The sequence below is a fragment of the Telopea speciosissima genome, chromosome 4 (genome assembly GCF_018873765.1).
Source record: "Telopea speciosissima isolate NSW1024214 ecotype Mountain lineage chromosome 4, Tspe_v1, whole genome shotgun sequence".
Lineage (NCBI taxonomy): Eukaryota > Viridiplantae > Streptophyta > Magnoliopsida > Proteales > Proteaceae > Telopea > Telopea speciosissima.
In genome coordinates, this window is record NC_057919.1 from 50509133 (window position 1) to 50581221 (window position 72089).

A 72089-nucleotide genomic window follows, 5' to 3' on the forward strand; every position below is an offset into this window, starting at 1 on the left:
TAATGTTTTTATTGATTTAGAATCAGATTTTTATGATAACATAGAAACCCAGGAAATTCGATATCCCCCTCTCTCTTTGGAAAACTTAGATAATTGTCATTTTGAGGATTCCATTATCTCACATGTTCATTTGTCCAAACCTCCTAGGTTTGATGATTTTATTGAGGAGGACAATGTTAGTCATAATGCCTTTCAAGCATATTTCCATGATCCTTATTTGGCAAACCAAGTTATGCAAAGAGCGGATAGTTATTTTGGTAGGATTGATTTGAGTAAACCTCCAATTTTTGATGATTATTTAGATGAGGCTATTCATAATCCTTTTTATGCTTATTGTGATCCATTTTTGGTTGGTTTTTCAAAGAATGATAGGTGTTTTACATTGCAAATGGGAGAGAAGGGAAGGATTTATGGCCTGAGTTTTATTGCCTTCATTTTTCACTGCCCCATGAGGACAGATTTTTCTATTGGATATTTCTCAGTTGTGCTTAACTTCCGTATTATTTCTCGCTTTACTAAAATTCATGGTTGAGTGTTTTCTGGTTCTGAAGCTATTTCTCCATTTACTGGCCATGGATTGAGATTTCTATTGTTGCTCCTAGCACTTTTTGTAGAGCTCATGACTCTTCATGATCCTCTTTGTTGATTATATCTGGTAAGTCCCTTCATCTCCTCCTTTGTCCTTATTTTTTTTCTTTTATGCATGCATTGAGGACACTGCATGAATTAAGTGTGGGGGGGATGTTGGGCTTAATTGATGAATTTTGATTGTGACAATAGTTTGGTTTTGTGCATATGTCTCTTTGATTGCAAAACGAGAGAGAGAGGGAATTAGGTGTCCTAGCATGTGAAATAATAAAAAATCCCTTTTCAAGGACGGTAGTTGGTTTGTATCCGGTGATGGGGATTGAGTTTGAAAATATGAGCGTTATTTCATTTGATGGCTAGATTCCTCTACATGTTTTATGGACTCTTTGATCTTTTGGCTAGTAGTTGAGACCAATTTGTTTGTGGCAAGGCAAGGCATGAAAGTGGAAGTGAATGAAAAAAAAAAAGGGAACAGAAAAGAAAGTGGAATTCCTTGGGATTAGACAGGGCACTGTGCCTCATGAAGCAGGGTGACTTGATCGAAATTCCTTGGAAGGAAACTCAAAAAAAAAAAACTCTTGCATCAATGTCTCAATGTCTTATGGATATATGCAAAAAGTGAAGCTACCAAGTATTTGGATGTCTGGTGTATGCTCCACCATGTCATTCAGAGAACAGTAGTGGAGTAGAAATAGAGTTTGTGGTTGAGAAAAAAAAAAAACTTTTGCCTTAATGCCTAAAAAAAAAAAAAAGGAAGTATGGTCAACAATACTCAATGCCTAAGTCTTTGGTTCCATCGATGCTATGGGGGGGTTTACTTGAAGGTGGGTAGTATTCAGAAAATATGAGGAGATCCCTTGAACTTGATGCATGCTTGTTACTTGAATTGATGTAGGGTGATAAAATTCAAGTGTGGGGGAACCTTTGGCTCCTTGATCTTTAGTTGAACACTTTTTGGGATTATGTGCACTGTCCTACTTATGCCATGATTAAAATTTACAGCATTCATTTATAATTGAATTTTGGGAGTATATTCACTGCAAACACCCACGAGACACAACTCGTCCACTAGGGGTAACCTAGGGGTTCAAAGGCTTGTTGCACATGCTAAGTGCAACCGTGATTCCTACGAAAGTGAGTTAGGATTTTCTGCATTCTAGGTTAGTTTTTCTTTTGCTTTACTTGAGGACAAGTAACGTTCAAGTGTGGGGGAATCTGATGAGCACATTTATGTGTGAAATCTTAGGGCATAAAGCATACATTTTACCACATTGGACAGAGTTACTCGGTGCTTTCTTGTGCTTTTTAGGTTTTAGGTGAATTCTTATGAAAATAGAGGAGATGATGCTAAGAAAATGTTTTTAAGCTATTTAGAGGTGTTAATGGTATGGATGCGTAGCCCATTGAGTCAGCTTCTTAACGGTTCAAACGGCACTTGATTCCGAGTTGAAACGAAGAAGTTACGGCCGTTTCCGTAACGAAGCGCAAAAATGGTCTATAGGGGTTTATTTGTAATTATTGACAGTCGGCCAGGGACAAAGTAAAGCAAAAGTTCAGATTCCAGGGACCTTAATGAAATAACCAGAAGTTATATTTTCTGTACCCTAAAGATTCCATTTGGAGGGCTCTGGACAGTCCAACTTCAACTTGAGATATCTTGGGCTCCCCAACTCCAAATTGGACGAAATTTGGGTCTATTTTGGGTGATTTTTCGCAAGAAACACAATGGTAAGGCCTATATAAGCACCCCATGCTCCACGTTTTCTGAAGGATAGAATGGGTATTTTATTTATTCTTGAAGGAATCCTAGTCATCACCCTTACTCTCTCTCTCCACCAACTTCTCAATGGCACTTCTAAAATTCTACTTGGGATAGATTTATTTTGAAAGATATTCTCTCACCTATGGAAAGTTGAAAAGTCAAAGATGCTTTGATTTTATTGCTTGGAGAAGATATCTACAAAGAAAAGGAAGCACTTGTTAGAATTGAAAGTTTACTTTTCTAGAAATAGAAGGCCTATGTAAACAATCTTCTCTTCTTCTTCTTTCTATTTTTTTTCTTTTTTCTTAGGATTCAAAGCATTGTAAAAGAGGAAGGAGAAGAGAATATTCTCTTTTCTTAGGGAATATTTCTCCTACACTTCCCTCTTCTCTCTTCTCCTCTCTTCCCCCTATAAATACCCCTTGCCCTTTGGGTTGTAACAAGTTAGTTTTTTAGTTCAGTTTTTAGTTAGTTTCTAGTTCAATTTTAATTCAGTTTTTTAGTGTAATTTTTATTTCATTCACTTAGTGAAATTTTCTCTTCTTTTCCTATTTTTGGCTTAAGTTCTTAGTTTTGATTTCAAGTTCTTAGTTTTGATTTCATAAGTCTAGTTTATTGGTTGTAATAGTTTTAGTTTAAAGCTTCCTAGTCTAAGTTCCTATGTTGATGACAAGACATGGAGATTTAGAAGAGGAAGCCATGGTGAGTTTATTCAAGTATTCAAGCACATCAAGGTATCTCATTCTCTAAACCCTTAATCTCATTCTCCCTTTCCTCTATCTCTCTCTATCTTCTTCTTCTTCTCCCTCTATTTCTTTTATTTTTTTTATATGGTTGTGGTATGTGGATGCACTTTTATTCCCTTATTTCTTTTTATGTGATTATGAAGTGTGGCTGTGTTTTTGTTATTCCTTTCAGTTCGCTTTAGTTTGATAGGTTAGATGCTCATGTGTTAGGACGCCAATTTAATCCCTTAATTTTGTTAGATGCTTATGAGTTAGGATGCATTAATTTTCATTAATTTAATTAGTTTAATTTAACACTTTAATTTGGTTCACTTTGCATTACTTTTAAGTTAGTTAAATAGAGTGGCATATATCTCCTCGTGTTCGACCCGTAGCTACGATTGACCCGTACGCTTGCGATATAAATTTAACTCAAACACCCATCGTTACAATTTCAAAAATTTGATCATGATGTCATCTCATCGTTACACTTACAAAAATTCAGTCGTGATGTCGTCTCATCATTACAATTTCAAAATTTTTGGTTGCGATGTCGTCTCGTTGTTATAATTTCAAAATTCGGTCTCAATGCCATCTCATCATTACAATTTTAAAAATTCGATCGCGATTCCGTCTCATCGTACTCTATCATCACTCGATCACGATGCTGTCTCATCGTTGCAATATTACTACATCACCAGAAGTACGGGTAAGCAATGTTCGAACGCGAGGAGGAAATTTGACCGAGTAATGCCCAAAGATCAGGTTCCCGCCAAGTAATGTTAGAACGCCAGGAGGGAATCCGACTGAGCAATGCCCAAAGATCAGGTTCCCGCCAAGCAATGTTCAAACGCCAGGAGGAAATCCGGTCGAGCAATGCCCAAAGATTAGGTTCCTGCCAAGTAATGTTCGAACACTAGGAGGAAATCCGGTCGAGCAATGTTCAAAGATTGGAATCCCTACAGGCAAATGTTCGAATGCCAGGGAGAAACCCAGTCGAGCAATCTTGCCCATGATCAGGTAACACCGTTTGAAATCTCAAAAAGGATTTACCAAATGGTATGCCAAAGTGTAGTTTAAAAATCCGTCGCCCATGAGCAGAGTAACGATAGTTTTCGCTCATCGAATGGGTTTGCCGAAATGAGGTTTTATCATTCAACTCTGTCACCTATGAGCAAAGTGGCGGTGATGCATGCTCCTGATGACAGAATTAGGCGATCTTTTGTCTTCACCCTTAGACTGATGGCATAGGCCTCGGCCAAAGAGGGGCAAACTATAGATGTTGAATTTTGTCACTTCCAGCGATGACAACGATCGGACGTAGATGACTGGCAATGTCCCCAAAACCAATATTGTATCAAAAAACATCTCCTCCCATCCCGTAAAGCATACATCGTGCGCCCCCCAGACAGTCCCAGATAGTCCATGCATCCCCACGAGGCAGCATCATAGTCGCAGCCCCGCAAGGCAGTGCCCTGCACTGTGTGGCCTCGCCATGCAGCCCTACCGTGCAGCCCTGCAAGCACCCAAAATCTAATTTTTCTCCATTTTTGCTCTGCCACGGTCCTGCCATGCTGGCCCACACATTTTCTGCGGCACCGCCGAACCCAAAATTTACCTATAAAAAGGGGGTCACCCCCCTCATTTGAAAGAGCGAAGTTTATGGGAGAGGGGGCACCCCCAGAGCTCCAATTTTCTAGTTTTTCCTTATTTTCCTTGTTTTGGGGTTCTTCCCCAATCCAATTTCGAGCCTTCGAGCCTCATCCCTCTGTCCGAAGTTTGGCTTCCATGACCCTTTCTTGCCCAAATCTGGGAAACCCCCTGTGGTTTAGCCACTTTGTCCGGCCTTTGAGCCCCTAGTTTCCAAAGCCTAGGAACACCATTATTTTGTCTGAGCCCGTAAGATTTGACACTCGCAAGCTGTTACTCTGTCCGACAAAGGGACAAAGTCGGTCTTTTGCCTCCACCTGAGCTGGGGGACGACGTCCATTTTGCTTAATTGCATTTATTGAAAGCATAACAGGTATACATTTCTTCCGTTAACTTTTTAATTTCAGTACAATGCAGTCCTTTCAAATATTCTCGTGTAGTGTAAAGTAGTTAGTGTAACATAGTTTAATTTAAATAAATAGTTTATGCATCATTATTTAGCCATACATGCAAGAATAGGACATTCATAAAGGGAGAATATTCGAAAACAAGCATCTAGTGGAAAGGCCGGTCTATCTGGGTGAGGTGGGTGCCTAACACCTTCCCACTCTCGTAACCTAACCACTTACCCTGAATCTCTGACCAGACCAATCGAAGTCTCGTAGCCCTTCTAGGGCTATACCAATGGGTCCTAGGCCCTAGCCCTAGGTGGCGACTCCATTTCATTTTATTGTATGACGCTCATCCCCTGATAAATTGAACCATACTTCTGAGAAGACTCATTCCTTCTCCCTACAATCGAGGAGCACAACCCCAAACCCCCAGCTCCGTACACCCCTCGAGTGCCCAAAAAAAAAAAAAGGGAACGGATCCTCACACAACCTTACCGTCTATCCCACTTTGACATTCAGTTAATGGCATTCTACACCCAAACACCAACCTTCAATGTCGAGCCCTGTTCATCGACAGCCACTCAATGTCGATTCCAACCCATGTCGATGTCGACTTGGGCAGTTTCAATATCAAATCTCTGTGAGTCCGAGAAGCCCAAACTTGCCATATTTTGCTCTGATTGCAATTCCCTTTGCATCTTAACCTATTTTTGACACCTTGGATCTCAATCTTGGCTCCCTTAGGCCCCAAGAAATGTTCCCTAAGGCAACTAAACACTTGCCATCTACCCATTAGTCCTTACCTTGACTTTATACCCACCGTCAATGCAAAGACTGCCCTCTTGGATGATCCGGATGAATCCACCAGCTACACCGACACAAATTTGGGAGTGCACACACCCCTCTACATATATAAATACACTCCCTCTCATGTGGAGGAGGGTTACACAATCTTTAGACAATCCTTACATGCACTTTTATGAGTGCACACACCCCTCTACAAATTTGGGAGTGCACACCCCCCTCTACATATATAAATACATCCCCTCTCACGTGGAGGGTTACACACTCTTTAGATAGTCCTTACATGCACTTTTATGAGCTTTGCTTAAGCATCACTCCCTTAGTCAAGAGCTTTGAGTATAGCCTTTGGCCCCTTACTTGGTCTTAGCCTACCACTCCCTTCACCTCTTGAGCACTACAACCCCACTTGAGACTTCAAGATCAAGGCTTGGAGACACCAATCCAGTAATTTTGGCATGACAACGAAGTATTCGATTACAAGAGATAAGAGAAGCCTTTCAAGCGGCGATACTTGCTCAACGTATAAAACTCCTTAGTTACAAAAGAGAAACCTCCACACTTTTGTTTTGGGCTCCTTCTAACAGGTAGGCCTTCCTTATTTCCCGTTTATACGATTCACGTGGATTTCGCTCCATTTCATTTTGCATCTCCAGAAGGCATCTCCAGAAGGGCGTGATCCCATCTCTCTAGATGGTGATCACGTATATTCTCTGACTTCCTTATCATCTCATATAATTCCTCTCTTTTTTAATCTTTGCCTATGCATATTTGTATGAATGCCATATCCCTAGCCTAAAATTCTCATGCTTGCATTCATATCATAAACATCTTGCATTTTCACATGTCATGCATACGTCTCTCACACTCCTTTGATTTCTGTCGCATATTCACTCCCACCCATCTCACATCCCCTATGCCATGCATTTAGACTAGCATATTTTTTTAATCTCATGTATCCATAGCTCTGTCATGTTAAACTAATGTCATTCATGCTTAGGTTCCATAGTGTTGAGTCCTCTACCTTACATTCCTGTATACTAACCTTTGTTTTGTAGCCGAACCTCCGGGTATGTACCTCTTTACTCCTCCTTGAATTTTATACCTCATTACATTTTCGTACTGTGCATTATCATTGAAAGCATGTTATCCGTTCCATTATGCCTAGCAATAGAAAGACCAGCAAGTTCGGGCTGACTGGGGTGCCTAATACCTTCCTCGGACCGTAACTTGACCCGTACCCAGACCAACGGACCATTCGTCCCCAAAAGGGCATTGCATGGAAGTCATTACATTACAATTTTTAGGTCCTAGACCCTCCTCTGGGTGGCAACTTCACGACATGCACCACATCACATGCATTCTTTTCATCCCTCACTCTTCGAAGCCCCCAAAGGGAGGGTGATGAGGTGGAGGACGCGTGGCGATCCCCCGCCATGTCATTGTCCTCACAGTGGTGACTTTACTGGGGATCTCTTTTACTTGTGTAAAATAGGTCAGACTTTTGATGTGCTTGGCATATATGTTGTACTGGTTTAATATGCCTTTTCATTTATTGTATGCTTTTGGATGCTAACTTCTTTGTGCTAACCTTGCATCATATTTGCATATATAATCACACACCATTGATCATCCAACAACACATGGTTTAACCCCATTATTTATACCTCGTAGCGTAACCCTGGGCCCGGTGTGCAGGCACGTGGCTTACCCTTAGTGAAGACATGCACTGGGTGTGCCGCAAGGCTAAGGAATCCAACATCCTCATCATGTGAGCATAGCCCGCTCCAGCCCAGTTGAAGGTCTGCACCTTCGACAGATCTCTGAGATACCACACTATGGAGATGTGAATCCTCATACCACTGCTGCTAAATAAGGTATTCCCCAGGAGATAGAGGATGAAACACCTCGCTTGCTGATCCAGCTTGTCGCGGCTGGAGGAGTCAGTCACCTTCTTCCCCTCACACTTGTGATGGAACCACTACACCTCCACGTTCGAATCTGGCGGAAGGGACCCAAGTTGCCTCTTCAACTCCTCCTCATTATACATCTAGCCGCCAGGGCGCCCTGTCACCGCCTCACCACCAAATGAGAGGCCTATATATAAGAAGTAGCAAAGCGGCGTGATCTCCATCTCACCGGCAGGCAAATGGAACATGTGTGTGTGGGTAGTAGGCCACCACCTCTCTGCCAAGGCCTGAGCCAGAGACATATCGAAGGACCTAGTCTGAAGGAGAGCTCGATCCTCGATGCCGACCATTACAATCCGCTGCTGGACAGCACCACAAAGCTGGCTATACCAGCTCAAGACAGTCGTACGTGACCCATACTTGTGGTAGGTCACGGGTTCCTGCACATCAAAACAAGACAAAATTCAAAAGTCAGTTATAAAATCCTCAGTGAGTTGGGAAGAAATTACAAGCAAAGGTTCTAAGATGGATTCATCCCACACAGCGAAAATCCATAGAATAACCAAAAAATCAGAGTAGCTCAAATAGATCCTGGCTATCAATGAAAATTTTGATGAAACCAAGTACAGTTACAACAAGCAATAGGAGTTCAAAATCAAGTTCTACAAACCCTAATCCAATGGACATGAACAAGTCAATCAATAGAGTTCAAAAATTTGAAAGGCCTGGCAAGCAAGCCAAGTGACATCCAGGCCAAAACCAACATAGGCCAGGAACTATGTTAACACTGGTTCCAAAATGGGTCACCCCGTACATGAACCTAACTTAGGGGCAAACAAATCCCCAAGAGTCAACCAAGAGTGCTACTAATCCGAATAAGGCAAAACACATCGACATAGGCTTGGCAAACAGAATCAACAGAAGCCAAAGATCATATGAGCATAGGTTTCAAATTGGATAAACCCATGGATCAACCTAAGCTAAGGTCACCTTTCCCTAGTGGATCCTAAAGGCCCAAAACAAGGATCGACATGAAATTGGCATAATGGATTAAATATAGTCCTGGCATCAGAACAATCCAACAGAGGTTTCACATGCTAGACAAAGCAATCAAACAGGTCTAAGGACATCAAGCAACACAAAGCAACATGGCATTCCAAAATTACAAATATACAAATGAAGCATAAAGCATGATACAAGCAAGTACCAAAATCCACTCATGAAGGGTTCGAATGCTTACTCTAGGTGGCTTCCATGCTTTGTTGCATATATGCATGGGAATGTCACGGAGGAGGTGGCCCTCATACCATGGAGCCCTCGACGTCTCCCCACAATTGCTCAAAACATCCTCATCTGGATCGATCTCCGGGCGACGAGCGGGATCATCCCCTTCCCGTATTACAATGCTTGAGCTCCTTTGCCTCTTGGGAGGAGGAGTATCATTGGGCAACATGGGCCTTTTGCTCCAATCTCTGTCGGACATGGTGAAGAAGAACAAAGAAGATGCGAGAAAGAACAAAGAAATCCAAGAAAACCTTGGCTTCTCTCACAAATCCACTTGGATAGGAATGAAGAGGAGAACAACACGATCAATTTAAGTCTAAGATTGCACGATTTGGCACGTGAGTAAGTGATCATGAAGGATTGTGTGATCGTGAAAGGTGGGGCCTACCACATCTTTAGATAGAGGGGATGTTGTAAACCATGCAGGGACATGTGGCACAAGTAGCTAGTTGGTGCTTAAGAAGGGACATGACCCTGATCAAAGCAGAGATTTGAGTTATTGGTAGTTACGGAAGTTGCTAAGTGAAAGTCTTCTATATAAGCCAAAGACCAAGGCTAGAGGGATAACAAAAAATCACCAGACAAAACTCTGCAACTTTACTTTTATTCTTTTTGTCATCTCTTCCTTTTTAGCATGTACGGTTGTATCATCCATTTGGGGGGGGGCATAGAGCTACGCCTGGGGTCCACGCCCATATTTGGTATGATCTAATGTAGCTTATTCTTTTATCATTTTTTTTTTTTGCTTTATTCCTTAAATTCCCTGTTCTTCCAGTGTCCTTGTTGACCTACGCTTTTGATTTAACCCAAAAGTCCTTAGAGCTACTCATGCAAGAGGGAGACCGATCTCCTGATTGGAAGTTAGAACATGCCGTTTTCAGCCTCGTTTGAGTCTGCGCAAAGGCTTTGGCACACCCGCACTATCTTCACTACGCACGTGTGTCACTGTGTGTAAGTGTTGGGTTTTTTTTCCACCAACAAGTACAAGAAGAGATCTTCCACTGTTGGATGTGACATTTGCAAGGGAGAGCGCCATAACAGGAGGACTTGTCAAAGGAATCAAGTTAATGCACTAATAGGATTATCATCAAGGGCACAGTCTGGCAAGAAGGTATTATATCCTAATCTTTCTATAATGAGTTCTATTATTTAGGATGTTGATATTTCTTTCATTGTTTGTGTAGAGGAAGAAGAGTGTACGAGACATTCAAGCTAATATCAACTTTTCTCAGAGGAGATCATCTTCAACCAGTGTGAAGGTATTGTATTCTAAACTTTCTATAATGAGTTTTAACCAACTTGGAATGTTAGTGATAGTTCTTTATTGTTTGTGTAGAGGAAGTAGAGTGTACGAGGCAGCCAAGCTAATATTAACCCTTCTCAAATGATTACCTGATCACAAATTGCTTCCACAACCCAAGTTGGTGATGTTGAATGCGTGCAATCAAAACAACTAGCAAGAAAGGCTGTAAGGACAGTAAAGATGTAGGCAAGGAGAAATGCTCAGAAGACATGATGTTACCTTTGTTTGGATGTAATAGTATAGGTTTGGGTTGGATGTAATAACTAAAGTTTGTTTTCTGGTTTGTCTAATAATGAACATTTTTCTATCTCATTGTCTAGAGCAAGGCATGCCAACCTCGTGAGATGGGGTATGGTTGGCAGAAACATCATAGGTTTATGCCCCAAATTTTCACACATGGTTTTCTATTATGCCCTAAGTTCACAATTTTATAACTCCAGCTACTTAATGGTTGAGAGAATGAGCTGATGGAGTACCAAATTGGGGCCAAAATTAGAAATGGTGTTGGGGATATGAATCGGAGTGAGTGACAGAGGTTGCATGTGTAGCCGGAGGTTGCAGGTAACGCCGGAGGTTGCAGGTGTAGTCGTCTTGCACAATGCAGATGCTTGCCCAACGGATATATTACACGAACAAAGAGATGTGAAGTTCTTTTATTTTGTTTTGAAAGGGTAAAAAAGTAATTTCAGGATGACTTTAAAACCCACATCATCACTTAACGTGCTATGACTATGAACTGGTAATTTTGTATAATTTGAAAAATTCAGGGGGTGTACAAATTCAATTTTTGAAACTTCGGATCGAGTAATACTTTAGGTAAAGTACAGGTGTATGCATAATTTTTCCCTTTTAATTTCTATGTCAATGTGACATCAATGGTTATTATAGTTTCCGAAGAAAGATTCTGAAGGAGTGGTAAATGACTGGCCAAGCCGGCCAATGGCCCTTGGGTGTTAAAAAAATAAGGAGAAAGAACATTAACCGATGCTGTGTGTGAGCGTGTACCTGCACCTGACCCAGACACATCCCGGTGCAAAAAGGCCGCCACATCCCCAGGAAAGGTGAAAAGGTCCAGGGGTGGAATGGTCTTTTCAAGCTGAACTGTGTTTCGTAGCAGGTACGTGTCCACACACAGCACCACCGGTTACCGTTCCTTTTCCCAAAGTCATTTAATTCACAACACAAACCTTTGTTTTTTTTTACCTGATACGTAATTACAAAACAACCCTACTTTGCTCCTTCTACCCCCTTCCCTTCTGCGTCTTTCCTCTGCATTCCGGAATTTGACCCCCGCCAGGTAATCTCGCTCTCTCTCTCGCAGATACGGAAAAACATTCGATGCTTTGGTTTCTATGAACATAATGTAATCTGGAAATCTAGGGAAGTAGGTTCTTAAGAAGTGGCAGATATGGGGTCTTACCGAAAGAGTTATCTGGGTATTTTATCTATCTGACAGAAAGTACCAAGAACCACTGGTATCTTGTTATCGTAGTCTGGTGAGTTTGTTTCTTTTTGCAATTGACCAATTTAAGATATAAATTGCTGTTCTCTTGCTATGCTAATTGGTTTTGAAATTCAACTCTGACAAACATTGTAGCCGAATTGAGGTTGATGGTAAAGATGACGATTAGGTTAATTTCAATTTTTTCAAGACCTGAAGATAAGGGATAAGAAAAAAAAGAAAAACCAATTGACACCAATTGTAAAAGGAAGTTTCGATTAAAAGGTTTTGATTCATCAGTCATTGCATTATTACCATAGACTTGGGAGCTTCTGTCTATTTATGTGCATCTGCAAACAGACAAGAGCGACGGCTGGTTTCCGTAGTTTTCTGTTGTCTAGGAAGTTAATTCCAGATTGCTTTTCAATGTGCCTGTCTGGCTTATGTTTAGTGGGGATTGTGTTAAGCATTAGATGGGATATAACCCCTCTCTCGTGCTTTAGTGCCATACAGGTAATTTGTCATTTTGTTTTCATGGTTATAGCTTGAAAGTAGTGGAAAAGGTTTTCATGGTTATGGCATGAAAGTAGTGGAAAAGGACACAATGTATAATGGGCTGATTTAAATTGAATATAAGGTTTCAATGTCTCTTTGGAAAAGGGAATATGAAAAAGGGTGATAAATGGATGATTATCTTAGGGAACCAAGCAAAGAGCCAATTGTGCTAATTTATAATTTCCCAAAGGATCTCAGAGTCTACATTATTTTTATGACCTGCCATTGGTCTGTAAGTGAAAGAATGCATGTATCAAATAGAATTATTTGACAAAATATGACACTCATTTTAAAGTGTACATGTACAAAATAATCTTCATTTGCCATTTGGTAGAAAACCTAGGATTGAAAATTTTCATTAGTTTGGATAAAGCAATTTATAGTTCTTTATTTTTCCTTTCCATTTTAACAAAAATCGGTTATATAGGTAATGAAAAGTAAATAATTTATTGATATATATGCTGTATATGGCACCTTGGAAGACTATATAACCTATGGTTATGGAATAAAAATATATCCATCGCTATTTATGTGATTTTATAGGATACAATGAAATTTTAGAATGATCACAAAGGAGTGGAATGAACCGTCCAAGTTGACTTCTTATGTGCCATTTAGAGGAAGATTCACCCCTATTGAACCTTGAACCTAACAAGAACTTCTCTTTATTTTTCATGTGGATAATATTGGTGTATTCCTATCCCCTTGGAAATGGACCTTGTAGCTATAATTTGATGTTTAAATGATTCTTTAGTTCTGAATCTGTTTTCATGATACAACAGATGGAACTGGTAAAACCTAATCAAATTCTGTTTATGGTGATCTTAGCTAGAGTCTGGTTGCTCGTGCGAACTTTACTTGTGGGAATGCTTTGCTTTTAAGTGCTACATAGTTTTACTAGTAAGACAAACGCACATTTTGTTTGCATCACGAAAAAAAGAGGGAAACATAAAAAGGAAAAAGAAGGAAGAAAAGGAATTATTTTCTCAGGAATATTTTACGTTTGTTTGCTCACTGTCTTGTGCTTCCTTTTAGAAGTTTGGTCACGACCAAATTCATGTTGTAATAACCCAAACCATCAGGGTTGGTTGCACAATTCCTCTCGTGTTCATAACTACGGGTCCTAATTTTTTTTTATTTCTTACACATAATCATCATAATTAAATATATCCCAAAGAGTCCAACCGTTTAAGTCATGTGATAGTCTACTGTCTATCAGTTTAAGGATGTGACATCCCCCCTTAGGGACAAACCATGTAATGATGTGACGTCCCCTCTCAGGGACAATCCATAAAATGGGCCCCACCTAGGAATTCCCCGTGTACAGTTATGTCCCAATCATAGTTATTAAGGTGGCAAGGCCACTGTAGAAACCGCTTCCTCTAAAAGGCCGACCTTATAGGAAAGGGAGGAAACAATATGTATGTCATACAGGAGCTCTAACATGGCGGACTATCCAAGGGGGACACGGGTGGATAAATAATTTTTTAACACCTGCCCGCTCCCACGGGGACTCGATACCGTGACCCCTGCCTGCTCTGATACCATGTAGAAACCGCTTCCTCTAAAAGGCCGACCTTATAGGAAAGGGAGGAAATAATATGTATATTATACAGGAGCTCTAACACGGCAGACTATCCAAAGGGGGACACGGGTGGATAAATAATTTTTTAACAGCCACCAAGCGTTGAAGAGGGTCCAAAATCAAGGCAACGTCAACAAGGTGGACCAAGTTGCCCGCCTAGGCGCCCAAGGCGACCAAGGAGCTTGGACGGGCGACGCCTTGATAACTATGGTCCCAATACCATGCTCAATATACAAAACTCAGTTTCCCAACAATATCAACCGTGTAATGCATACAAGTCCATAAATCAAAATCAAGCATCCATGGGTTAATATTGCCCACCATACCATCTTCAACATTTCTCATACCAGCGTTCTACATCCATACTAATAATCATGTACAATCATGAATGTAGTTGGTGTAGGACAAAATATGAAGAAAAAGAGGCCAAAACATTGTCAACGGTACTGTTCACATGAACAGTGTCACGGCTCATATTGCTTTGGTGTGAATGCTACTATAAGATCCTATGGGGCCCTAGACCAAATCGTGTGAATACTTTTTTAGAAGGGTCAATTTTGTCTATGCGTGGGGATTTAGTAGTTAGTTTTGTTTCTATTTTAATAGTTATTTGTTTCTATTTTCTGTTTTAGTAACTTAGTCAAGTAGATTTTCTATTTCAATTAGTTTCTAATTCAGTTTAATAGTAAAGCAAGTCTCAGCCATATAGGAGACCGCTATTGTATTTCCTTCTATTTTTTACTCATCCCCTTGAGTCTATTTATATGTAACACCCCATAGAGGCTCCCCACGATTTTGTGAATGATTGAGTATTGCTTTGAGCAAGTTTCTTATGCCATTGTGAGGATGAAGGGCAGAGGGCCTGGTTGGTGAGAGCCGAAACCCATGAAGGGCTGAGAGAGCCTGGCTAGTGAGAGCCAAATCTCCTTATCCCTTACCTTCTATTTTCCTTTCCCTTTCTTCTTCTATCTTCTCCTCCTACCCTACTCGGTCTCCTTTGCTGTTGCTGCTGCTGAGACACTCCAACCTGCTACTGTGCTACACTCTTTAATGTAGTCCTAGATTGGTAGGAGACCAACTAGGAGCCAGTAAACCAGGATTTGATATGAACTGATAGTCCAAATAGGGCAAAATATGATTTTTGGTCAAAATTAGGGTTAGGGTTTGGTTAGGGTTAGGGTTTGAGGTGTTGGTTATGCTAGGCAGGTGTAGGGGAGTCTATCAGTGACGGTCTTCAGATGTTTTAATGGAGGGAAGTATGCTGATTTGAATTAACAACAATATAGGGTTACGGTTTTGGGTTTTTGAAAAGATTAAAAAGGGCAAATCTAGGGTTTAGAGCGGGAGGATGGGGCTAGGGTTTGGATCGAGTGCTATAGGGGCAGGGGTGGAGAGTTTGATCTAAAATGGTGAGATTTTGCTGGCTGGTTTGGTCTGGGCAGAATTTAGGTTATGGGAATGTTGTCTAGTGATGGAGGGGATGTTAGGGTTTGGTGGTTTAGAGGATTAGAAGAAGAATTGGGGGATGGGGAATGTTCTAAACTTACTGGAATTGCAGAAGTATCCTGGCAGCAACTTGTTTGAAGGAGAAACTTGAATAAAAAGTTGAATATTTGAACTTGAACTTGAATAAAAATCAAATTTTGAACTTGAACTTGGAAGTTGAAGGAGAGCTTCAAAAGAACCACCCGGGCTTCACACCACAAGGTGTTGATTGGATCAAACACCAATCCCACCAACGAACCACCCGGGCTTCCCACCGTAAGGTGTCGATTGGAACAAACACCAATCCCACCAGCCTTGATCAAACACAAGACAATCTCCAAGGGAGAAGAAGAGCTGTAAAAAGCTTTTCATTAATAAAAAATCGTGTTCAATACTTGCCTCCCTTACAACCATATATAAAAGACTCAAAAATAGACTCCTACAATAAAAAGGAAAGGCCTAACCCAATCCTTAACCTATTAGGTAACTTAAACTGACTAGGAAAGTGAAATAACAAAGGAAATAGATTCAAAACATGGCTAGACTTATAGAGTCCTAATCCAGCCCAACTTAAATAACAATTAAATAATCACATGACCACTTAACCAAGTCACATGATCACTTAAGTGATCACATGACCACTAACCAAATAAAAAGAAATCTACTAACTAATCCCGTATGTAACTTTATTACCTGTATTTTAGGCCCATAAAAATGGCCTATTACATAGAAACCCATGGGATCAAAGGCCCAACATGTATATAATCCAACCCTAGACTTATTCCTAGGGAAAGAAGCCCGGTTTGGTGATAAACCTGCATCACTCTTGAAGTCCTAATCAGCCACTAATCATCTCTGTGAATTGCTGCTACTGCCTCCCATCAACAGAGGGTTGCAGTCCTCCTGCGACTCCAGTTTCTGCCCAGATTTTCCAGCAAACTTCAAGTGTTAATATCTCTACAACCAAGGCTCATACTCAGCAGAGGTTTGGAGAGCAGAATCACACAATCAAGGGCTACAGTCGATCCCAAGTTTGGTGTTCTAAATTCCACTGGTTTGGGAGATCTGTCCTAACCTTCTATTTTGGATTCCCTTCATATCTTCCTTGTTAGCCATCAGAACTGGCTGAGATTTGGAACAAAAGACTTATCCAGCCCCTGCTCCATTCGACACCAAACTGCTGGCTGGATCGCCTAGTATTTGTTACCTTCTATTTTGGTGTTTACCTTCTAATTCTGATTTGCTTCTGTTATTGATGATCAGCTGCAACTATTATCGATCCTACTGTAGAGTGGTTCTTAGCTGAACCCCTTCCACATTAGTAGTAATATTCACATTTCCCAAAAAGATACATACCATTAACATAGAAATAATTGCAGCATTATACAAGTTAGAAAGACAGTAAATTGTCCAGATGTGAGTGTATTTGAAAGTCTACCCACGTACATGAGCGTGTCCAATATTTCACTTACCTCGAAAGCAGCTAAACAGACACTCCCGTTGTCAAATGATTACACATCCTACATGTTTTATACATACACTACTCCTTAGTAAATCATTAATATAAGACACAAAAAATTTATTTTCCTCCCCTAAGTTTACAATCAATACCGTTTATCTTGCCCTCCCGTTAAGGGTTTACAATATAGTCCAAGGCATAGTTAAAAAATGCGTTTCGTTTTGTTTCGACCAGGTCGAAAAAACCGAAATCTCGAGATTTCGGCAAAATCTTGGTGAGAATGCTTTTTTTTGGGTTTCGGTTTGATGTTTTGGGGGGCAAATGGCCATAGTTGGGTCCGAAACTTTAGCGGAAGCTTGTTTTAGGCTTAATAAACATATTTAAATCTTCAAACTGTAAAAAAAAAAAAAAACACCCAATTTGGTGTTTTGGATTTGCACCCTTGGGTTGGCAGTAAATGTCGAACTCTTATGTAATATTGCCTATTCTACACATTGTTTGAGTGTTATGAGACATAATTGGCAAGTAAAACAAGTAAATTATGCAATAATGGATGAAGACACATAATATTGAATAAGTATTTAAAAAATAGTTAAAGACTTAAAGTAGAAACTACAAAGTACAGTGAACAATGCATATTACATAGACACCCAACCCAAGTACAGTGAAAAATACATATGTCGTAAACACACTAGTTGAGATCTCGGAAAACTCAACCGAAATCTGGGAAAACTTGATTGACACAATGCAGGTTTGATATTTTGTATGCAGTTTCATCTCGGTCAGGTTGAGATCTCCGAGATTTTCGAGATCTCACCGAGTTTTTGAATTATGGTCCAAGGAAACTCCCATTTCCCCCACTTATGCAATTCCTGGGATAACCAAAATTTACAGACCTAAGGTACATCCTCTTGTCATGATCCCCAAGAAAAATCAGTTCCAAAGTCAAATTGTTCATTGCCTTTTAGAAGGCATTACACTGGTATACAGAATCTGCCAAAATCTGTGCGCTGAACAAAAACGGTATGGAAATACCTATTCTGGCATCTAAAATGTTCCCAACTTTTCTCAGAAAAACATGGCTCACTGAATGATCACCCATAAAAATTTCGGGGTCAAACTCCAACATTTAATACCCATTATATGTACCACAAGTCCAGTACACAGATTCTGCGAGATTCTGTGCACTGAACCATTAAATACAAAATAAATAGATTCCAAGTTCAAAATGTTATCAAACTGCCCAGAATTAAAGTAGTCAAAGAACTATCATCCCTAAAAAGTTTAGACTCAAAAACCACTTCTTGGTCGGCTTACTATTCCTCCCAAGTATAGTGTCCAGAATCTGCCTGTTTCTGTGCATAGTGTCAAGTTGATATTAGAAGCTATACTTTCCAATTCCATTTTGTCCAGAATTTTTTATGATTTAAAATTCATTCAACAGAGTTCATACCCACCAAATTTTAACTCAAAATTCCCAATATAAGTCTAGTTTCAACCCCCTCAAAATCGGGTTCCAGATTGTGTTTTCAGAATACCAATCTGAGTTTCACAAATTTTCTACCGTACACAATATCCAACATGTTAATCACGTTTCCCCAAAATTTTACATTAAAAATCCAAACCTACAAGGAGTTATAACCATTTTCCTAATGATGGACAGAATCTATCCTCACTAGGCACATGACACAACTTAATTTTTCCTCAACCATGATCATGAATTAAAAAAAAATTCTTAACATTATACCTTTACACTCCAGATACAGAAGACCATATTTATGACCTTAATCTCATTCCCCAAGGTATATTTAGAGAGGATTTTAAACCAACACATGAAATTACCCAAAACCCATGCCTACTTCTACCAAAACAGAATTTTATACATACTTATACTTGTGCTTGTCTCCTTCACTTGGACAGCAGCACCCCCTCGTAATAATGATGGCTTTCCCTTCAAGTTTCCAGCAAAATCCTTCCTCCTTGATCTCTTTCTTCTATTTGTTCTTCCCCTTCTCTTTCCTTCTTCCTCTTCTCTCTTTCTCTTTTTTTCCCCTTTCTTCCTCTATCTCCCTTGCAACTAGGTAACTTAGGGGATTTTCCCCCTAATTAGTGGGAGGAAGAATCCCCCCCCCCCCCCCCAAAAAAAAAAAAAATTCGTGTAGTCCCCTCCTCTCTCTCCCTCTTGTCTTTCCTAATTTACCTCCCAGATTGCCTCTTATTATTTATTTATTTTTCTTTCCTTTTCTTTCCTTTCCTTTCTCCCTTCCTTTCTTTCATTGACAAGACCCAACCTTTCCTTGTCCCCATCCAATGTATCAAAAGCTCTACAATGTTCTCCTTTCCTTGCTCCCCTTTGCTTTCCATTCTAGGCTAGATGTCCAAATATCCACACTAGGAATTAGGGGTAGGATGTGGTGGACATCCAAATCTGCCCTTCATCCCAAATCTTGCAATACACCACATGCCAACCTCCTCCAACTCTGCTGGCCGAAATCCCTCTCCCCATATCATATTTTATATTATATTATTTATATATATATATATATAAACGACAACAAACAAACTAGCCCACCCAGCTAATCAAACCCCTGATGTTGGGCTGGCCAGTCTTAAGGCCCAAACTTGGATTAGTTGGGTACCAAATCTAAAAGTAATTCCATGCATCCACCTACACATTCCTACACCCCACGTAGATAATTTCACGTGCTTGCATAATAGCATACAACCCATACCCACATACAAAGCCCCCAACAGAAATAATTACACATTCACACACCACGTAGTAACTTGTTAAACCAATACTCATGGGTACCCAAGCATGTACCCTCTCATCATGGTTTCCAAAAATTTGGGGCATTACATATGCATTCTATTAATTACTATGTTGGCCCAATGGATGTATCTGTTTAGTGTTTCATATCCTTTCTGATTTTTTTTTCTTTTGGAATCCAGTTCTGCAAAATGTTGTTAAGGCAGCAAAATCTACAAATAGTTGTCGAGAAATCTCTCCTACTGAGAGGGATACATATATGGAAGTAAAGATGAATGTTAAATTGTTTAATGAAGCATATCTAAATTCATGTTTTCTATTCCCTCGAGGCATATTCCCCATGTTCTCTCCCTCTCCATGTACTCTTTGAATTCTATTTTTCTAAATTTTTGGTTGAAGCTGGGTTTTGCAATTTATGCACCTTAAATTATATACCTGAGTTTTCGAATGAGTAAAATTTCAAGATTTTAAATGCGTGTTGGTTCTACTGTTTGGGTTTGGTTTTATATTCTAGATGCTTCTTTCGTCATTATATTACAATCTGTTTTTTTCTTTGTGTATTGCCAGCTAAAGAAACATTAGGATCTTTTGGTTTCCATCGAAGTTTTTTTTCAGAATTATAATATAGATGGAAATTATTCTTCTTAGCATGATTTGGTGAACTGCATAAAACTAGAAGGTCAGATGTGGATAACTGGATTTGAGTTGTTTCGTTAGATTCAAATTTATGATCATTATCATTCTTTTTCTTATATATATTTTTTTTGTTTTAGAATATTTTTGTCATCAAGCTTCACTTGTTTCTTTGTTTGTGTATGGTGAATTTATTTTGGTGTTTAAGATAATTCATGTGTTGGTTTCTTTTAATTTGATTTCTGTTTTTCTCTTGGTACTTAAACCAGGTTTTCGCATCAGATTATTTTACAATAATATTGGAGGTCCTGCTGATGGGTGCTCCAAAACAGAAGTGGACAGCAGAAGAAGAAGTGGCCCTTAAAGCTGGAGTAGTAAAGCACGGGGCAGGCAAATGGCGCACAATATTGAAAGACCCAGAATTCAGCAGTGTCTTGTCATTGCGTTCAAATGTGGATCTCAAGGTATTGTTGTTAATTCTTATTACTTTGTGAAAGGAAGCTCAACAAGTTTTCTAGCTGGACAATTTGGCACGATGGTAGCTCTTGTGACAGATCTCTACATTTAAGTACCAAAACTTAAGTTTCTTGCTGAATTGGCTTATGAATTTATCTCATGTTTGTACCCTTATTCCAACTGTTACACTCCTTATTTCTATGGTGTGTTTGATGTTTGAGGTTTTGCCACTGGCAGGATAAATGGAGAAACATGAACGTAACAGCGAATGGGTATGGGTCTAGGCACAGGGGTCGGTTAGCAGTCAGAAGGAATCAACCTGTCCTTAAACATGATGATAACCCTCTGGCTCTCAGCATGGTAGTTCAGAGTGATGAAGAAATTGTGGATGCTAAGCCTCTAGCAGTTTCTGGTGGAACACTGCAGAATGTTGGTCCAAAAAGATCTATACCAAGGTTAGAGTTGTTTGTCTTTGTCTGATGTTCCAATCTTATTCCTGAACTTTGAGTTGTGAAAGGTTGTTGCTGCCAAAGATAACAAAATCTATTGTAGCCTGGAGGAGTTCTATGGTTTGTTCTTGAACATTGATAAGAGTCCAGTAGTTTGTATTCTAATGGTTGTGTTGGAATGACTTTGTGATGCAGATCAAATATACCTTGAGAGGTACCAACATAGGGGCAAAATCGAGGCTAAATAGTGGTTTACGGTTCACTTTTTGTACCAACGTAGCCACGTAGGGGCAAAATCCATGCCAAATAATGGCTTATGGTTCACTTATTGAACCATTTTTTTTCCTTCAAAACTGAACCAGGGTTCAGCCAAACTGTGGGGTTAATTTCAGTGTTCTATTTTAGTAAATAATTATTACTTCTTTGTTAAGGATTGGATAGAGTTTTGTATGAATGGAATTCCTATTCCTGATTTTTGGATAGAGTTTTAATCATGTGAGACACCTATTCTATCTAGTTAGCTAAGATATAGCTTATTTTTGTGGGATGCTAATCTTAGCTTTAGTGGGAGAGTGTTTCCTATTTTTACTTTTGTGAATTTTGTGAATACTGACTTTTGAACAATGTGCTCACAGCCTCTTTATTTATAATAGGAGGAAGAACATTCCAGAATGGATACGATGACCATAATACCCCTATAGACAATATTACCCTTGTACCCATTACAACACTCCCCCTCAAGTTGGTGTATATATATCAAGCATGCCCAACTTGCTAATTACAGAAGAAAATAACTTATGACAGACTTTAGTGAGAACATCAGCTAACTGATCACTGGACTGAACAAACGGGATACACACAACTCCTTGCTCAAGCTTCTCCTTGATGAAATGCCTATCAACCTCCACATGCTTGGTACGGTTATGTTGGACTGGGTTTTGGGCAATGCTTATGGCAGATTTACTGTCACAGTAGAGATGCATGGGAAGAGCTACTGGAACATATGTCCTGTAGAAGACCTTGTAACCAAAGTAGCTCACAAACTCTATGTGCCATAGCCCTAAATTCAGCTTTAGCACTTGACCGAGCAACAACAGACTGTTTGAGCAACAACAGATTGTGTCTTGCTTCTCCAAGTGACTAAGTTACCTCCAACAAAGGTACAATAATCTGATGTAGACCTCCTGTCATCAAGGCAACCAGCCCAATCAGCATCAGTATATGCTTCTACTCGAGTATGACTGTGAGGAGAGTATAGAATTCCCTTTCCAGGAGAAGACTTCAAGTATCTCAAAATTTTGTAGGCAGCCTCCAAATGTGAAGAGTGAGGATCATGCATGTATTGACTTACCAAGCTCACGACACATGCTATATCTGGTCGGGTGTGAGATAAGTATATCAAGCGACCAACTAACCTCTGGTAGCTGCCTTTATCAACCGGATCTCCTTCCTTGCTCTTTAGATGTGTATTCGGGTCCAGTGGTGTATCTGCAGGTTTACATCCTAGCATTCCTGTTTCACTTAGTAGATCAAGGGTATATTTTCATTGGGACAGAGAAATGCCACGAGGTGAATGGGAAACTTCAATTCCTAAGAAATATCTAAGTCTCCCTAGATCTTGTACTTCAAATTCAGTTCCCAGGTAATTTTTCAACCTCTTTACTTCTTCAGTATCACTCCCAATGATCACTATGTCATCAACATAAACAATCAACACTGTGATATGCTGCCCCACTTTCTTTATAAACAAACTGTTGTCAGCGTTACTCTGCTTGTAGCCATTTGATACCATTGCTTTGTGAAATCTCCTAAACTAAGCTCTTGGTGACTGCTTCAAGCCATACAATGCTTTCTTCAGTTGACAAACTTTTCCTTTAGTCTTTGAAGGAGCAAACCCAGGTCGAATTTCCATGTAAACCTCTTCTTCTAGATTACCATGGAGGAAGACATTCTTTACATCCAGTTGTTGAAGTTCCCAAACTTGGTTGACAGCACAGGAGGTTATCACTCTAACTGTGTTCATCTTCGCAACTGGGACAAACATTTCCTGGTAATTAATGCCATTGGTTTGGGTAAACCCTTTTGCAACTAATCTGGCTTTATACCTTTTAACAGACTCATCTGTCTTTTGCTTGATGGCAAAGACCCATTTGCAACCTACCGGTTTTTTCCCAGGTGGGAGAGATGTCAATTACTAGGTTTTATTCTTTCCCAGATCACTCATCTCCTCATTCATTGTTTCTTTCCACTTCTGTTCGACAATTGCCTCCTGCCAAGAGTTAGGAATAGAAACAAAGGATAGAGAGGAAACAAATGCATAAAAGGATGGAGATAGAGATTCATAAGACACAAAATTAGAGATGGGATGTTGAGTGCAACTCCTTTTAGGTTTCCGGATAGCAATAGGTAAATCAAGGCTAGGATCATAGACAGATTTTTTTTGGTGAATAAAAAAAAATTCATTACCAAAGAGAGAACGATATAGCAGCTCCCTTAGGGAGCGAGAAGAAATAAAAGAAAAGCCAACTCCTCAAACAGGGGAGGGCTGGAGAGAAATGGAGGACAGACCCCAGGAGACAACAATAAGTCTGTTCCTTGGGGTGTCATTACAAAAAGAGGGAGGGGCCGAAGATAAGCGAGCTTTGATTTCAAAAGAAATGGAATCCCAAATCTGCTGATGAGTACGAGATTTGGAGGTCCATTTCCTAAGGTTACGCTCCATCCAGATATGATTGATGGCAGCACAAAAAGCTAATTTACCAACCGTGTCACCGCTTGAAGAACCAACAAAAGTAGTATCAATCCAAAGCCATTCTCTGCTGAAGGGCAAAATTCTTCGACTTCTAGGCCAACATTTTGCTAAGATCCCCTCCCAAATAGCAAAGGAGAAGGGGCAAGCAAAGAAAAGGTGTTCAGTGTCTTCCACATTGTTCCATCAAAGGCAGCAAGAAGGAGAAGCAACAATCTGGTGCCTGGCGGGGGCGAAGGAAGGACTGAGTTGGAAGACAATTGGAGAGCGCTCGCCAGGCTGTGAAGCAGTGACAGGGGATGTGATGCTTGAACCAAAGGAGCTTTCTCCAAGGAGTAGGAGAACTTTTGATGCGAATATGATCCCAGACAGCTTTTGCGGAGAAGGAACCCGACTTGGAAGGTGACCACATGACACAATCACCTCTCCCAAGATTGATGGTTGGGAGAGCAAACCAAATGTTGGAGAGAGTCTGATGAGAAGAAGGCGGCGGATCCCAACCAGAGGGGTCGAGGATATCAGCAACCTGAGAATTTCTGGGGATGCCTGAACTGTAGATAACTCTAGGGCTAACAAGATGGAGAAGGATGCCCATAGGGTGCCAGTAATCCAGCCAGAGGGAAGTAGTGGAACCATCACCAATGCAAGTAGAACTTAGAGCAGGTAGTACAGATGGAGATGGTTCAGTGGTGGTAGTCTTTTTGTGCCATGTTCCTCTGGCAAATGTCTCCTTGAAGTATCCATATTTTCCAGTCCCCCCTGGACTAGAGGCTGCTCAACTTCTCCTTGTATTAGTGGCTGTTCCTGTTCTTGCCCAGTGATCTCTTCTTAAAGTTCTATTTCTGTGGATGGTTCTTCAACAGTGGGAACATCAACTTCCAACGGCTCAATAAGAGGAGACACCTCTTCACTCCTAGGCTCCCCCTGAAGAGGTGTAGTGGGTAAAAAATTGGCTTTAGATTCATGAAAGACAACATCCATAGTGACCAACCGCCATCGTGTAGGGGGATGGTAGCACTTATAACCCTTCTGAGTGGTGGAATATCCTAAGAAAACACATTGTAATCTGCGAGGATCAAGCTTACCAATATGGTGATGATTGTGGGCAAAAACAACACACCCAAACACCTTTGGAGGTACATCAAAAGAGGAATTGCCCAAAAGAATGTCAAGGGGACAGCGAGCATCCAAGACATGTGTAGGCAGTCTATTAATGAGAGAGGAAGCAGCAAGGACAACATCCCCCCCAAAACCGTGGAGGGACATTCATGGTAAACATGAGGGAGCGAGCAACCTCCAATAGGTGTTGGTTCTTTCGTTCAGCAATGCCATTTTGTGTCGGTGTGTAAACACACGATGTCTGATGTATAATTCCATGAGAGTCAAAGTAAGTGCGAAGGCGGCTGTCCATGTCCTCCTTCCCATTGTTAGTGTGAAAAATCTTCACACGGGCTTCGAATTGAGTCTGAACCATTTTGTGAAATAGTAGGAAGCAAGTAAACACATCACTTTTCTAATTCATCAAGTAAACCCATGTGGTTCTACAAAAGCAATCAATGAAAGTAACAAACCACCGGTACCCAGAAGTCGACACACACCGGGCAGGGCCCCACACATCCGAATGAATTAAACCAAAAGGAACTAAATTTCTTTTGTCAGAAATGGGATAAATAGCTCTAGTTTGTTTAGCAAAAGTGCAAGCATCGCATGTAAAATTGTTGGGATTACAATGTTTAATCAAACTAGGATATAAAGTAGAAAGCACTCCAAGAGACGGATGGCCAAGACAACGATGCCATTTATTGAGTTCAGCAAGGGCAAAATCCGAAGTGTTAGAAGTAGGTGCGTGAGAAGCCAAAGCAGATTTTTTTTGGAGATGAACCGTCGAGCACATAAAGACCATCCATCTTACTACTACCAATCATACGACTTGTGTCCAAGTCCTGAAACAAGTAGTGGGTAGGAAAAAAGGTTCCTTTGCATTTCAAGTCCTGGGTAAGACTACTAAGACAAGAGATTAGTAGAGAATTGTGGAACATGTAAAACAAAGGAAACACACATAGAAGGAAAACACTGCACAGTCCCCTTTCAAGAGATGGAGGAAAGGGAACCATCGACAACACGAACTTTGGTATTATCAGGTAAAGGAGAGTATGTCAAAAAATTGGAAGGAGAACTTGCTATGTGATCTGTTGTGCCAGAGTCAATTACCCAAGAGGTGGAATCGACAGAGGAACAACTACCACTAAATAAAAAACCTGAACCAGAATTTTCGGGCAAGGAAATGGTAGAGGCAGCCATAGATGTGGAAGAAGAAGAAGCATTATGGTCCAGCTTGGTCATCTAAGTGCGAAGGTGCTGCATATCGTCTTGGGAAAGAGGCCCGGTCTGATCAGAAAATTGATCATCAGAGAATACCTGGTTGGCCATGGCAGTAGTAGAACAATTGGGGCCACACCCACGAGTATTTATAGGAAGCCCATGAAGCTTCCAACAACGTTCCTTGGTATGACGTTCCTTACCACAGTAATCAAACTTGACCAGAGGGCGATCACTGCTCATACGATCATTCCAAGTACCGCAAACAGAATTTCCCTAGGCAGCAGGTTGCGAGCCAGAGAGAAGAGCAGATCGTTCTTTGGTAACAGGCTGAATCATAGCTGTCCGGCAACTGTCTTCAGCAGCAACAAGAGAATATGCTTGTTCAAGAGTCGGAAGAGGATCACGATTGAGCACTGTTGCCCGGATCTGATCAAATTCAATGTTTAGCCCGACAAGAAAATAAAAAACATGCAAGTCCTCTTCCCACTTTTCAAACGCAGCAGTGTCCACATCACAAGTAGTAGTAAATGTCCCATAAAAATCCAGTTGTTGCCACATGCTACACAACTTGGAATAATACTGGGAAAGAGAACTCCAATTGCTTTGTCGTAAGAATTTTTTGGCGAAGTTCATAACGTGAGGCAGCATTGCCCACTTGAGAGTAAGTATCCTTGGCTGTTTTCCAAATCTTCGCAGCCGTATCAAGAAGAAGATAATGCCTGACGATTTCTTGCTCCATAGAGTTAACAAGGTCGGACATAACAAGAAAATTAGAAGTCACCCACTTGTCCTGTGCAGAACCGGCATCAGTTGGTTTGACTACCGTTCCTGTAATATAGCCAGAGAGACCACGACAACCGATAGCGAAGAGGCAGGAGCGAGACCACATCAAGTAATTGCTGCCATATAGTTTGATGGAGCTGGTAGGCAACGGAAGGAAATCACGTTGAGAAGTGCCTTCTTGTCCAAAGGATGCAGTAGTAAGGTCGGAATCTCCTGGCATGGCTGTTGGATCAAAACCGCAAACAAAAAATCACCAGGGAGGAATAAAGAAAATCGCAAAAGGGGTTTAAGACATAGGGAGCAGAATCACCCCTTGGTGGGAGTCAACTCACCACCAAGGGTGAGAAAAGGGAGGCGGTACAGGAAGAGGCGGAGAAACCCTCCCGCGAGAAAGAGAGGTGGTCAGGAGGACTTTGGGAAGACGGAAGAGAGGTGGCGGAAGGGAGGCAGAAGGCCTGGGTGGTGGCCGAGAGTGGTGGGAGGCAGAAAAAAGGGCGGAAGAAGGGTGGAGGTGAGGGAGAAGGTGGGTGGCAGTCGGTGGTGGTGGTGGGGCTAGGTCACAATCGCGAGAAAGAAGGGAGAGGAGAACCGAAAAGAAAGATTATTTCCAGGATTCCCGGATGGATTCCCACTCTGATGCCATGTGGAATTTTGTGAATACTGACTTGTGAACAATGTGCTCACTGCCTCTTTACTTATAATAGGAGGAAAAACATTCCAAAATGGATACAATGACCATAATACACCTATAGACAATATTACCCTTGTACCCATTATAACAACTTTACTTTTCTTTCCTATTGTAAGTACACTTTAGTTTCTATAAAAGCAATGTAAGGTCTAGAGCCTACCCCATGATTTTATCAATGAAGAAAGCTCTTGCTTCCCAAAGTTTTGTGGTGAATCAGAACTTTGTTGTGGTGATTCAACAGGTGGGTTGGTGGTGATTCCAACCTAGGCCTTGGGTGGTGATTCTCAGGTCGTTTCTCTTTTTCCCACCTTCTTTTATCTTTCTAAGTAGCTGAAATACAGGTCAGTACATCCTGTGCATATTACCTCTGGTTTTTAATTTTGAATCTGGTCATTGTTTAATTGGTTCTGTTGATTACTTGCTAGTTAACACCACAGCTGGTTCATATTCTGCATTACTTCTTCAAATCAGTACGGCAATACCATCGGTTTCTGTTCTGGTTGAGCTTCCTTGTCCAATTAGGATTCTGTGGTGCCTATTAATCACCATCAATTCTTGTTTACGTTTAACTCTGTTCATCCAGGTTAATAGGCCCTTTGATCTGATCGTGTTACAATTGACCATTTGTTATTTTGTGAGAAATCTCCTGATATCTGGTTCTGCTTAGATGCTATAGGCTTCCTTGATTAAGTAAAACTCTTACAGATTTCAGAATCCAACTGTTGGATTGATTTCTATTCTGATATTCTATTCTCTGTAATTAAAAGTACATTTGACCTGAATCTGGTCCACATCTTACTTGTTGATCTCTTGCTATTAATCTTCAGCCATGGTAGACACTGGTACAGGAAATCCGGATATGACCAGCTCTCAAAAATCCATCAATCAGCTGTCAGAAAATCTTGGACGATTGTCCAATGATGTTGTTGCCCTATAAACAGCAATGTGATGAGTCTTCTTCCCACACCTCCATGCCTGAAAATTATGATTATCACATAACTGATGAGGGGATGCCTGATCATTCAACTGCAAATCATACCATGAGAGTTCATGGGAGAGGTCCACAGAGAGTTCTCACACCTCAACCTTCTTTAGAGGATACCTTACACACTTTGGTTGAGAATGGTTTACTTAATCGTTGTACTGATGGCAGCCAGAAAATGAAGCTAGAACTCAAAAGAGTACAATGGGAAACTGTTAACAAAACTGCATTGAATGAATGGCTTGAATTATCTATTCGATCAAGCTAGCCCTTTATTTGTAAGAAAAGGAATTACAAAATTAGGACAGAACTGTCTGTACTCTAGCCGACTGTACTAAGAGAGTCGGCAGTACATAAAAAATAAAACCCAAAAGACCAGAATACCCCCACGGTATTCTGGAGTAAATTATTCAACACTCCCCCTCAAGTTGGAGCATAAATGTCGAACATGCCCAACTTGACTAAAGCAAGATGAAACAACTTTCCAGACAATCTCTTGGTGAAAATATCAGCAAGCTGATCAACAGACTTCACAAAAGGAATACAAATCAGTCCTTCCAACTTGTCTTTGATAAAATGCCTATCCACCTTTAGCCATAGTAACTCACAAATACCTTGTGCCATAGCATAAAACTCTGCTTTAGCACTAGAACGAGCTACCACATTCTGCTTCTTGCTACGCCAAGTGACAAGATTGCCACTTACAAAAGAACAGTACCCAGAGATAGACTTGCGGTTAGGAGAACCAGCCCAATCAGCATCAGTATATGCTTCTATCCGTAGGTGATCATGAGGAGACAGGAGAATGCCTTTCTCTGGAGTGACTTCAAGTAGTGAAGGATACAAAGAACAACCTCCATATGGGAAGAGTAGGGATCATGCATGAACTGAATCACAGTGCTCACTGCTATAGCAATGTCTGGACGTGTGTAAGAGATAAATCAACTTCCCTACCAACCTTTGGTACTGGCTTTTATCAACAGGTTCACCCTCTTCTTTAAAACGAACATTAGCATCCATAGGAGTATCTGAAGAGTGACATCCTAACAAACCAGTTTCTGTCGACAAATATAGGATATACTTCCTTTGGAAGAGAAAGATGACTTTAGAAGATCTAGCAACTTCAATCCCAAGAAAGTACCTTAACTTTCATAGATCCTTAATCTCAAACTCCTGTCCAAGAAAGGTCTTCAAACGACTGATTTCATCACCATCATTTCCAGTTACCACAATATCATCAACGTAGACTTTAAGAACAATGTTTTTTTCACCAACTCTTTTAATAAAAAGAGTGTGATCAACATTACTCTGTTTATAGCCTACATAAATCATAGCCTTGTGAAACCTGCCAAAGCACGCTTGAGGTGACTGCTTCAGCCCATAAAGTGCACGCTTCAATCTACACACTTTGCCTTGGGTTTTGTCACAAGAGAACCTGGTGGAATATCCGTATACACCTCATCATCAAGTTTTCCATTGAGAAAAACATTCTTCACATCCAACTGTTGTAAATCCCATACAAGATTAACTACACAAGATAACAAAACTCAAATAGTATTCAGCATAGTTCAAGATCTCGCCGAGTTTCTCGGATTTTCGAAATCCCGAGACGAGATTGCCTGCGAGTCTCAAAAGTGCAATATCTCGGCGAGATCTCGGATCTCGGTTGGATCTCGGTTTCAACCCATTATTTTAACTCACCTACCACTTAAATACCTTACCTAATTGGACAAAACTCGACATATCTCGGCGAGATCTCGGATCTCGGGTCCGGATCTCGGGTTGACCCAAAGTTGAGGCTTCGAGTTGAAAAATAAAAAATGCACCAACTCGGCGAGATCGCCGAGATCTCGACTCGTCTCGGTTTTTCCAACAGTCGAGTTGGCACCGAGACCCGAGTTTTAGTACCTTGGTATTCAGCTCTACAACAGAGGCAAAGGTCTCCTGGTAATCAATTCCATATGTTTGATTGAACCCTTTTGCCACGAGTCGTGCCTTATATCTATCCACAGTGCCATCCACCTTCTGTTTCACCACAACCACCCACTTACACCCAACAGGGCTTTTCTCTTGTGGAAGAACCACAAGCTCCCATGTGTCATTTTTCTTTAAGGCTTCCATTTCTTCCATCATTGTTGACTTCCACTTTCCATTTGATAGAGCTTCTTGCCAATTTTGAGTAATACAGACAGAAGAAAGAGAAGAGACAAATGCACGAAAAGATGGAGAGGAGTCATAGGAAATAACATGGGATATAGGGTGTTGGGTACAAGCCCTAATACCTTTGCGAACAGCAATAGATAGCTCAAGAGAAGAAGTCTTACTAGGTGGAGTAGTAGGTTCTGGATCCGGGTTTGGCAATGGGATGGGTACTGGTGTTTTAGTGAATTGAAGCTGCTTATGTCTGGTGCGGCTCTTTGTATAGACCTTCAAATTAGAATCATCAATCCTCCTCTGAAAATCACTAACGGTTTTTTGGACTGGAGTTAGCTCCCCTTGAATAGGAACTTCATTATTAGCATTATCTATTGTTTCCCCCTGTATAGGAACATCTCCCCCTGAAGTAGAGGGAGGAACAGAAGCAGGAGCAGGAGGAACAGGAACAGCCTCATCATGTACATACTGAAGAGGGGGTTCTATGGTCAGCACATTTTCACTAAAATTCTCCCCCTGAAGAGCTGGGGACGAATAATATGAAAGACTCTCATGAAAAATAACATCCATACTTACCATAGTACGTCTGTCAGGAGGATAATAACACTTGTACCCCTTTTGGGTGGCAGAGTATCCTAGAAATATGCAACAGAGGCCACAGGGTTGAAGTTTACTAGAGGATCTAGTGTCCCTAGCATAATAAACACAGCCAAACACCTTAGGGGGAACGACAAAGAAGAGGAGCCATATAAGAATTCAGCTGGGGACCTGGACTCAAGGACCCGAGTAGGCAACCTATTAATCAAATAGGCTGCAGTGAGGACAACATCCCCCCAATAAGAAGAGGGGACTTTTTGAGCAAACATAAGGGCTCGAGCCACCTCCAAGAGATGGCCATTTTTTGTCTCAGCCGCACCATTTTGGGCTGGAGTATCAACACAGGTGGTCTGATGGATAATCCCATGGGCAGCAAGGTATTTTTGGAACTAACCTTCCATATATTTGTCCCATTGTCACTCCCTAAAATTTTGAAAGTGACATTAAATTGGGTCTGAACCATCTTATGAAAGTATTGAAAACATAAAAAAAACTTCATTTTTTATGTGCATCAGGTAAACCGAAGTGGTTCTAGAGTAACCGTCTATAAAGGAGACAAACCAGCGATGATCAGGAAATAGACACTTTGCGACTAGGACCCCGCACATCAGTATGAACCAAATGAAAAGGGGAAGAACATCTTTTATTAGAAATATGGTAAGTGGAACATGTCTGTTTGGCTAAGACACAGGCCTTACAAAAAAATTCTTTCTTATTACAGTTTTTAACCAATGCTGGAAATAAATAGGATAGAGTTCCTAAGAGGGGGTGTCCTAATCTAAAATGCCATTGGTGCAATTTAGAGGAGAAGGAGGAAGGCTAACACAATTGAGAAGGTAATGCTGTAGAAGGAAGACGACCATCATCAAGCAGGTACAATCCACCATGCACTTTACCACATCCAATCATTCGCCCCGTTTCTAGTTCCTAAAAAACACAATGAGTAGGAAAAAAGTTACTTTGCAATTCAGATCTTTAGTAAGACTGCTAATGGAAAGAAGGTTAGTAGTAAAATTGGGAATATATAATACGGAAGACAATGTAATGGAGGATGAGCAACTAATGGAACCCTTTCCTGAAACAGAGGAGAGGGAGCCATCAGCCACCTTGACTTTTACCTTGCCAGAAGTGGGTGAATGTTTATGAAAGAGGCTGAAAGAGCCTGTCATGTGAAAGAGGGAGCCATCAGCCACCCTGATTTTCAGTGTGATTAGCCTTGTTTTTAGTTTTACCATGACCACGTTTGGCTTCAAAATCAGCAGATTTCCCATGTAGTTTCCAGCAAGTGGCCTTAGTGTGATGTTTGTTGCAGTGTTCATACTTAACAGGTTCCTTGGTGGAAGTAGTAGGCGTAGGAGCCGTAGGAGTGCCATCAGTAATAGGAGCAGGGCTGGAACCAACTTGTAGAGCAGACCAATCTACAGTAGAAGTATGGAACATAGCAGCCCTACAAGTCTCCTCAGTATGTACCAAAGCATAGGACTGCTCCAGTGTAGGGAAAGGAGACTGACTAAGAACTTGCACTCGAATAGGGTCATACTTGTAAGTAAGAGAAAGAAGAAGAGAAGGAGAAGAGAAGGAGAAGAGAAGGGAAAGAGAAGAGAATGAGGGAGAAGCTGGTTTCTCTATGTAAAGAGAGACCAAACCCAAAATATCTTTATATATATAGGACAGCATTATAGGGGCAGAAAAGGAATAAAAAGAGAAGAGGGAAAGCCCTCTCGGAATTAGCGCCAAATTGTCTGACGCTAATTCCGAGAGGGGTCTTTGCCCATTTTACCCTCAAACATATACTTCTAACACTCCCCCTTCAAGCTGGAGCATATATATCAATCATGCCCAGCTTGTTATAAATATAGTCAACCTTCCCACTTACTAGAGACTTAGTAAAAATATCAGCAAGTTGTTTTCCAGTCTTGACATACTTTGTAGAGATTACGCCTCGTTGGAGTTTTTCTCTTACAAAGTAACAATCCACCTCAATGTGTTTAGTTCTCTCATGGAATACGGGGTTTGAGGTAATTTGTATTGCTGCCTGGTTGTCACACTACAATTGCATTGGTGTAGAACTCTCAAACCCTAGCTCAGTCAACAACATCTTCAACCAAACCAGCTCAAAAATAGCAGGTGCCATGGCTCGGTACTCTAATTTTGCACTTGATCTAGGCACTACACTTTGTTTCTTACTCTTCCGTGAGATAAGGTTCCCTCCAACAAATATATAGTAGCCTGTAGTTGATCTCCGATCAATTGGTGATCCAGCCCAATCTGCTTCAGAAAATCCCTCAACTCGTGTATGGTCATGATCAATGTACACTAATCCTCGCCCGGGAGCCTTCTTGAGATACCTTAAAATCCAAATGACAACATCCCAATGAGGTGTTCTAGGAGATGACTTGAATTGACTTACAACACTAACCGGAAATGAAATATCAGGTCAAGTGAATGTCAAGTAATTCAGCTTTCCAACCAACCTTCTGTATCTTTTTGGATCATCAAGGGCATCTCCCTCATCTGCAACAAGCTTGATATTGGGATCCATTGGGTTATCAAGAGGTTTGCACCCTAGCATCCCAGTCTCAGTAAGCAAGTCAAGAGTGTACTTCTGCTGTGAGAGAGATATTCCCTTCCTGGACTGAGCCACTTCAACTCCTAGGAAATAATTCAACTTTCCCAAATCTTTAGTTTGAAATCCCTGTTGTAGATGAGTTTTCAAACTATCAATTCCTGTAGGGTCATCACTAGTAATCACAATGTCATCAACATATACAATCAAAAAAAAATTTCCAGTACTTGTTTGGCCGTAGAAGAGAGAGTAGTCACTATTACATTGTGACAAACCAAACTCAAGAACCACTTTTGTAAATCGGCCAAACCAGGCCCTTGGAGACTGTTTCAATCCATACAAAGATTTCTTCAATCTGCAAACTAAGCCAGACTCCCCCTGAGCAATAAAGCCAAGAGGTTGCTCCATATACACCTCCTCTTGGAGATCTCCATGGAGGAAGGAATTCTTGACATCGAGCTGATGCAAAGGCCACCGATGAGAGACAGCAAGAGAGATCAAGACACGAACAAAGGAGAGCTTGGCAACTGGAGAAAAGGTATCCAAGTAATCAACACCATACACCTGTGCATAGCCTTTAGCCACCAATCGAGCTTTCAGGCGAGCAAGAGATCCATCAACATTAACTTTGACCACATAGACCCAACGACAACCAATGGCAGACTTCCCAAGGGGCAGTGGAACAAGGTCCCAAGTGTGGTTATGTACCAATGCCTGTAATTCTTCTTGCATGGATGTCCTCCAACCAGAAATAGATAATGCCTCTGCAATGCTCTTAGGAATAGGATGAGATGCTACAGTGGAAAGGCAGGTTTGAAAGGTTGAAGATAAACCAAAATAAGAAACATGAAAATAAATTGGGTGTTTAACACACTGATGGGTACCTTTCCGATGAGCAATGGGCTGATCCAAATCAGAAAAGATAGGATCAAGGGTAGGATCCACAGATGGCAAAGACGTGGCAGCAGGTGGAGCATCAATAGGTGCAGTAACTTCTTCCCAGGGACGAGGGTGATGGTGATAGACATGAATGACTGGAGGCCGAACAATAGGAGGCTGCACAGGAGACGGAGCAACAAGAGGGTACATAGGAGGCTGAATAACACAAAGGGGAAGATCCTCATCTAAAGAAGGATCAACAACAGGCTCATGCACATAAGACTGAGACTCAAAGAAAGAAACATCAATAGTAATAAAATACTTGTGAAGAATAGGAGAATAACATCGATACCCCTTTTGAACACGAGAATGTCCCACAAAAATGCATTTAATAGCTTTGGGGTCTAACTTCGATAACCCTGGAGTATGGTCTCGAATAAAGAAGACACACCCAAAGACACGTGGTGGCAAGGGGAATAAAGATTCAGAAGGAAAGAACAAAGCATGAGGAATGCCCCACCTAGGATAGAGGAGGGCATTCAATTGATAAGGTAACAAGCAGTTAACACTACATCAGCCCAGAAAGACTTGTCTACTTTCATTTTAAAGAGAAGGCACTGAGTCACTTCCATCAAGTGACAGTTCTTCCGTTCAGCCACACCATTTTGTTGGGGTGTGTCAGAACAGGAGGACTGATGAATGATCCCACAAGCTGTCATATAGTCAGAAAAAGGGGCAAAAAAATACTCCCGTGCATTATCACTACGCAAAACTTTAATATAAGACCCAAATTGATTCTTAATTTCAGCAATAAATGAAGAAAAGATAGAGAAAATTCAGAACGACATTTCATTAAGTACAACCAAGTCACACGAGAGTAGTCATCAACAAAAGTAACAAAATATGTAAAACCCAACTTGGAAGACACACGACAAGGACCCCATACATCTATGTGAACTAAAGAAAAGGGATGTACGGCCTATTTGTTGACATGAGGGGGATAACTCACATGGGGGAGTTTTCCAAACTGACACGACTCACAATTTAAGACTTAAAGGGAATGCATACTAGGAAACAATTTTTGCTAACTCTGTAAGGACGGATGACCAAGTCGACAATGGAGCTGATGAGGGGTAGCTGTGCTCGAACAAGCAATTGAAGAAGTGTCCTCAAGAAGATATAGCCCCCAGAGACCCTGCCTCTACCAATCGTCTTCTTCGTCTGCAAATCCTGAAAGACACAAGAATCTGGAAAAAAGGTTATGGAATAGTTGTAGGCATTGGTAAGTTGGCTAACAGACAAGAGATTAAAAAGAAATTTAGGTAAATACAAGACAGAAGATAGGGACAAGGAAGAAGTGGGCTGAACAGTACCAGTGCCTTTGACTGTAGGTAGCACAGGAACCATCAGCTAAAGTAACACTTGAATGAGAAGTTTGTAAAGAGGAAAAGATACCTGAGGTTCCAGACATATGGTTTAAGGCCCCTGAATCGATAATCCAGGGCCTAGAAGTGGAGAGACACGCATTGGCATTACTTGTCTGAACAAAAGTAGTAGTGGAAGAAATGTCCTGAGAAGCCTTGCCCTGGTTGTAGCAAACATATTCCTCCTTTGTCATGGTCAAAGTCACATGGTGGTCCTCCATAGGTACAAATGGGACTGCAGGGTCAACATTGGCAGTGTTAGCTATCTTGGACTGTAGAGGTTTGTCATGTAATTTCCAACAAAAGCGCTGAATGTGACCAGGTCTGCCACAGTGATGGCAAGTCCTCACTGGACCAGATTTCTCAGACTCTCAGTTGAATCATGAGTACTAACAGAAGATGCAGCTGGGGGAATTTGGGCAGGTTGACGACCCCTATTGCGGCCACTACTCACAAGTCACAAGAGCAGTACTATCACCAGAAGAGACTCAAGTGGTGTCATGAGACACACGAAGAACCCGAGAGAAATTGTCCGCAAGAGATGGAATTGTAACACCTCCAAGAATCTGAGATCGAATAGAATCAAATTTAGGGCCCAAGCTACCCAAGAAACCCATAATTGCCAATTGCTCACGTTGTTGTTGCATTTGTGTCACATCAGATGTAATGTGCAACAAAGCATTCAGTTCTTCATACATTCTCTTGAAGTCTGCAAAGTGTTGGGTCAAAGGGCGACCCTTCTGATCAACCCGATAAAACTCTTGGGAGAGTTCATAAATCCTGGAGAGGTGGTTGTGTCCAGAATATAAGACGGCCAGATAATCCCATAGATCTTTGACAGTATCAGTATGAGTCACAAGATCTACAATATTACTATCCATAGAGTTTAACATCTGACCCAATATACGACCATTAGTAACCTCCCAAGTATCATCATCCATGCTAACAGGTTTCTTTCTAGTCAAGTGATGTTTCTCGCCCCTCCCGGTGAGAACCAATGCCACAATCTTGTGCTATTCCTGAAAATTCTGGCTGCCTTCTAACTTCTTAGAGGTCAGAAAATTTGGTGATGAGGACACCACCTCAGTTACAGCCTTGGCTTCCTTAGATGTTTCTCCCATAAAGGCCACCAAGAAGATACCAAAGAAATAGTAACAACCCACAAACAAGCACTAGGAATCAAGGCAGCAGATAGATCCACCGAAAAGTGTACAACAGGTCAGCCAAACAGTACATAGCTTGAAAGCATCAAGAGCATTGACTCAGGCATTTAATCAAACAGTTCATAGCCCATGCAACTCAAGAACATCCATAACAGTTCAAGAACAGTGACTCAGGCATTCAATCAAACAGTTCATAACCCATAAAACTCAATAACATCCATAATAGTCCATATCAGATCACAACAGTCCCATAAAAATCGATCTAAGAATCGATATCAAGGCTGGGAATACTCCAGCAGAAGAAATCAAGTCAAAATATGGATCCAATCACCTACAAATCAATACAAAAGACATCAATCCTGAGATGAAGGTCTGACCGATGTCTTCAAAACATTGGAGCAGCCTTCCAAACACTTCAACACTTTAGAAATGGGGTAAGATACCCCTTACAGCAGAGGATACCCCTTGAGACTACAAATCGAGACTGAGTAGAGCCCTCTTTCTTCTATTGATTGTATTAGAAAGGAACCGAGAGAAAGAAAGAAATGAAAGCAAGCCCTTCTTGATAAGATGATCTCTGATACAGAGTAAATAAGAGAAAGAAGAAGAAGAGAAGGAGAAGAGAAGGAAAAGAGAAAACAATGAGGGAGAAGTTGGTTTCTCTATGCTAAGAGGGACCAGACCCAAAATATCTTTAAATATATGGGACAGCATTACACGGGCAGAAAAGGAATAAGAAGAGAAGAGGGGAAGCCCTCTCGGTATTAGCGCCAGCTTGTCTGACGCTAATTCCGAGAGGGGTCTTTGCCCTTTTTACCCTCCAACACATACTTCTAACAATACTCAGTGTTCAGACCTGCCAAGAAGTCATACACAGATTTTTCTACGTGTTTGCGATAGGCAGCAATATCAGCGGCAGCAGAAGGCTGAAAATCTGAGTAATGATCCAATTGCTGCCATAAACTATTGAGGGCAGCATAGTATTTAGAAACTGACAACTCCTTCTGAGTGGTGTCATGAACCTTCATGCGAATCTCATACACCTGAGCATCATTCCCTACCTGCCCATAAGTCTCCTTGGCCGCATCCCATATTTGATGGGCTGTATCCAATAATAAGTAGTTGTTGGAGAGGTCAGGTTGCATAGAGTGTAGCAAATTGGACATCACCATAGCATCATTGGACATCCATCGATCTTGCAGAGAACCAGGTTCAGCTGGCATTGTGGTACTCCCAATAATATGTCCAGTAAGTCCTCGACCAGCAATGGTCAAATAAGTAGACCTGGACCACATCAAGTAATTTGTGCCATTGAGCTTGATAGGAGCAGAAAAAGGTAAAAATTGAGTCCTGGTCTGTCCATCAATCCCTAAAGTTGCAGTACTAATATCTGAGCCTGACATACTTGCAACCAAACAATCAATAGAACCAGCTAGGAGGCTGAAGCAATCGACAGAACCAGCAAGGGATCGATGCAGCCAGCCAAAGAAGAACCAAAAAAAAGGGGATCGATATTTGGAGAAATAGATCCAAATAGAAGATGACCTGAATTGTGCAAAAAAACTCAGAAAAAATGGCTGATATCAAGGTTGAGTGGTTCTCTGGTATGCATAGAACTCTCCTTAAAAAATCAGCAATAGGTGACAGCCCTAACCCAAAAATCAATAATTGTCAGGGCTTTATAAAACCCTGAAAGTGGAGATTGATGTAGGTTAGGGGGCTTCAAAAGATGTTGTAGAGCTGTGATAGGTACTGTCCAGGATTGCTAGGATGGATCTCCAACAAGGAAAATCAACCTTCAAAGTTGAGAGAGGCTTGATCTTAAAAAAAAGGAGAATTCCAAAAATCGCAGAGGAGAGAGGCAGAAGCTATCGATCCGAACTGGTGTATAGAACATTGAGTTAAGAGGTTGGATTGAGGGCAGCATCTAGATCATACGATCACCTCATTAGTGCTGCCCTAAGGTGGATGATGAGAACCAAGGAGAAAAAAGAGAGAAGAGATCGAGAGGAAGAGGGAGGGAGAAACAACCGATGGGAGGGGGGAGGGTTTTGGAAACTTAGATCAGAGAAATTGACTCTGATACCATGTTAACAAAACAGCATTGAATGAATGGCTTGAGTGATTTATCGATCAAGCTAACCCTTTATTTTTGCCTATCACATTCTGATGTTTGGGGCCCTAGTTGTAAAGCTTCCTTTTCTGGTCATCGTTGGTTTGTTTCTTTTATTGATTGTTATTCTAGGCATACATGGGTTTATCTTATGCACACAAAGAGTCAACTTTTTTCCTGTTTTCGGCATTTTCATAAAATGATCCAAACTCAGTTCCAGGCTAATCTCAAGGTTTTGAGAAGTGATAATGGCACCGAGTATAAGGAAAACCAATTTCAAAAGTATTTGGCTGATAATGGGATTATTTACCCGACTAGTTGTGTCGATACCCCAACCTAAAATGGTGTGGCTGAAAGGATGAACCGACATTTGTTGCAAGTGACCACGGCGTTGATGTTTTCGCGCCATGTTCCCTCCCAATACTGGGGGGATGCTATCCTCACTGCAACCTATCTTATTAATCGGTTGCCTTCTCGTGTTCTTGATTCCCGCAGTCCGGCCGAACTTTTACATGGGAACTCCACCTTTGTGGTTCCTCCCAAGGTGTTTGGTTGTGTGTGCTATGCCAGAAACACGAAATCTCATGGTAAACTTGACCCTCGTAGGTTGCAGTGTGTTTTCTTGGGTTACTCTCCAACCCAGAAAGGTTATAAGTGTTACCATCCCCCTTCCGGTCGTACTCTGGTCAGTATGGATGTCATTCTTCATGAAAGTCTTTCCTACTATCCATCCCCACATCTTCAGGGGGAGAATTCTGGACCTAGTGAAGATGTGTTTGTGTTTCCTCCCCTTGAGGCTCCTCCTCTCCCATCTACTTTGGAGCCTATTTTGGTTGCTGCCCAGCCTCCTTTGGAGCCTATTTTGGCTACTGTCCAACCTACTTTGGAGCCCACTTTGGTTGTTGCCCAGTCTCCTTTGGCTGCTGCCCCTTCTTCCGCAGGGATCCCTTTTCAAGGGAAGCATGTAGAAAATAATGATGGTCATGTTCCTAGTCAGGGGGAGTTGACTCCAATCCAGAAGACCATCAGTGAATTTCAGAAGAGAATTGACAACTCGAATGTTATCACCTACCAAAAGAGATGCTCCAAAAGAGAGCAGCATCAATCCACTGTGGCACCAATACCTATCCAATTGCCGGCTCAGGATCCAGATCCTCATCCTCCTCCTGGTGAGACTTATCCTTCCGAATTACCGATTGCTCATCACAAAGGTACTAGGACTTGCACCTTGCATCCCATTTTTCGCTTTGTTTCTTATAGTTCCCTTTCTCCATCTTTTCGTGCATTTGTGTCTTCTCTTTCTTCTGTTTCTGTTCCTAAAAATTGGCAGGAAGCTTATGCAGATGGAAAGTGGAAGGCAACTATGTTGGAAGAAATGAGAGCCTTGAAAAAAAAATAATACTTGGGATCTTGTAGATCTTCCCCCAGGGAAAAAACCAGTGGGATGTAAATGGGTGTTTGTGGTCAAACAGAAGGTTGATGGCACTGTGGATCAATATAAGACATGCCTGGTTGCAAAAGGCTTCACTCAGACACATGGGATTAACTACCAGGAGACCTTTGCTCCTGTTGCCAAGTTGAATACAGTTCGGGTTTTGTTATCTTGTGCGGTCAATCTTGGATGGGATCTACAACAGCTGGATGTGAAGAATGCCTTCCTAAATGGAGAACTTGGTAAGGAGGTGTACATGGATATTCCACCAGGGTTTTCTTGTGAAAATAATCAAGGTAAAGTGTGCAAATTGAAGCGAGCACTTTATGGGCTGAAGCAGTCACCTAAAACTTGGTTTGGTCGGTTTCACAAGGCCACGATTTCTGTGGGCTATAAGCAGAGTAATGCTGATTACACTCTCTTTATAAAAAGGACTGGAAAAAACCTCACTGTTCTTATAGTCTATGTGGATGACATTGTGGTTACTGGTAACGATGGTGATGAGATCACCGGTTGAAGAAGTTTCTTGGGCAGGAGTTTGTGATTAAAGATCTAGGGAAGCTACGATACTTTCTAGGGATTGAGGTTGCCTTCTAAAGGTATCTTTCTCTCCCAAAGGAAGTATGTCCTAGACTTGTTGTCTGAAACTGGTTTGTTAGGATGTCACCCTTTAGATACTCCTATGGAGGCTACTGTTTGTCTCAAAGAAAAGGAGCGTGAACCTGTTGATAAAGGCCGGTACCAAAGACTAGTAGGCAAGCTGATTTATCTCTCACACACACGTCCAGACATTGCTGTTGCTGTGAGTACTGTGAGTCAGTTTATGCATGACCCCTATTCTTCTCATATGGAGGCTGTCCTTCGGATTCTTCACTACTTGAAGTCAGCTCCTGGAAAAGGCATTCTTTTGTCTTCTCATGGTCACCTACGAGTAGAGGCATATACCGATGCTGACTGGGCTTGTTCTGCAGATCGGAAATCTATCTCTGGGTATTGTTCTTTTGTAGGGGGAATCTTGTCACTTGGCGTAGCAAGAAGCAGAATGTGGTGGCTCGTTTTAGTGCTGAAGCAGAGTTTCGTCCTATGGCCCATGGCATTTGTGAGTTACTTTGGCTGAAAGGCTTGCTACAAGACCTTGGTATTCCTGTTCATCTTCCTATGATGTTGTACTGTGACAACAAAGCTGCAATCAGTATTGCTCACAATCTAGTTCAGCATGATCGCACCAAGCATGTTGAAGTGGACAGACATTTTATCAAGGAGAAGTTGGAAGACGGATTGATTTGTGTTCCCTTTGTGAAGTCTACTGATCAGGTTGTTGATATTTTCACCAAGGGATTGTCTGGGAAATTGTTCCATCCTAATCTAGTCAAGTTGGGCATGATTGACATATTTGCTCCAACTTGAGGGGGAGTGTTAGAACTGTTAGAACCGTAGGGGTATTTTGGACCCTCTTTTTGTTTATTTTATTTTTTCTGTTATGTGGGCTTTAGTGCCACATTGCTTATTTATATTTCTGTCCTCTATTCTCAAGGATATAAATAAAGAGCTTGGGGTTATCATTAATCATCCAAGCCTTACTCTAATTCTAAATCTGTTAACAGATACCAAGTTAGAACTCTAACTTGGATCGATTCTAGGTAAGAGAGAAGAGGTTTGCAGCAAGAGGAGGAGAGAAGAGAAGAGAGGAAGGAGATGAGAGATTGAGAAAATTGTCTGTATTAGGAGAGATTCCTCCTCACACCTATATTACTTCATTGCAAATTACTTAGGGAAATTACAAAGGCCTCCCGAGGGAGGTAAAAGGAAAAGAGAAATAAAATATAAAATTATAACTATAGTGACTTATAATAACTACATAGACTAAAGTACCCCTAATACATAAACTCTAACAGATTTGAGAGTAGCTCCGAACCAAGGTACTAAAACTCGGAACTCGACCATGGGAAAAACCGAGACCTCGGTCTAGTTGGTGCATTTTTTTTTTCAACTCGAAACCTCAACTCGGTGGGTTTTAGACCTAGTTTGGGTCTGAAACTTGGTATTCAGCCTATTTTAGGCCATTTAAACACAATGGCATTATCGGATTTTGCAAAAACAAAGTCTTAATAGGAGTTTTGCTCCGGACCTTAAGTTGGTAGGCGACGACGTACTAAAATACCCTACTCTACACATAATTTAGTAATAGAAAGCAAGCAAAACATTCAATTAACTAAACAACTTAAATAAGCATTAGAAATGTTAAAGTGATACATCAAACTGTTTAACAATGTTACAAGTTACAACTATCATCACATAAACTGAGTTTGAATCAAGTATTTAGTCCCCAGTAGTGCCACATTGTCTTCCCATGACATACTGTTGCTGCACTATTGCATATAGTGCTCCACAACAAGCATATAAAATTTGAGATGAATCTTGAAGATGTGTAGCTGAATCCTTCAAATGTGCAGTTGAATCAACTCTCTCGTAGGTTACAACTTGAAATCAAAAGGTAAAATGAGTCACAACCTTCAAATGGGGAAGAAAATAGGTTTTGGACAGAACTCGATCGAGAAATATCGAGTTCTGTCAAGTTAGATGACTTTTAAAGAAGTAGATGGGTTGAGACCTGGGTCGACCTGAGATCTTGAGTTACCTGAGATCTCGACCGAGAAAATGTAATTTGAGAACTCGTATACCAACTCGACTCGACCTCCCAAAAAAACAAGATCTCGATCGAGATCTCGCGAGTTCTCGAACTATGTCCGATACATGATAAGCTATGAGAAGACGGTTGAAGGTGGCATGTTCATGTTCAACGGAGGCCTTTGGATGCTCCAGTACGGAGGAGTGATTTGATTCAGATTGAAGGAACTAAAAGAGCCAGGGGCAGACCTAAAATGACCTTAGGAGAAGTGGTGAGGAAAGACATGCATAGCTTAGGTCTTGTATCAGTTATGACCACGAATAGGGCTGATTGGAGAGCAATGATCCATGTAACTGACCCCATTTAGTTTGGATAAGGCTGAGTTGTTATTATTGTTGTTGTTGTTGTTGTTGTTTGTATATGATCTTTTAGAGTTGCCAACAGCTTTAAATTCAAGTTTAGTGGTTATTATATATTATCACCTGCATCATTCTATTATCCTATTTTCACTTGTGGGAATACAACAAATGGTGGATTAGTGAACTGCCTGGTGCTGTGATTTGTTTGCAATCATTTGATTCTTGACATGTTCTGCTGGATTTTCCTTCTATGGTTCTAGGTTGGAAAATATTATAATGGAAGCAATAACCAATTTGAAGGAGCCTGGTGGTTCTAACAGGACTGATATCGCAACATACATTGAGGTATTTCCAATTCTATCATGTATGGGATTATAGCGTGAAAATCTCGACTTGTCTGCAAAAGCAAAAAATTGGAATTTGTGAAACATCAGCTTGTTAGAGTTCTTAATTGCCTTTTGGTTTTAGTTTTTTTTTTTTTTTCAAGCTTTAAAAGTACCACCAAGTCATAGTCCGGTGCAGGAAGATCTGCTTCTTTTTTTTTTTTTTGGGGGGGGGGGGGGGTGTGGGATTTTGGTCAACAAGTTCATCTGCAATTCCAATTTAATTATTCTTGCTAGTTGGGAAAGAGTGCAAGTCTTTATAGGAATCCTTTTAATAAACTAGATGCTGTCCATTGTATTGCTTCATTCTGTTTAAAAAGCCTGACCGTTTATTTTATCATGCAGGATCAATACTGGTCACCTCCAAACTTCAAAAGGCAATTGTCAGCAAAATTAAAAAATTTGACAGCAAGTGGAAAATTGATCAAGGTAATTATTATTGAAAAATTTATTATGCAGCAATCTTTATGGATGATAGTGCTACCCTATAATTGAGGTGATTGGCAGCCAAATAAGATTGTGCGGCAATCTTATGGTTGTCTTTTATTGTATTTTCATTTCTTGATTTATTACCAGCATTTTGTTGAAGATGGGAGGAAGAGGAATAATTGACAGTGAATACAATGTATCTGAGAAGGATCAGAGTACAAGTAACTAGATCGCATGTGAGGCTCTTGGTACAAGAAAGATGTTGAATAATGTACACCAGAATACCGTGGGGGTATTGGTATTCTGGTCTTTTTACTGTTATTTCTTTGTTTTATGTATCCCTTAGTTAAGTCGGCTATGCTAGGGGTATTTTAGACTTTGTGCTGTAACTCTTTTTATTATAAATACATAGGCTTGTGTGATCATATTGATCATTCAAGCATTCTCCTAATTCTTGTTTTGTTAACTTGGCATCAGAGCCACTTTCTCTGATCTAGGTTTTCAAAACCCCACCACCTTCCATTGTTCCTCTCTTCCACCTTCTCCCACTTGATCTTCTCTTTCTCCTTTCCTTTTTTTCTTCTCTTATTAGGGCAGATCTAATGAGGTGATCATACGATCTAGATGCTGCCCTCAATTCCACCTCTTCAACAGATGGTTTAATCAAAATACCAAGTTCGATAGCTGCTGCCCTTGTTCCTGCGATTTTTGGAGATCTCCCCTTCTTGAAGATTAGCTTCTCTTTTGCCTTGGAAGCTGTTTTTACCTATTGGAGATTGCTCATAGCAGTATTGGACAGCAGATATTCCAGAAATTTCAACCTATTTGAAGCCTATACCCAATATCGATCTCAATTCAGGGTTTTGAAAAACCATGACTCTTATCGATTTTTGGGTTTTCTGTTCTTTGCTTGGGATAATCTTTGGAGATCTCATTCATACTACTTCAAGGAGGACTCGACATTACTATCAGCCCCCTTTCGAGTTTTTTTGAAGACCCCTAATCCTAATCGATCTTCTCTTTCAGGGTTTTTTTTCAAAACCCTGATTCTTATCAATTTTTGGGGGATAGGGCTGCTTGTTGCTGCTGTTATTTTCAAAGTTTCTTTACTGCCAAGAGGATCACTTGACCTTATTTTTAAGGTCTTATACTTCTGATTTGCTGCCAAGGATTATCTTCATCATGCTAGACTCTGATGTGACCACGGCTACTTCTGGAGGAGATGGGCAGTCCAGGACTGAATTCCTCCCTTATGCTGCTTCCATTAAACTTGATGGCACCAATTATCTAATGTGGGCCAGATCTCTCGCTTTGACTGTGGCTGGAAGAGGACGCAGTGGCCATCTTAATGGCACCTCTAAACAGCCCACTGAAGAGGCCCCTTCTCAAGCTCGATGGAATGCCAATGATGCTATGGTTATGTCCTTGTTCTGAACTCTCCAGCCAGTACCTTCTCCTTGACACAGCCGCACAGATATGGGCTGCTGCTAAGGGAACTTATGGACAATTGGGGAATGATGCACAAGTTTATGATATCCGGAAGCCACTCCATACCACTGCTCAGAAGGAGTTGTCAGTTACCAAATACTATGCTCTCCTAAAGAGCTTATGGCAACAATTGGATCACTAAACTCGATTTCAACCCTCTACACCTGACGACATTACTACCTATTCCAAGTATGTGAACCAGTTTTGGGTTTATGATTTTTTGGCTGGTCTTAATGCTGAATATGATCCAATTCGAGTGTAAGTTCTTGGTAGGATTCCTTTCCCAACATTGGAGCAGGTCTTTTCTTATGTTCACACTGAAGAGACACGTCGGGCTGCTATGATGTTGACTACTACAATTGAGAGATCAGCCCTACAGGCTGCTGGTTCCAACTCTTCTACTACTACTGAGAGTGTTGTTGCTACTCCTGCACGAGAGCCAATCAAGTGTGATCATTACAACAAACCCTATCACACTAAGGCTCAGTGCTGGAAATTACATCGGAAGCCCGCTGATTTTGAGACCAAACGTGGTCGTGGTAAACCTAAAGGCAGGCTAGTCACACTAAAAGTGTAACTACAGCCCCTACTACTGAACCGGTTTTCTCCCAGAAAGAATTTCAAGCTCCTAGGCGTATGTTACAGACTTCTGCTGCCTCTACTACATCTACTGCCAATTATTCCACATCACCAGGTTCTCATTTTACCCGTTCAGGTATTCCCTTTGCTGGTCATTGTGCATCGGTTGTCTCCACTCCATGGATCATCGACTCCAGTGCCACTGATCACATGACAGGTTCTTTTAGCCTTTTTAATACCTATTCCCCTACTTTTGGAAGGGATAAGGTTAAAATAGCTGATGGGTCCCTCTCATCTATTTCCCGGAATGGATCCATTAGTTGTTCCCCTTCTCTTACCTTGTCTTCTGTGTTGCATATTCCCAATTTCACTACTAACCTTCTATCTGTTAGTAGTATTACAAAAAATCTGAATTGTAAAGTGACTTTTTTTCCATCTCATTGTGTCTTTTAGGATCTGGACTCGGGGAAGACAATTGGATCGGGTAAAGTGCATGGTGGATTGTACCTGCTTGATGGTGACCCTCTTGTTACATAGGCTTTAGCTGCTCAGCTATGTCAGCCTGCATCATTCTCCTCTGAAGTACACCAATGGCATTCTCGACTATTAGGAACTTTATCACATTTATTTCCAGCATTAATAAAAAATTGTAATAAGGAAGATTTTTTTTTGTGAGCCTTATGTCTTGGCCAAATAGACACGTTCAAACTATCCTATGTCTAATAAAAGGTCTTCTTCCTTATTTCAATTGGTTCATACTGATGTATGGGGCCCTAGTCGAAAAGCTTCTCTCTCTGTTCATAGGTGGTATGTCACTTTTATAGATTATTATTCTCGATTCACTTGGGTTTACCTGATGCACACAAAAAATGAGGTTTTTTCTTGTTTTCAGCATTTTCACGCGATGGTCCAGACCCAATTTAATGCCACTCTCAAGGTCTTGAGAAGTGACAATGGGGCAGAGTATATGGAAGATCAGTTCCAAAGATACCTTGCTGCCTATGGGATTTTACATCAGACCAGCTGTGTTGATACTTCAGCCCAGAATGGTGTGGCTGAAAGGAAAAACCACCATCTCTTGGAGGTGGCCAAAGCATTTGTGTTTGCTCGACATGTTCCTTCCTTTTATTGGGGAGATGCTATCCTCACTGCGGCCTATTTGATTAATAGGTTGCCTAGTCGGGTTCTTGATTCCAAGGCCCCTGTCAAGCTCTTACTTGGCTCTTCTTCTTTTATTGTTCCCCCTAGGGTGTTTGGCTGCGTTTGCTATGCTAGGGATACTAGGTCCCCTAGTAAATTTGAACCCCATAGTCTTCGCTGCATTTTTTTGGGGTACTCTGCCACCCAGAAGGGGTACAAGTGCTATTATCCTCCTGCCAGGCATACATTGGTCAGTATGGATGTTGTTTTTCATGAGACTATGTCTTATTATTTGTCCTCACCTCTTCAGGGGGAGAGTGTTAGTGAAGATATGCTGACTATAGAACCTCCCCTACAGTCTGTTTACAATGAGTTTGTCCCTATTCCTCCTACTCCTAGTCCTCCCTCTACTTCAGGGGGAGAGATTCCTATACAGGAGGAGACCATCCCAGATGATGTTGTTGACATTTCTACTCAAGGGGAGTAGACTCCAGTCCAAAAAACCGTTAGTGAATTTCAGAGGAGGATTAATGAATCTAATGTAAAGACTTATACAAGGAAACATAAGCTGCTTCAATCAACTATAGCACTGGTACCCATCCAATTGCCGAACCTGGTTCCAGAACTTGCCTCTCCACCTGGTAATACTTCTTCTCCTGATTTACCTATTGCTATTCGCAGGGGTGTCAGGGCTTGCACTAAGCATCCTATATCCCATGTTGTTTCTTATGACTCCCTTTCTCCATCTTTTCGTGCTTTTGTTTCTTCTCTTTCTTCTGTTCGTATTCCTAACAATTGGCAGGAAGCTCTATCAGATGGAAAGTGGAAGGCAACAAAGATGGAAGAAATGGAAGCCCTAAAAAAAAAATAGCACATGGGAGCTTGTGATTCTTCCACCTGGGAAGAGAACTGTTGGATGTAAGTGGGTGTTTGTAGTGAAACAGAAGGTGGATGGCACTGTGGATAGGTATAAGGCACGACTCGTGGCAAAGGGGTTCACCCAGACATACGACATTGATTACCAGGAGACCTTTGCCCCTTTTGTAAAGCTGAATACTGTTCGGGTTTTGCTATCCTATGCAGTCAATCTTGGATGGGAATTATAACAGTTGGATGTGAAGAATGCTTTCCTCAATGGAGAACTGGATGAGGAGGTGTATATGGACATTCTACCAGGGTTCTCTTGTGACAAAACCAAGGTAAGGTGTGTAAATTGAAGCATGCACTTTATGGGCTGAAGCAGTCATCTCGAGCATGGTTTGGCCGGTTTCACAAGGCCATGATTTTTGTGGGCTATAAGCAGAGTAATGCTTATCACACTCTCTTTATAAAGAGGGTTGGTGGAAAACCCATTGTTTTTATAGTCTACGTTGATGACATAGTGGTCACTGGCAATGATGGTGATGAGATTAGCTGATTGAAGTCCTTTCTTGTCCAGGAGTTTGAGATTAAAGATCTAGGAAAGCTACGGTACTTTCTTTGGATTGAGGTTGCCAGATCTTCTAAACGCATTTTTCTCTCCTAAAGGAAGTATGTCCTAGATTTATTGGCTGAAACTAGTTTGTTAGGATGTTACCCTTTAGATACTCCTATGGATGCCATAATTTGAGAACTCGCGAGATCTCGCCAAGTTTCTCGATTTTTCGAAATCCCAAGACGAGATGGGGGTCGAGTCATAAAAGTACAATATCTGTCTCTCCGAGATCTCGGATCTCGGTCGAGATCTCTCCTAGATCTCGGTTTGACATAGGAAAATGCCCATCTAGGTCCTTTATATGAGTGCCAGATCTCGGGATCTTGCTGGAAAATCTTGGTAGACAGACACCTATCTATGCCAGGAACCAAGATAGAATGTCTAATATCATTTAAGTAAATGGTTTTGTATTTGTATTTCATTTACTTAAGATATTATTCATAAATAAGCAAATACCCCCCTATTTGAATCCAATAAAAATAGTTAAAAAATAAAATTCCAAAAGGAAAAAAAGTAAACCCCCCAGTTCAAGAACAAAATTTAGATTTTCGACGGTAGGTGCAATTTTCAACTTTCTAATGCTGGGGTTTTTCTCAAATCTAAAAATTTCATAAATCTTATTATGGTAAAACATTGCTAAAAACCATAAGTGCGGTAAAATATTCATTTGTTTTGATGTCCAAAAAACTATTTTCATTCAGAGCGATTTTGACAGCGTTCGCACACACCGAATTAAGTTTGACCGGTACATAACTCTTTCAATATAAATCAGATTTTAGCAATCTTGGACTTGTTGGAAAGCTTTGAACAAGTCCAAGATTGCTAAAATCTGATTTATATTGAAAGAGTTATGTACCGTCAAACTTAATTCGCTAACGCCGCAAAATCGCTCAATGAAAATAGTTTTTTGACATCAAAACAAATGAATATTTTACCGCACTTATGGTTTTTAGCAATGTTTTACCATAATAAGATTTATGAAATTTTTAGATTTGAGAAAAACCGCAGCATTAGAAAGTTGAAAGTTTCACCTACCGTCGAAAATCTAGTTTTTGTTCTTGAACTGGGGGGTTGACTTTTTTTCCATTTGGAATTTGATTTTTTAACTATTTTTATTGGATTCAAATAGGGGGGTATTTGCTTATTTATGAATAATATCTTAAGTAAATGAAGCATTTACTTAAATGATATTAGGCATAAATAAGTGTGTATGTCCTGGTTTCTAGCATAAGTAATGTCTGTCCTGCTTTCCCACTAAGTGAAACTCCTATTTGGACTTTGTTTTTTAAAAATCTGGTAGTGCCATTGTGTTTAAATGGCCTAAAATAGGCTGAATACCAAGTTTCAGACCCAAACTAGGTCTAAAACCCACCGAGATGAGGCTTCGAGTGGAGAAAAAAAAAAGTGCACCAACTCGGCTCTCGAATTGACTCGGTTTTTCAAGGGTTGATGTATTGTACACTTTAACAATTCTAATGCTTATTTAAGTTGTTTTACATTAATTGAATGTTTTGATTGCTTTCTATTACTAAATTATGTGTAGAGTAGGGTATTTTAGTACGTCATTGCCTACCAACCTAGGGTCCGAAGTGAAACTCATATTAGGACTTTGTTTTTGCAAAATCTGATAGTGCCATTGTGTTTAAATGGCCTAAAATAGGTTGAGTACCAAGTTTCAGACCCAAACTAGGTGTAAACCCCACCAAAACCAGGTTTCGAGTTGGAAATGCACCAACTCGATCGAGATCTCGAGATATCTCGAGTCAACTCGGTTTTCCAAGGAGTCAAGTTCCGAGTTTTAATTCTATGGGAGCAACATTACTGGGCCTCTCTGATGGGTTTTTAAAATACTTGAGACAATAGGTTTAAGAAATCTAAAATATTCCAGATTGCGGTGAAAGTAAACAGGGTCGGATTCAAAATAATAATAATAACAACAACAACAACAACAACTAACAAGCAGAATGTCAGATGACACTAAAAATTCTGGTCGAATGTCACTTTAATGGGCAGGAATAACTTCTCAAAATCTGATTGCAATCTGATGGTCAGATCTGGAGTTATTGGCTTATCATATTGACAATAGGATTCTTGGATTTAGGGTTCTCAAACATGGAAATCAGAATTTAAACAACTAAACCAGAAACAAATAAGGGATCAGAATAGCCATCAAATATCAGGAATATGAGCAGAATATTAATCTGAACCAATAATTAAAATCTGATCTTCAAAATAAGAGAGAACTAGAGTCCAACCTGAAGTAGGACTCTAAGAAAACTAGAACAATATCAATTTGGAACTGTGGGTCAATGGATTATGAAATGTGGTTTCTGTATATGTAAGCAGATCTGAAATCTATGAAGTATTGATTAAGAGAATTTTAGATTCTAACAAATATAGTATGCATATGGACTGAGAAAGAATTCTGTACTAACCTGATTTTCAATGGAGAATAAAGAAGAAGAAGAATAGAAGTGAGGAATATGAACGAAGCCTCTCACTTGGAACTAGATTGGAACAAGATTCGAATTACTGAAATATTTTGCGAAATTGCAAAATTTCAACTGAAACCTGTTAAGTTTCAGCTGTAGGTTTCGACTGCTGGTTTCGAGGCCCAAATGGCTAAATTAGGCCTTCAAATTTCGGCAAAGCCTTGTTTAGGCCCTCTAAACATAGTGGAACCCTTAGATTGTAAAAAAGCACAAAGAATGGTAGTTTGGCATTGGACCCTAGGTTGGTAGTATACGTTTTATGCTGCTATATACACCTAATTTAGTACTAGAACACACATAATTCAATTTTTTTTGGGTGATTAGAAAATGTATTGAAGTCCCAAAAAGAGAAACAAAAGTCCATAAGGACAACAATACAAGCCCATAAGGCCAGCAAGAAACTAGATGACAAAAGCCCACATGGGCATGTCCAAAGCAACACAAAAGCCCACATGGGCAAGACCAATGCAACACATAAGCTCACATGGGCTTAAAACGAGAGCAATGAAGCCCAAAAGAAAGAAGAGGGGCAACAAAGACAATTCCAGTAGGGTCCCCCAAACCCTAGACAACTGATCTCAACACATCTTCCTAGCCGCCAAGAGGAAGTCAGGAACCACCGGCTAGAAGGCAACCAAGGCGGATGGGTGCTGGCCTTGTGGAGGGCCACGGCCAAACGAGCAGCTGGCCTAGTGAGGGAGACCGCCATGATGGAGGGTGCTGGCCTTGCGGAGGGCAACTGCGAAGAGACTGCTGGCCGAGCAAAGAAGCAGCCTTGCGGGCTGCACCCTTGCAGCTGGCAGCGAAATGGCCGAAGGCCAAGCGAGCCAGCGGAACCGGCAGGAGGGAGGCCAAGCGAGGCTGGCAGATGCAAGACTGCAAGCCAAACAAGCAGGAGACTGATCGGCGGATGGTTGCGAGCGCCAGTGATGCAGACGATGACGGCGGAGGAGCTGACGAACGAGGGAGAAGCAGAGTCGAACAAAGTTGACGGAGAAGCTTGCCCAGCGAAGCGGCTACCAAGCGGGTGCTGCCAAATCGAGCCTGGGATCCAAGGGAAACGGCAGGCCTAGCAGAAGAGGCGACCTGCCGGGTGGCGACCTTACAGAGCGAGCACCCAGAGACAACAGTTCGAGAGACTTCAACCTGCGCAGTTAGTACCGAACAAAGGAAGAAAAGTGGAGAAAGGGGGAGGAGGAGGAAGACGGAGAGAGAGAGAGGAAGGGAGGAGGGGAGCAGCCCAGCCATATACGGCCAGGCGGCTCCAAAGCGGCGGCCAAGGGTTTAAAAAACTCTCAGAGCATTAGGGTTTCCTGCGTTCTTTTCTTTCGTGACTTACCTGGAATTTTGACATGATTCAATTAAAACAATTAAAATATGCATTAGGAATGAATAAACATAAAATTAGAAACAATTTCATAATTATCAAATGTTATACATGATTCATTACAAAGATATGGGAGTGACCAAAAAGGTTTTCTAGGAAGTCCCCTCTTTGGAGTCAAAACCGTCAAAACTAACGAAATGATATCAGAAGTTCAGAACCCTAATCATGGTTGAAATTTCGATCGAAACCATACATTTTATACAAAGGGTTTGACAGAAACAATACCGAAACTCGAAACATGGTTGAAATTTGGTTAGACCCAGATATCGCACATGGTTTCGTTTTGACCTTTGTCGAAACCGAAAAATTTCGTGAATCTTCGGTCATTTCGATTGAAATTTCAAACATTGGATTGGAATCCCACCAACTTCACCTTCGCATCTCTCCAAGAGCTTTCTGCATCTCACATTAAAATTCTGAATCTCACAGAACATTGGGGCAAAAGCATATTCATTCAACTATTACTATCATGGGTAGGCTGTGAGCCTATTACATGTATTTAAAGACTTAGTAAGGCTGATATAATGACCTCAGGAAAGCTGAGACCAATAGGAATCAATCCTTGACTGAACATGACAACTAGAGGTCAAAACAGATAGAAATCATCCTCCAACTGCATGTTGAAATTAAGACTCCTAATTTAACTAGGAAAGCTGGGAAAGTGAATGAAATAGGCTCTAAACAGGACTGGAATTTAGACCGGAATTTACAAGAGTTATTCCAGTCTGATTACACCACTATTTATAATTAAAACAACTAAATAACAGCCTAAAAGGAGACCCCACTACCTGGTTCTTCAGGTGAACCAGAACCTGAACCACATGCGGTTGAAACTGGTTCAAAAGTGATCCAAACCAGAACCGCAAACTATGGTTCTGGCCTGGGTTGCTTCTGAAAGTAACTTGGATCTGCATCACTCCCTCACAGATTGTACCACCTGATGATTCCAAACAATAGCTCCACCTCCATCACCCCTGAACGTATGTACGTGGAGATGATCTTTATTAAGGTGTCGAATTTTATTCTGGAGAGGGAAAAAGTATCTCGTATATGTGATTATGGAATTGGGTATTTTAATGAGGGCTGATTGGCAGTTAATACACGTGGGTTACAGCATTTTATTGGTGCATTGTCTTCCTCTTGATATTTTTGTTGCTAGTCTTGCTGGCACTTGTCTGGCTTCTCCATAATCATCTGTGCTCCTTATTTATCTGTTTGTTTTTGAAGATTATAAATAAGACTCCATGACATTTGCACAGTGAACTCTTCTTGATTGAAGATTAGATGGAACTAGGACTCATTTGATAAAACATGCTACTTGATTCTGTGATGGAAGAAGTAGATCAAGTACTCAACATAGTTTTCAGCTGAGCACTTGATCAATGACCCTGATCTGCGTCTTAGTGTTTCCTTTCCTCTGTTTTCAGTTAAGTGACATGTTTCAGCAGTACATTGAACCATAATACTCTTGGCTGCCATTGTTTGAAAGGTAAAGCGTAAGTACAGGATTGCTCCACGCTTGACGTCAGAAGGAAGAAGCTCTGGCTTGCTACTTCTTGAGGGAAGACCAAAGCATACTTCCAGAACAGACAAGGATGATATCAAAATTCTTTCTAGATCCCAGATTGATGCAGAGCTGGCAAAGATAAGAAATATGACTGCACAGGAGGCTGCTGCTTTTGCCGCTCGAGCAGTTGCAGAGGCAGAGGCAGCCATGGCAGAAGCTGAAGAGGCAGCAAAGGAGGCAGAAGCTGCAGAAGCTGATGCAGAAGCAGCCCAGGCCTTCGCTGAAGCAGCAATGTTAACATTGAAAGGCAGAAACGGTTCAAAGATGGTAAACTTTTCTGTTGTTCTATGTGATATTTGCGTGCGTTTGCATTTTGGATGCTATTTCCTAGGGTACGTGTTTGGTTTAGATCTGCATGTGTTTGCATTTTCGATGCTATTTCCTGGGATAAGTGTTTGGTTTAGAAGCAGAGTAGTAAGGTGTGAAAATTCGTTATCATTGTTAACAAGTTTCAATTTTTTTCTATTTAATAGATCAAACTTTCTATTTTTCACCTGGATTGTGAATAAAACTTATGATAGGACTGATCGAGACCCATTAAAACTAGGATATTAAGATAGGTGAGTGGTAGACAGAAGATAAACTTAATAATGAATGCATTTGTGGAGCTTTAAGAGGTAGTTCCATTAGGTGACAAGATGAGTGAAGGTCAATTGAGATGCTACTTTTGTACCTAACTAGGGCAAATTTAGGTTTCAAAGGACAAAGGCTATAATGAGTATGGGTTGAGAGAAAGACTTGACGATTGGTTATTTAGGTAATCTGAACTTCAGTGGAATCTTGAAGCAGAATTTGTGTAGTTGACCGGCTATTCTTGTTTGAGACGAGTGTTCTCTACATGCAAACATTTGGTTGTTATGGGACATTGGAGTCATTCGATCCTTGGTTTTCCTTTTCTGTTAGTGGTTGCCCTATCAAAAGTTGTGGTATTGTTAATTTTGAACAATCCATGTATGTATGGCTTTGCATAGAGTTGAATGGTGCAACAGGATACATGTACCCGACCCCATCTAGTTGGGATATGGTTCAGTTGAGTTGAATTGGACAATCCTTGTTTGTGTTTGAAGAATTTTAGGTATAGTTGACACTATAACAACCAATAATCATGGGGGACACCACATTATTAGTTATTAGAGTTTAGAGTTTAGAGTTTAGAGTTTAGTTCTGTGATGGGACAGTTCCTTTGATGGCCCCAATAATTATCTTTGAATATAATTGTAGTTTCACTTCTGAAAATCTAAAATCTTCAGCGAGTAATTGTGCAATTTCCCAATTGGGAACAAAATGTCTGTTTATCCTCTGTGATTATCAACATACCACTCAGCATCCCATCACTGTCTGATGGCTTAACTGACCCATCAAAATCAATGATTTACCAGTTTATAGTTATTAGGAGGTGCTTCTACCGAAATCTCTTGGTCTCTGTATGTTACTTCTCCTTGATATGTTCAGATATTTTCTGGTACAAATTTTTTACCTGTCAAATCCTGAAGATAACTCAAAACTCAAAAGCCTGACTAGATAGTAGATAATCCTGAAGACACCTCAAAACTTAAAGCCTGACTAGATAGTAGATGTTTTTTTTTCTTTCCACCATTCTCAAAGTAAGAATAGGAGTTTATTCCAGCTCTAGACTGATTGACAAAGAAGTATAGGGGTATTGAAACAAATTTCTTATTTATTCAGTAACCCATTTTTCTAATCTGGTGTTATAGTTTTGGCAGCTTCTTTGACCCTAAATCCTAAACTATGGTTATAATGAAGATCAAAAGAAGAATCTGTTGTGGTGGGCTCAAGAGAGGATAAGAGAAAAGGAAAGAGAAGATAAGGGGCTGTTCTGGAACTGTGAACAGTACTCAAGAACAGTAACATGAACAGTGATTTTAGAAGAAAAAGCGAGGAGAAAGGTGAGGCACCAACCTCCACTTCAAAATAAAACTAGACCTTAACTCATTCCATTATCAATTGATTTCATTACATAGCATATCAGACCACTAATATATAGATTAACTAACACCTCAATTTTCTATTCTTAACACAACTCTCAAATTAGAGACATCCCTAAATTCCTAAACTTGAGAATCAAGGAATCTGAAAATAGAAAGTTTCTAGAACTTATGGAGTTTCTAAACCAGATTGAGCAGTCCTTTAACAAAATATTAATAACCCAAATTAGTAACTCAATATAGACCCAATCTTACCTAAATCTTCTAAAAAACTGAAAATAGAAGCTATTCCAAAATAGAAACAAATCAAAAAAGAATGCTGACTAAAAAAAAACTTACCTAGACATTAAAAAGAAATATTTAACTAAAAAAGACTCTTTCTAGACTAAATTAACTAACTTAACAACACATGGGACCCACACAATCCTATTTATATACTTAATCCTGTGTACCCCCTTATGGTGCCCATAGATTTTAACCATATGCCAAAATAAAGTATTCCAATGCCTAATTGGCCCGTTTGGACACTCATAACCATAGTAAGCAAAAAGGGGAACAACAAAACAAAGGACTCTTACAGTGCGGGTTTTAAATGGTAAAAAATTGCAAACGGACTGTCAAATAAAACGGTCAAAAAAACAGAGAACGGTAAACAACGGAAAACGGATGGTACGGGTTTCAAACGTTTATATTTAAAAAAAAAAAAATTAAAAAAAAAAAGGGAACCAAAAAACGGCACTATTCTCATATAAATTGAGGAATTTTTATTTGAAATACATGCTTCTAATTTCGTTGTCCATGCATTGAGATTGAGTTGAAGGTGATATCATGAAAAATGTAGCCCTTCGAGTCATCTTTACGTTGGTGAAAGAATCAGGCCAATTAGAGTTCGGGAGAAAGAGATATGGTCAGTTAAGTAAGCCATTGTTCAACAAGTCCAAGGTCTTAAAAGAGGCCAAAAAAAGGGGAACGTGTTTAAAATGGGATTTTTGCTATTTGTCATTTTTCTCATATGTTTGGGAAACATACAGCAAAACGTGTTTAAAATGGTAAAAAATGGGAACGCATTTAAAACGGAGTTTAGGGTTATTGAGCAAGGGGAACTCCGTTTTAAACGCGTTTTTGCTAACAGAGCTCTTAACTACATTAGGTTAGGGTTATTGGGACAGCATTTTCTCTCTTTTGTTCAAAATGCCAAGACAATGAACTCCTGATGTCCCTATGTGTTGGTGAATGTTCAGCTTGTTCGGCTTGCTGGTTCTGTACTTCGTCTTGCTACTTTTTGCAAATAACTTGTCAAAATGTTATCCTCACCTTAAAAATTATAGAATGTTTTATGCAGTAATTTGAGAACAGAATACTCAAAACTCGAAAGCCTTATATTGACATAGTTGACAAAAATAGACATCTTAAGTTATAAATTAATAATAAGTGTCAGATTATCAATTCAAGTTATGGTATTATTATTTGAATCACCTCATTCTATTGAGTTGTATTAGAATCAGCGCATTGGTGATACATCTGTAGGGGTGATTGTCAACATCCATTTTCTGGCAAGGTTCTAAAACTCGGTCTGGACCATAAAGTTTTTCAAGATCTCGGCGAGACAGTGTATTTTTTTTTTTTTTTTGGTTTTGGTGGGTATATGGCCATAGTTGGCACCGAAACTTTAAGGTAAGCTTGTTTTAGGCGTAATAAACATATTTAAAGGTTCAAATTGAGAGAAAAAAAAAAAAAAAAGGGGCCCAATTTGGTGTTTTAGATTTGCACCTTGGTTGGGCCGAACCCTTAATGTAATATTGCTTATTCTACACATTGTTTGAATGATATGAGACATAATTGGCAAGTAAAACAAGTAAATTATGCACATAATATTGAATAATTATTTAAGAAATAGTTAAAGACTTAAAGTTTCTACTACAAACCACAATATACAATGAAGTGTTCACAATGCATATTACATAGACACCCAACCTAAGTACAATGAATAATACATAAGTCATAGACACCTTACTACCCTAGTCTTGCACGTCTTAACTCCCAAATCCCAACAATACAATACTATTACTCTATGAGAACTGAGGAGGTCAAGATTCTCGAAATATTCGAGATTTCACGGAGATTCTCAAAATATTCGAAATCTCGGTCGAGTATTTCGAGTTTTGTTTTTCATTTTTTTGTTTCGTATAATAACTCGTCTCGAGAAGCTCGAGTTTCTCGAGTTTTCCGAGATCTCGGCGAAATTTTGAACTACGTTTTCTGGAACACCTACTAATGACAGCAAAATGCCTGTCCATATACAAAGGGGTAAAGATTGGCATGCTGGTAACAATCATTTCTGTTGCATTCTTCTGGACTTGAGAAATATGTATTAAAGGATTCCACAAAGATCACTGACAGATGGTTATGATCATCCAGTCTACTTTTGAGACATTGATTAATCCAACTGATACCATAGATACTTAAATATTTTAATAGCAAAATTTTTTTTATAATTTTTGATTTGTAGTGATGGCTTCGAAAATAATTGCAGATGATCCATGCATGACGGAAACCTCACAGATAGGCTATCTGGGTCCATGAGAATGAACATTGGGATTGTCATCACTTAGATCAATGTCCATATGCAAATCAACTTTCATATTAGAACATGCCTGTACATAAGGGTAAGATATCTCTCTCTTAGTTGTGAAGTTCAGGTTTCTCCTACACCAATGAATCCTGGCTTTACTAAAACCGCTAACTCTCGGCATCAATTCTATAAATAGGTTTTTTTTTATTATTTGTTTTTATGAGAGCAAACAGGTCTTCTTGATGGTATTGGATCTATGCAGATTTGTTATTTTGATATAGAGCTATAGGTCCTTACATATGAAAACTGAAATGCAGTAAAATGTACAGATCAGATAGTGAAAAGTAAATAGATACCTGAAGATGAAACTGAAGTATTTTGGGTATCATTGCGTCACTCATTTTATGAATGAGAAAATGCATAATTTTTGGATTCTGATCTTAGTGTATATTGGCTATCTGTGCTTTTGTATTACTGTAAGAGCATTGTGCTATCAATGGTTCAGTTCAAGCATAAAAGATACATTTTGTTCATTTTTACACCTTGGGATGACAATAAAGCAGGCCAAACCAGAGACCTGCGTTGCCCTGCCCGTTATGATTCATGTCTCCATGATCCTTAATCGGTCAGTGGGGGTAAGGTTGGAGTTAGGGTCAGATTTGGTTTTCAGAAGTCCTTGGGTCTGTGCTTGTGTAATTGGGGACAGTTCCAGTGAGAGAAAACAAAGAGTGGAGGTGGTTTGGGACCTATTGGAGGAGTGTGGTTCCCCTCGCTGTTATCCCTCATTGGAATTGTCCAATGACTTGATAGAAGCCACATCCATTGTGTGATGGTTTGGATTATTGTCGACGAACAATGTAACAAGTTGATGTGGTCATAGGATGCGCCCTTTTTTTTTCCCGAATGGATAATGATTTGTATTAAATGAATGCAAAAGAATACAGAGGCTCTCCTAACTAACGGGGACCCAAAAAGGAAAAAAAGGAAAATGCAGATAATAACCACCCTAAAGGGGTATTCCTATTTGCAGTATGCAATTGGATAGAAAGATCCCAAGACTGAACAACATGCCTATTCTTGGGAGTATCCAAGCACGACCCGACATGGAGATCAAGCTTGTCCTGAACTTCGAAGGAGATAAGAAGTCACAATCTGTTGAATTGTTCTTGATTTATAGTCTACATTCAGAGGTTCCTTTCCAACCGAACGTGTTCAGATAGTAGTTCCAAATGCTAGCTTGCCTACTATCAAAGCAAGTTTTTCATTTGAAGGTCCTCAAGACCAATTGTGTTTCCCACTCAAAGTCAAGAATCCATCTAGCTGGGTATTATCTATGAAGCATCTCGTCCTATATCTGAGAGGAGAGAGGACAAGTGAAGAACATGTGTAGAATGCCCTTTTGAGACATTCCAACTGAAGCAACAAAAGGAAACAGAGATATACTTCTTTTGGAGGAAAGGCTGTTGGGAGCATGGTTCCTAATCTCAGATCGGATTGGCCGAGACTGATCCTGAAATCGATCTGATACACCTGTACAGACAAGGGTAAAATGGATTTTTTTTTTTTCTTTATATATATGAAAAAACAGGGTCATGTGTGTCATATTTGACCCGATTCTGGGCAATACTGAGATTACGAACCATGGTTGGACACTCTGCAACTGTGGTGAAGAATATGAACTTTGGACCAGACAACACCATGTCCAGGGACCTTCGGGGCCTGAGATCGCACTAAGTTCTAGGCGGAGGAAGAAGAGAATAAACCCAAGCTTGTTGCTTGTTGCTGTCCATGTGATGAGATCACCATTACCCATTAGTTTTCTGACTATTATTTCAGGCAGAGCTCCCCAAGCTTCAATTTAACCGGAGAACTGGCAGGCCCAGGTCAACATGCTCTGTCATGAGGCAACCTTGGCCAATCTGTCCAATTTTCGAGTCATACCTGATTCTGTTTCCAAAGAGTCCCATCATCAATCTTCGGCAGCATTTGGTATGCATTCTATATCCATATTGCATTCTCAAATGATAAAAATAATTGTTTTTATTATTCGAGAATGTGAAATCGACGTAGAATGCATTCCAAGAATGCATATTAAACACAGCCCTAGACTTCATCATGTTTGAATCCTGCATTTCAGAATTTTCCTCAAAAAAAGCCCATGAAGAGTCGGATGGATATTTTAACAATCCATAATGAGTCCTTCAGATTGACATACTCAATAGAAAATAGTGTTCTAGTAGTTAGTAATCTATTCTAAAACATCTTAAATTAGTTATAAATTAATAGGTGTTAGATTATCAATTCAACTTTTGGTATTACTATTTGAATTCATCTCATTGTGTTGAGTTGTATTAGAATCACCTCACTGAAGATTTTTTTTGTAAACCATTGCCGCTTCTCTATCACCTTGAGTGGAAAGGAAACTCGGAGAGAGTTTTTTCGAGAGGCTTGGGGGGTTGCAGATGATGATTCTGCTTGTGAAATGTTTCATTTAACTTCTTCATCATATGATACACATAGCAACGGTATTTTCGAGAGAACTTAGGATATATACCTTCGCTAAAGACTCTTTCTGAAGAAAATTATCGTAAGCCTCAATTTCTTAAGTAGGGTGGTCATGGCAATGTTTTTTTCTTTTCTTTTTTGATGGAAAAAGAAATTAATATATTAAAAACTAGAAGAATGTACAATATGAGAGACAGGAGAAAGATTACCACTGTTCTCAGTGATTTAGAGAGCAAGATGTCCTAAAAATCCAACTAAATTGTCATGATCTTAAACTTAGCTAAGGAGAAGTTAGATGTTAAGTCCGCTAATTCTAAAAAAAACAGATAAACAGTTCAATGGGATATTGACATTGTTCGGGATATTTAGGAGTAGATTGATGATGTCTTTAGTGGTACTCTAGACTTCATTTGGTAAGGTTCTTGATTTGTTTGCTGCCTTACATCCTTTCACAATCCTGATAAGCTCTGCCTCTGTTTGATTTGTGGTAGGGTGATGACCTGCACATGTAGAAGCATAAATAAAACAAATGATAAAAAGCCATTGAATTCAAATGGGCGAAACTAAATCAATGGTCTTTCACATCGCAAGTTTCCTAAAACGCCTCAATCCTTACATGCATAACTTATCCTATCGGGAGCTATTGCACCGTATTGGAAAACCTCAATCTACAAAACTTTTATGAGGTCATGAAATTCTAGTCGTGAGAAATTTTTTTTTATCACACTTAGCTTTTTTTGATAAGGTAGTCAAAATGTTGTTTTGATTCCATGGCACGTGGGAGCATTGTAGCCTCAACAAATACTCCCGCTCAACTACTTAATAAATTAATTAATTAATAATTGTAGTGTATCGGATATGTTATGCGATCTCTATGCCTTGTCGGAAAAAAATCCTCTGCAGTGCCCTAATCTTGCGGTGCACTGTCGTGCGGATCTAAGAGCTCGACATGTGGAAGTCGTGACATCCAACAGTGCTGAGCTCAAGAAAAAAGAAGGAAAAAAAACAGCCTTGCATCGAGCTCGCGCTGTTGGATGAAGCCTCTTCCACGTATCGAGCTCTCAGGCCCGCACTACAGTGCACCCTGCAAGATGCCCGCACTGCAGAGGATTTTAATCCATCTCCATTGCTCTCTCGATCAACATAAAATTAAAACCTTGAATCTATTTTACTTTCCAGCTAAAGCAACCTTGGAGAAATCAGCCAACCAATTGGGCTGCCAAAGGCGAGTATATAGATTTATCAAAAAGGTAGAGACAGAGAGAGAGAGAGAGGGTCATCATACAACATATGCCATCCACAAAATAAATATATTTAATCTCCCATAATCACTGAGAAGATATGATAAGATTGAAGTACAATCCTTCTAGTATAAACAATATGAAAATTAACTCTTAATTCTATATCTTTAAAAACATATTTTAACTCTTAGAAAATTTATTATTAGGGTTCCAATGGCTAGGTCGGCTCAAAATTCCTAATTACAAATCACTGTGGACCTTACACACAAAGTCACACTTGCTAACCCACAAAGCAAGACCCTAGGTTAAGTACCCTCAACATTAAACACTCCAATGTTTAAAGCATGGTGAAAGTAATGTGGATGGGCCCCACTGACCTGGCCCACCACCTTAGGGTAGACATGGTCCAAACATGGGCTGAAATAAGTACTGAACAATTTATTTAGCAAGCCCATATACCGACTTTTAAAACCAATCCTACAAATAGAAAGAATATAGGCCAATACTGGTTTTTAAAGCCAAATGGGCTGGGCTGGGCTGGGCTAACCTGACATAGGTTGGTTTGGGCTAGGTTTAAAATACCCAGCACATAATGCCAAAATTCTTTTTAAAACAGAAGGAGCTTAAGCCTATTAGGGTTTACATAAAACCCAATATCAGACCGAATAACATGAGTTATTATGTTTTGTCCTTTGAACCATACCACTAAGTGCTAAGGAACTTCAGGAGCCAGAGACCGAATCAGATTCCAAGCTGAAGTTGAGGTAAAGAAGCCATTAAGTTTAGAGTAAATTATAAGAACCGAGGGAACTCTTCCTTCTCTAACGAGAGAATCTAAAGGCAAAAAAGTAAATTGTGTTTTTCCTACGATCTTCACATGGTCACCGGAGTTCAACATCCGGTGGCCCACGAGGCGAGGGCTCTTGATCCTGCTAGAGTTCCACCGCGTTCGTGGGCAAGCCTCCTTTCTGAAGATCAAGTTAGAGCAGGAACTTAATCAATTCCGTTTGTGGAACTAGCATGGAGGATTTGGAAGATGAACGAATGAGATGGGAGACTACATTGGTTGGCTACATGTTTGGTCTGAGGCCATCCTTCTCCACCATGAAGCGTTTTGCCAACGAGAAGTGGGCTCATGTTGGAGCGGTGGAGATTTATGGCCTAGAGAGTGGCATCTTTATCTTCGACTTCCAGGCTCCAAAGTTGAGTAGGCTCATTCTTGATGAGGGGCCATGGACCTTGGGATCTCGCCCCCTAGTTCTTCATCCTTGGACGCCGGAGGTTTCGTCCAAGAAGGAGGAGAAGTAGCACCCACTTTGGGTACGTCTCTAAGGGTTTAATCTCCAATTCTGGGGAAACAAGATGTTGGGTATGATCGCAAGTGCTTTGGGGAAACCTATCTGTGTGGATCGGAGAACTGCAGAGCACGAGCGACTGTCCTTTGCTCGCTTTTATGTGTTGGTCAATGCCGAGGATGGCTTACAGGAGTCGGTTCCCATTGCACTCGATGAAGTGAGTATGCTTGAGCAAAGGGTCACTTATGATTGGGCACTGCCCATCTGTAATAACTGTAAGGTCTTTGGGCACACTAATCATTCTTGCCCCTTCACTACAACCATGGCTGCGACTGTGGCCCAGGAGCAGATGCAGGGTGGAATGGAGGTGGACTCTATGTGGAAGGTGGCAGGGAAAAGACGTCAGAGAGAAGCGATCCACACCAACAGAGCTTGCCGTTACACCACCAGCGGTGGCCAAGACGGTTGTTAACAAACGCCCTACTTCGGTGCCACATACGACGTGCGGGATTAGCGTTTGCGTCGAGTAGTGGGGGTTCTACCCAAATGGTTATTTGCAAGCATCCAATGTCTGAGGGACTGGTAGTGGGAGACGTGTCACACAGTGCAAGGGGCAATTAGGTTACGAAGTCAAGTCAGGGAGTGGGAGCTCCAAAGGAATCTACTCCAATCATGAGTGGGGCCCAGGTGGCAGTTGCGGTTGCTACAACTCAGGTTTCACCAGCGGTCACGTGTGATGCTCTTAATTCAAGCGGGAAATTAGGGACACCTCAGAAGGATACCCTAACGCTCATGCACAGTGACGTGCAGTCCACCGCAGGGTCTGCAACCAACGGTACTCTTTCAGGGCACCTTCAGACGGCAATGCTACCTTTGCCGATTCTGGCATAGGGAGGAGCCACTTCGCGGCGGTGCCATAGCAACCATCTATCAAGTTCGGTTGGTAACAGGTTTGCTATGCTAGAGGAGGGAGCGAAGTTGGACCAAAATGGTGAAGGACGAGAGCGGGATCGGAGCCCAGGCAGGAGCAGCCCATCGTGAAGCTCCACTGCTGCTGGTTCTAAATGATTGGTCTGTGTTTGCTAAGAAAAATAACCGCAAGCACACAGTATCAGCTGTAGCTACTGGTCGAACTCAGGGAGGTCAGGTTGCTTAAATCTTTACTCAAGAAAAATACCAAGATCAACTACCAAATTAAGAAACTAAGCTAAACTAGGGTAAATAAAATTAACACAAAAAATAGGAGAATGAGATGAGTAGATTGAAATTGAGATGGGCTCTTGGGGATGAAATCCACCACAAGGTTAGGGTAAGTCAATGATCAACACATCAAAGCATTGCATATATCATAGTCTAGGTCTATAGGAGATGCGGCGAAAAGGGCTAACATATCCTATGAGTAGTACTTATTCAATACACAATTAGATCTTAAATCATGAACATGAATGGTGTCACAATGGCTACGGCAGCAATATTGCATATAGTCCAATAGGATGACATGCACAATATGACGGTCAATAATTGTAAGCCCAAACGACGAACATGTCCATAAAATACAAGCATGCAAATCATCAACCCATCCTTCCCTCATGGCTTCATCCTACCCCAAGAGTTGAGGGTTTAGTTGCCCATGGGAAAATCGATGGAAGGAGAAGGGGCTGATGAAGAGAACATTTAAACTAAATTATAAAAATAAAATCAAAAGATCCTGCACTATTGAAGAAAAATTAACTACCTTGAACTTGAATCAACAACTTGAAGTACATCAATGGAAGAAGGGGATGGGAATTAAAAAGACAAAGTTACAATGAAATTCTAAGAATGAAAAAGATAAATTACATTAAAATTCTAAGCTTAAACAAAGAAACTAGAAAAGAGAAAAATAAGAGAAAGAAAGCTAAAAAGACTAAGAAGAGTGAATCCCTTTTTTAAGAGGGAGAGAGAGAATAAGAGAATAATGAATAATGAATAAGAGAATAATGAATAATGAATAACAGAATGAGAGAATAAGAGAGGGCAGACCCTTTTTATAGAAGAGGGAGGAACCAAAATCGTTGGAGGGAAGGGGTGAGGTGGCATGAGGAAAAAAAAGGAAAAGAATTTGGAGAGAAGGAAAGAAGGAAGAGAAAATTCTAAAAAAAAAGAAATATCTCTCCCCCCCCCCTCCCCCCTCCCCCCTCCACGTTTTCTTTGTTTCCTTTATTGTTATTTTTTTATTTTATTTTTAAAGCAAGAGAGATGGGAGTGAGAGAAAATTTGGGAGGGAGGAGAGATTTTACGAAAGGGATTTGGGAAAAGGGAGAGAAAATATGAAAGAAAGAAAGAGAGAGAGATTCACTCCAAGATTTCTTCCCATGATTCGGTTGCTAGCTTTGATTTGGGCTTCACTCCAAAAATCTGGAATTTTAGATGTCACCAACAAATAGACCTTGGTCAAAAATACCCTTTGAAAAATCGATGGAAATATGGGCTGCATTTTGGTCTTCAAAACTTGGTTCAAGATGGGACTGGTTCTGGTCCACAAAGGTCTAGCTCTCTTGATCTTGGCCCTGGATTGGTGTCTTTCATCTTTTTAAGCTTGAATTCTCCAATTTCAGCCAAAATAAATCTAATACCTGAAAACACAAGAAAATACCTCGAGTAGTACTGTTCTAATAATTAAAATACAATAAATAAAGGCAATAAATTCACATATAAATATGCTCATCAGTCTGGGCACTTGGAATGCCAGGGGACTGAACATGCCTGGCAAAAGGAGGGCGGTCATGAGCTGGATGACCTATAACAAATTGGATATTGTGGGATTATTGGAGACGAGAGTGAGGCAGCCTAACTTTGCAACTACAATTCGGTCTTTTGGGAGTAGATGGGAACAATGTCACAACTATGCTGAGTCAGATGCAGGTCGGATATGGGTTCTGCGGAACCCTAAAGAAGTTTCTATTCAGTCGTTATTGATCTCTACTCAGCTAATTCATACTTAGGTGACAGTTAAACACTCACAACAGTGTTTTAATCTTTCTTTTGTTTATGGGTTCAACTTTGTTTTTGAGAGGGAGGCACTGTGGGAGGACATTAAAAACTTGAGGGGCCAATCACTACTTTGGATTGTTATCGGGGATTTCAACTCTATCAAGGGTCCTGATGAGAAGCAAGGGGGACGGCCAGTCACACACAAGATTACTAGACCTCTGGCCAACTGTATGGTGTCCTCGGACTTGGCAGACTTGCGGCATACGGGTTGTAGGTTAACATGGAGTAACAAAGGGGTGGGAGAAGAACGCATTGCCAGCAAAATTGATAGGGTATTGGTGAACTTTGCCTAGATTGACGCCTTCCCCTCCTCTACGGCTCATTTTCAAAACCCAGGTGTGTCTAATCATTATCCTATGGTGGTCAATCTGGGAACCCGCCCTCAACCACGAGGGAAGCAAATTTATTTTTACAATCACTAGGCAGATCATCCAGAGTTTCTTCCCCTGGTTAAGGAAGTGTGGGGTCAATAGTTTGAAGGAGGACCATTATTTGCACTACTGGCTAAGTTGAAGCACTTGAAGGCTCGATTGAAGCGATGGAGCAGAGGCAATTTTCACATTCTGGATCAGTAAATTAAGGATAAGGAAAGTGAAGTGGACTAGTTGCAATCAGCCTTAGAGTCTGGCGGTGTCTTTGATGAGGTGGTGCTTCAAGAACGAGGTGCTACTGCGAATCTGAGAAGGCTACTGAATGTTAGGGAATCTGAGATTTGGCAATGTGCTCGTGTGCATTGGCTTACGGCTGGGGATGATAACACAAAGTTCTTTCACTGATTTGTGAAAACTAGGAAAGCAAGGAATTGCAATTACTACAATCCTTGACTCGGAGGAACGGGGGACTCACGGATGAAGGAGAAATAAGGGTTGAGGCTCCAAGGCATTTTGAGAACATGTTTATGGGATCTCCTCAAATCATTTGTGGACCTCTGATCTACCTATGTATATCCCTTGACTGTGGAGATGGTAATATCCTCATTCAACCATTTACTATTGATAAGATTAAAGGGGTAATTTTTTATGCAGATTTGGACAGTGCCCCCGGCAATGATGGTTATGGGGCAGCATTCTTTAAGAGGACATCGAAAGTCACGGGAAAGGAGGTATGCTCTGCCATTTCAGAATTTTTTAACAATCCCTCCCTTCCCCAGCATCTAAAGCTCTCTAGATTGACATTAGTTCCTAAGGGGGCAGTGCGAAACTCCTTTCAAGATTTTTGGCCTATTGCCGTCAGCTCCCTGTTGTATAGATTCATTGCCAAACTTATTGCTAATCGACGGAAGGGGGTACTACACAAGCTTATTGGCATTAATCAATCAGCTTTCATGGAAGGCAAACAGATCACCGACAATGTTCTTCTTTGTCAAGAGCTCGTGCATGGGTACCACAAGGAGGGTATGCCTAGATTTGCTGCAAAGATCGACTTGAGGAAAGCCTATGATTCAGTTCAATGGAGCTTCCTGTTCACTTTGATGCTCCGCCTGAAGTTTCCTCCAATTTTTATCACTTGGGTTTAAACATCAATCAAGCTAAGCATGCAAGGTAGAGTTTTGACATGCAGCCATTCCAAACCCACTTTCACACACATATGCAATCATGCATAGGCATTTCAACTAAAATCTCAGGCCCTAGAATGCAAATCACTCCATGCATGCAAGGGTCTATGCATTTAGCTCACTGTCAATGGTTTGCATGCATGATCAGACATGAAGTCAAGCTAGATGCATGGCTGGAACTTAGAATGCATGTAACAGTAAGCTAAGGCAGTATAATCTCATATAAGACCCCTAAAATTAATCGTGCATGTAAGATCTAAGCAACCTTGAAGCTCTAGGTAGTAATCCCATAGAGGTTCCTACAGAGACAGCCATATAGGCTCTGGTCTTGGGTTCAAAATCAGAGAACTAGATTAGAATCATGGTTAGGAGGGTAGTTCTCAGGTTGGAGGAGTTTACCTTGGGCTGTAGAGGGATTCGGCCAAGGCCCGCTTGGTGTAAGCCTCCCTTCTTTCTTCTTTCTCTCTTTCTTCCTTTCTCCCTTCCTTTCTTTCTCTCTTTCTTTCTCTGCGGTTTAGGATTAGTAGGAGTCTATTCTCTAAGTTAGGTTCCTATTTATAGCTTTTATAAAATTAAGGCCTATTTGGCATAGGCAGTCTCATAGTGAAAATGCATTTTTAAAGTGATTTTGGCCTAGTTTAGCTACATAGGTGGGGTCCACATGGATTCCAAGAGGGGGTTTGGTTCCTAAAATTCCGAAGTACCTACTGGAGGTGTTTGAAGGTAGTAGGTGCAGCTCCCACAATCTTGGAATGTAAAAATGCAGGTTTTGACATCACTGGACGATTCACTGGAGCTTTGGGCCAATCATCCAGTGCATCATCCAAAGAATGTTGCACTGCTGTGTTTTGCCTGTGGTTTCTACAAAGGATCGTCTTTCCACATGGCATTTTCCCAATTCCCCACCACACATACAAGGAACATACATTCAAGGGTATAACCCTCCCAATGCTCAGGAGAGAGAATTACCTGTGCTCTGTGTTGTACTGCAGGTAATGGACTGAGCAGCTGCATGGTGTTGCAACCCATCTTCTCACAGGCATGGTGGATGTCAACAGTGGGGGCTCCCTGTTGATTGTAACCACTGGGGTGATACACCACAGGTCATTGGTGTGGGTGGCTATTGATCCCTGCCCTTAAAGCAAAATCTAAGTCAGATTGGGGCAGGTTTGACACCCTGGGTTAAGGTCGCTCATCCCAGCAATGCGAAGACTGGCGTTAGAGCTCTGAGAAGGGCGGGAATCCAGGCTACAGCGGTATGAGGGAAGTATCCCGTATGCACTAGGAACCAGAGGGTGACCTGGATACTACGAAAAGAAGAAAGCAAGTTTGTTAGAACTAAAAAAGAGGACATATACTATGGGTAAAATTCAGAAGAATACCATAGGACCCTATCGAGTCAGGCAAATGCTGATTGTCTCTTGGAAGAGAAATTCTTGATAATTCCGGTCAACAAAAGTCAATCCCAGGGTAGGGATTCTGATCCTCAAATCTCCAATGTTGGGAGATAGAAGAACAGAATGCATATGGGAAGGAGGAGGATGAGGTACCAGCAGGGCGGACTGCCACTGAAGAGTGACCCTCTCTCCCAGATAAAGCTTGGCCCTGACCGGTCCTTTAAAAACTATTCGTTTCTAGGTGAGCGCAAGGGCGCAGTTGTAATCTTCTTGATTGCCCTCATCATTGATCTCTTCCTCGTCATAGGGATGCCAATAGACCTAACAGATATGGTCAGAAAGTCAGTCATCATAATCAAAGCAATAACATGAGGAAAGTTTTTGATGTTACACGGTTGACTGTCAAGTCATTGAGCTGGAGGCGCACTTGCAGCTCGTCAATGATGGTGCACCTCGATGCCCCTAGCATGTTGCTCTAGGGATGTAGGGGACAGTCTCATCAGGACAAGGGAGAATATGAATCCCTAGAACTTCATAGCACCACACCTGTTAATAAAGGATGACATAAGGAAATGGTAGACAAAAATAAATTAAAAAAAAAAATAATTGGGGACCTCTGTGCCATGATCCCTTGGGCCTTGTCGCCATACGCTAGACTTTTCTTTTTGTGAGAACACCCCCAATTTAAAAAATTTGATCGCGATGCCGTCTCATTGTTATAATTCAAAATTTTAGGTTGCGATGCCGTCTCATCGTTACAATTTCAAAATTTTTGATCACGATGCCATCTGGTCATTACAATTTCAAAATTTGGTCGCGATACCATCTTCATCGTTACACTTTCAAAATTTTTGGTCGCGATGTAGTCTCATCGTTACAATTTCAAAAATTCGATCGCGATGCCGTATCATCGTTACATCTTAAAAAATTTGATCACAATGTCGTGTCATCGTTACAATTTCAAAATTCAGTCACGATGCCGTCTCATTGTTACACTTTCAAAATTTTTGATCGCGATGCCGTCTCATCGTTACAATTTTGAAAATTTGATAGCGATGTCGTCTCATCATTACACCTTCAAAATTCGATCGTGATGCTGTCACATAGTTACACTTTCAAAATTTTTGATCGTGATGTCGTCTCCTCGTTACAATTTCAAATTCGATCGTGATACCGTCTTATTGTTACACTTCCAGAAATTTAGTCACGATGTCGTGTCATCATTATAATTTCAAAAATTCGGTCATGATGCCGTCTCATCATTGCAATACTATCACATCACCAGAAGTATAGGTAAGCAATGTTCAAATTCTCGGAGGAAATTCGGCCAAGCAATGCCCAAAGATCAGGTTCCCGCTAAGTAATGTTCGAATGCTAGGAGGAAATCCGGCCGAGCAATGACCAAAGATCAGGTTCCCGCCAAGCAATGTTTGAACGCTAGGAGAAAATCCGATCGAGCAATGTTCAAAGATCAGAACCCCTACAGGCAAATGTTCGAACGCCAGGGAGAAACCC

At 40.7% G+C, this 72089-nt stretch overlaps 1 protein-coding gene across 3 annotated transcripts; it reads left to right on the forward strand.

Moving 5' to 3' along the window:
• Nucleotides 1-11640: 11640 nt before the first annotated feature.
• LOC122660451 (telomere repeat-binding factor 1-like) lies at nt 11641-59987 on the forward strand. 3 transcript variants are annotated; one of them, XR_006332692.1, is made up of 9 exons: nt 11641-11712; nt 11796-11911; nt 20613-20807; nt 21037-21254; nt 44352-44436; nt 44820-44903; nt 54953-55297; nt 59510-59642; nt 59782-59987. XR_006332692.1 is itself a non-coding variant. In XM_043855758.1 (8 exons), the coding sequence occupies exons 3-8, from the start codon at nt 20658-20660 to the stop codon at nt 59522-59524; spliced, it is 897 nt and encodes a 298-aa protein (XP_043711693.1). In that variant the 5' UTR covers nt 11641-11712; nt 11796-11911; nt 20613-20657; the 3' UTR covers nt 59525-59735. The 3 variants fall into 3 exon arrangements, 1 of the variants encoding a protein (XP_043711693.1); XR_006332693.1 differs by having other exon boundaries at nt 20626-20807; XM_043855758.1 differs by lacking the exon at nt 59782-59987 and having other exon boundaries at nt 59510-59735.
• Nucleotides 59988-72089: the final 12102 nt, after the last annotated feature.

Excerpts from the sequence above, each read along its gene's own strand:
- LOC122660451 (XM_043855758.1), top strand. The coding sequence starts at position 20,658 with ATGGGTGCTCCAAAACAGAAGTGGACAGCAGAAGAAGAAGTGGCCCTT. Across the intron at positions 21,255-44,351 it reads CCAAAAAGATCTATACCAAG|GTTGGAAAATATTATAATGG; the intron begins GTTAGAGTTGTT and ends CTATGGTTCTAG. Across the intron at positions 44,904-54,952 it reads CAAGTGGAAAATTGATCAAG|GTAAAGCGTAAGTACAGGAT; the intron begins GTAATTATTATT and ends ATTGTTTGAAAG.